The 55,624-nt window shown below is 32.1% G+C and overlaps 1 protein-coding gene and 1 long non-coding RNA gene across 5 annotated transcripts; both read right to left on the reverse strand.

Annotated features, from left to right (window-relative positions):
• Window positions 1-12,942: 12,942 nt before the first annotated feature.
• LOC131607609 (uncharacterized) lies at window positions 12,943-14,463 on the reverse strand. 4 transcript variants are annotated; one of them, XR_009285352.1, is made up of 3 exons: window positions 14,180-14,463; window positions 14,011-14,075; window positions 12,943-13,679 (listed from the first exon to the last, which is right to left on the reverse strand). It is a non-coding gene; the product is annotated as an uncharacterized LOC131607609 (long non-coding RNA). The 4 variants fall into 4 exon arrangements; XR_009285351.1 differs by having other exon boundaries at window positions 12,943-13,138; window positions 13,634-13,679; window positions 14,011-14,463; XR_009285350.1 differs by having other exon boundaries at window positions 12,943-13,138; window positions 14,011-14,463.
• A 26,466-nt stretch (window positions 14,464-40,929) lies between these two features.
• LOC131602847 (probable pectinesterase/pectinesterase inhibitor 51) lies at window positions 40,930-43,126 on the reverse strand. Its single transcript, XM_058875066.1, has 2 exons — window positions 42,068-43,126; window positions 40,930-41,748 (listed from the first exon to the last, which is right to left on the reverse strand). Exons 1-2 carry the CDS (start codon window positions 43,017-43,019, stop codon window positions 41,012-41,014), a joined length of 1,689 nt encoding a protein of 562 aa, XP_058731049.1. The 5' UTR covers window positions 43,020-43,126; the 3' UTR covers window positions 40,930-41,011.
• Between the last annotated feature and the right edge of the window lie 12,498 nt (window positions 43,127-55,624).

Here is a 55,624-nt window from a genome sequence, read left to right on the forward strand (position 1 = left end):
TTGATAACCTCGTCCGCCGATCTTTGAAGTTTCGCGTCCAACTCGATCGGGCCTTTCGAAGAAAATCGGTCGAACGTTGTCCACAAAACCGCTAAATCTTCGTCGTTCTTGATCTCAAAAGGTGTGAACTTAATGCCTCCCTCGTCGTTAAGCGATGGCGAGCGGTACTCGAGCTTGACAACCTTTCGATTCTCGGGATAGCGCAAAAGCGTGTTAAGCGACGGTATCAACTCCGCAAACGGCGTGTCGCGCGAGAAGCGAAATTGGAACGGCATCGGGTAGCCGGTTTCAAAGTAGACGAATGCTAGGTGGGGGTAGGTTTGTGTCATTTGTGTTTTGTGGTGTGAAGAGGATGAAGAAGAGTGTGTAGTATTTATAGACTTATTGGAGCATTGATGGCCCAACAAACCTTATCCTGCCTCAGGGGACATTTCGGAAATGAACTTCCGAAAATAGGAGGCAGACATGTATATTTCCGAAGTTCATTTCCAAATTATGCAGAAACAGACATAAATTTTACATTTTGTTGATTGCTTAGTGTGTTGTGTAAATTGAACAAATGGAATTGACATTAAACATAAATTAGACAAAGATGACATAAAACATACTTATACTATATATGTATTGAATCGGTCCGATTTTACATGATAAACAACAATACATACAAAAAATGATCGTTACAAACAAAAACGATCCGGAACGAACTAAAATTCACCGAACCAATCGGTGGATCCTAAGTCCAAAATAGGCACGTTCTTCGACCGCTCTCTATTTTGCTCGCGCTCTTTGCTCATCATTTCTTGAAACTCCGCCATTCTCGAAACGAACGGATCCGGCCAAGTCTCCGCCTCATTTGAACGATGTGTCGTCCATTGACAAGAAGTAGCCGGTATAGGACAACCCGGTTTCAAAAACACTTGAACGAAGTGCCGCGATAGTAGATACCCGATGCATATGATGCGGCCCGACGCGTCCAACGGCGGTCGACTATGAAGTGGAAAGAAAGTCTCACTTAGTCCAAACCTCGTCAAATCGACGCACACCATATCATATGCACTTGCTATTAGATGACCCATCTCGGGGAATGACATCCACTTCGAAATCGGAGCGATACCTGTAAGTGATGGAACAAGTGCATCATGAATTTTCGCAAACTTTTCTTGATTTTCATATAGTCGGCCGTAGATGTCCCGATACGAAGTCAACTCAAGCATTTGGTTCACGGTGTCCCATCCCCGACACAAATCTCCCTTGCTATCCCCCAACCACCTCTTGAAGACCGCATGTGCGGATTCAACTCGGTTAGTCGTGGTGCAACCAAGATGTCTAACCCGATTTGTCCAAGCGCACACGACTTTTTCTCTAACTTTGTCAAGAATGGTGGATTCGACGTAATGACAAAAGGTCTTAATGGAACCACACAAAGACCTAAAGTGTACCAATTTCTCGGTATACACCTCTTCGGAGTATGCATCCAAAATTTCCCTCCATGCCGCCATTATCCTATCAACCACAACACCGGCTTTGACAACTTTACCATTTTCATCCGGCCTATCTTTTGTCCCAACCGCGGGTTTCAACTTGCTTCTCACGTTGCAAGTTATGTGATACCGGCAAAGTAAAGCGGTAGATGTCGGGAAGACGGCATCGACCGCATTCATCAAAGCATTGTCCCGATCGGTGACAATGACGTTTGGCATAACCTCTTGATCAACTAACAAAGACTTACAAATTCCCAAGGCCCACGTAAAGTTGTCTTCTTTTTCACACTCCAAAAAAGCAAACCCCACCGAATAAGTCTTGTCCGTCGAGGTCACACCGATGATCTCTAGAAGCGGAAGCCTATATTTGTTTGTCTTGTACGTCGAATCCATGACTAGAACGGTTGGAAATGTGTTGAATAATTTGATACTTTTGGGATGAGTCCAAAAAATATCACGCACCGTAACTTTATCCTCGGAGGTTCGGAAGCTTGAAACATATTTGTTATCGTCTAGTAGTTTCAAAAGTTGTTGCATTTCCGACCGAGGGCCCATATTCAATACTGTGAGATTGTGCCGTTCATTGTAAACTTGCTTGATATTTGAAACGCTATCCGGATTCTTACGCTTCAAATCGGCAAGTATGTTGCGAGGCGCCACTTTGACTATCGTTAGGTCCGATATCACATTCCTCTCTTCGCGGGACAAACGGCACGCCATTGGATGTCCGTGTAACTTGACATCCAAGGCATGATTATGAATTCCATAAATTACGGTTAACCTCCACAAATCATCAACCCTCCGAGTAGCACGCAACTTAAACGGACACCCGCACTTTCTCGATCCCGTGTCCTCGTGTTTTAGCACCCGGTTTGATTGTACATAACTACCACCCCGTTCGCAATTCAAAACAACGAAAGCTTTCCGCCTACTATTTCCGTTGTCCGACCTTAAAATAACAATTCCAAATCCATATTTGTTAGCTTCCTTCCGAACCCAATCAATGTATTGTTCGCGACTACCGAAGCTCTGATCATTTGTAAAATGTTGCCGAACATCGACCGCATCGATCATAGGAGTAACGTCAATAATCGGATCGTTATTAACGTTGACAATTTCCGGAACTAATACTCCATCGTCTCGCACAATGTTGTCCGGATGCACCATACCTAACAAATGAATAAATTAGCAAAATTGGCCAAAACTGTTTTTTTTTAACTGCCAGGGCATATTTCGGAAGTTCATTTCCGAAATTTATTAGGTAATATATTTCAGAAATGCACTTCCGAACCATATCAGTTTCAGCATAAAATTTATCAATCAATATAGTGAAATAGGGGATGAAATGAGTGATGTTTACCTGAAATTGTAGCTTTCTATGCTCCCTTTAACGTGATCAACGGTTTGAAACTTGATTTTAGGGCGAAAAATGGATGGAGATTGATTGGGTTTTGGAGAGGGTTTTGAGATGTTTTGGAGAGAAATGATGAAATAGTGAAGGAGAGAAATTTGTATATGCAGGAATATTTTCGGAAATGAACTTCCGAAAATATTCACGTTTTTAAATTTTTTTAACTTCGGAGATGCATCTCCGAAAACACCACTTTTTTGGTGTTTTCGGAGATGCATTTCCGAAATGTATGAAAATTCAAAAAAAAAAAAACTTCGGAGATGCATCTCCGAAGCAGGGGCAGTTTTAGTTTTTCGCTGGGGGTGACCCCCATAGGGAGGTGGGTAAAGAAATCTTCAATTATATTTGTAATTTCTTGTAATAATTATTGTAAATATAATAAATCAGAGAGTTGTGTCTTTTATTTAAAGTAGACTAATGTTTGATCGAACTAGATAAATAAATTTTTTATGTTCTCGACTTTTATCTTCCTCTTTCTTGTTGTGAATTTTCTTACATTTATGGTAGGTTAATTTGTTGTTTGCGGTCGTTGTTCATAGTATAGTTCATTGAGAAAATTAAATCGAGCGGAGACTAATCCGTCGAGTCTTGTAAGATCATATAGGTGACGCAGGTCTCCCTCAAAATATTTAGCATTATTACATGTTCAAGATAGACATTGAATCCAAGACCTCTGGTTAAGCCGGAAGAAATCGCATCTCATCTAAATTCTCTTGAATAGTTCATGATTTCTTTTGAATGGCTTTTGAATGGCCCCAATCATTATTCTTTGTTCTACATTAACTTTTAATAATAACTTGATGTGATTGAATTTTTTAATTTCACAGCAACGAAATTAATATTATTGTTAACTTTTAAAAATAACTTGATTTGATTGAATTTTTTAATTTCACAACATAAACATTATAGCATAATTTGTTGAGTAAGTTACAGATCACACTGTCCATCTCCGTTGAGTATGGCTTTTATTTCCTAATTGTAATTTGAGCCATAAACTTTGAACAATCCAAAATCAAAACAACAGCTCTATTGTCGTAGACATGTGCATAGTTAAATGACCTTGCAATCAATGACATGTGCTTTGTTGTGCGTTTTTATGCCCTTTAATTGCTTAGAATAACATTTCATGTTATAACAATCTACAAACACAACGAATCCCCAATCCATACATGTGATATATTCATTGCCAAAATGATTCCTAGTAAAGCCACCACCAAAGCGTTGTGGTAGATCTAAAACTTATTCCTCTATTTTATTTTTTAAAAACAATGATTCTCTAAATATTTTTAATTAGATAAATTCGGTGGTTTTCAGTTTTCTGCTTTAAAGTTTTTTTTTTTTAATTTATTTAAAGTTTACAAAATTTCAAAAATCAAAATCAATTTTAAATTTAAGTTATTAAATTTTCAAAAATCAAGAATGGTTTCAAACATTAATATAAAAATAAATGATTATATATATATATATATATATATATATATATATATATATATATATATAAATAAATTCAAATAATTCCTATCATTAAATTTGTAACATAATTAAAACATATATAATATATTTGTTTAGTATTAACTTTAATAGTTATTAAAGATTATAGTTATTGGTTGTAAAAAATGTTGTTAATTAATGGTGGAAAGACTGAAGGTTGGTTTTAAAGATTAGTGGTGGTTTACGATAGTCGAAGTGATGGTTTGGTGATAGTCGGTGGTGGCAAATGATGGTCAGATTGATAGTCATATATAGAAGGGATGATGTCGGACAATGATCATAATGGTGGTTGAACATGCTCGATATAATGATTAATATTAATTAGAGTGGCAGAGTTATAGACGATAGTATTTATTAACGGTAATCATAGTGGTGATTGACGATGATTAGATAAGAGTTCATATAGTAATGATACTAGAAGGTTGGAGTGGTGGTCATTATATATATATATATATATATATATATATATATATATATATATATAACAACAAAGTTCATAATAAATCAAAAATATTTGAAAGTTAGTATAAGAATCACAACAAACATAATGAATAGATTTTTTTATTTAAAAAAGAGGAGTTTATAATGGTGTTTTTGAAGACATCTATCTTTCTTTCTTTTTTAATTCTCTGTTTTTCAAATTTAGAATTGGTTTTCAGTTGCTTTTGAGAGGCCCTTAGACATCATTGTGTAATCTTCTTTTCATAATTAATAGAAATAAGAGCTCACAATTTAAGATATAATACTATTAACAATTAGTATTATTATTTGTGGTTCTATGATGCGCAAAGCGATATGATAATTGTGTTGAACAAAAATCAATGATGATAATTTATTTATTATGTTGTCTAAAGAATATATAAGGGATATTTTTAAGTTATTAAAATTTACTTCACATCTTGACTATTAATTTTTTTTAATTTAATGGTTAAAATTAATAAGTATTATTTTCTCTCTTCATATTTAATTGTTTATTATTTTTAGCCATTAAATTAAGCAGAATTAATAGTTAAGATTAGGAGTAAGTCTTGATAACTTACTCTTAGAGTAAGAATATCCTTCTTCAAAGAATATATGTTTATGGATTTAAGAATTTAAATTACTAAAAAAAATTGGTGCTTTTGTAATTCTCAAACAGTTCCTAAAATTACACAAGTTAAACGAATTTTTCCTATCAAATATTAGTTTAAATACAATAAAGATTGCGCGTCTAAAAGATCCTCTAGTCTCTCCACTTGTGCGGGTATATTATAGAGATCCTTGTATGAGAGCAATTGCTAATAATCTTAGTGTATCTAACTCCCTTTATATTGAATTAATGGCTGCCATTTTATTCATTGAGTTCATGACAATGGTTGGTTCAACCTTTTGGTGGATTCCGACTCTATGCTTGTTTATAAAAAAAAAAAATCTAACCCTAAACAATGTCCCTAGAAACTTCAAACTAGTAACTTTCATTTTTAGGTCTCTCATTTATACATGGAAGAAGATACTTGTGCATATGAACTAGCTAATATTGCTTTTCGTTATAATGATTCTATTTAGTGGGAGAGTTTACCAAATTGTATTAAGTAATATTTCATTATGAACAGGGAGATTTTGGGAAATTTTAGATTGAACTCTACTCTTGATAATGGTAGTTTTTTGGTTCGATAGAGATTAAGCATGTTGTTGAAGTCTGATCACATGCTAATGTCGAAATCTTGCATGTTGTAGTCGAAGTATACTCAATCATGTAGTAGTTGAAATGTTAGGTTTGTTACCATATCGAACTGAGCCTTTTTGTTTAGTCCAATTGTTTAAGTTAGCTGTTGAGAGAGGTTGGTTGTTCTTATTCACTTGTAATCCTTGAACCCTTATTGAGTAAGTGAATAGTAAAACAGTTATAACCAATTCTAATTTTCTTCTTCTCTCTTTTGTGAAAACCTAATAGGGTTTCTTGTGTTTGTTCAAGAAGCTCAATCTTTCTCATAGTTTTGGTTTGTTCTTGACAATACTTTGTTACAACAAATTGGTATAGTGAGCAAGGAGAAGAAGATGTCGTCAATGAAGTATGAGATTGAGAAATTCACTAGTGTGAATGATTTCAGTTTGTGGAGCTTGAAGATGCAATCCCTACTAGTTCAGTAGGTTTTGTTGGAAGTATTGAAGAGAGTTGCAACCATGGATGTTGTGCTAACAGAGAAGGAGAAAATGTTAATTGTAGAGAAACCCCCAACATCATCATATTGAGTCTTGGTGATAAGGTTCCCCATCAGGTTTTGACGGAGAAGACATTGGCGGATGTATGGACGAAACTCGAAAGTTTGTACATGACCAAATCGCTGGTCAATCGTGTCTACGTGAAGCAAGTTTTATATTCACTCCAGATGAATGAACACAAATTCTTGGCTGAGCAATTGGATATGTTCAACAAGCTGATTCTTGATCTTGAAAAATATTGATGTCAATATTGATGATGAAGATCAAGCGTTGTTGTTGTTATTGTGTGCTTTAATTTACCATGTTCTCATTCTCACTTCAATGAAACTATCTTGTATGGAAGAGATTTCTTGACCTTTGAAGAAGTTCAATATGCCTTGTACTCAAAGGACTTAAACGAGAGGAAGGAGCATAAATCCTCGTCTATTGGCGAAGGTTTGTTTATTAAGGGGAAATTCTCAAAGCAAGATGGTAAGTTTGAAAAAAAAGGGTAAAAGTCAAAAGAAATCAAATGGTGGTGATACTTCTGCAATTAGGTGTTATCACTGTAAAAAAGAGGGTCACACTCGAAAGGTGTGCTCTGATCTACAGAATAATCATGGTGGTAATGGTGGTAAGGACAATGATAATGCAACCATTGTGCAAGATGATTTTGAAATATTTGATGTTCTTGTAGTTTTGAGTAGAAATTTTTGCAAGGAATGGATCTTGAATTCAAGTTGAACTTGGCACATGACTCCAAACAAAGATGTGTTTGAGGAATTTTATGATCAAGATGGTGGATCAGTGCTTTTAGGAAACAACAAAGCATGCAAAGTTGCAAAAATTGGATCTGTAAGAATCAAACTCTGTGATTAGTCTATAAATGTATTGATTGATGTCAGGTATATACCTGATATGAAGAGACATTTGATTTCTCTTTGTGAATTCGACAAGAAATGATATGTTTTCAAAGGAGAGCAAGATATCTTAAGGGTAATGAAGGGGTTGAAGGAAGTCTTGAGAGGTATTAAAAAGCAAGGCCTTGCACACGAGACTTAGCCATGTCAGTGAAAGAGGTTTGGTCAAATTGTCGAAATAAAATCTGTTATATGGTGACAAGGTCGAAAAGCTGGAGTTTTGCAAACCCTGTGTATTTGAAAAATCCTACTGAGTGAAGTTTAACAACGGTAAACAAAGAACATATGGATCCCTTAATTATATCCATGCTGGTCTTTGGGGCCTAAAAGATGTCCTTCACATTCAGATGCAAGGTATTTTCTATTCGTAGTTGATTACTATTTCAGAAAGTTATGAGTATTCATTTAGAAAGCTAAGGATGGAACTTTTGAAAATTTCAAAACTTGGAAGACTCTGGTCGAAAACTAAACTGGAAAGGAATTCAAGAGGTTAAGAAAAGTCAATAGTCTTGAATTTTGCAATGATGCATTTGACAATAATTGTGATGTGTTTGGTATGGCAAGACACATAACTACTACAGGTACTTTCCAGAAAAATGGTGTATCTGATAAATAGATGTCCCTTGACTGCCTTTAGGATGAAGACACCTGAAGAAGTATGGTCGGGACATCCACCTAATTTCGATAGATTTAGATTATTTTGTTGTGTCGCTTATGCTCACATTAGGCAAGACAAGGTAGAACCTAGAGCTTTGAGATGCATGTTCATAAGGTATATTGAGGGAGTAAAAGCCTATAGGTTGTGGTGCCTCGAACCAAGTCACGAAAGGTGTATCACAAGTCGTAATGTAGTTTTAAATGAAACAGATATGGTGTTCAAGAAAATTGATGATACTGATTAAAATGCAGAAATCTCTGAAGAAGAGCTGGAATATGAAAAGGTTCCTGTTGAGGTGTAGCATAATGATGCTTAATTGCATAACCCATATGAATTCGAAGTAGAAGCTCAAGTTGCTGATGAAGAAACTGAGGAAATTGTCTAGCGAGAGATAGGTCAAAAAGAGTCACTAAGTCACCTCAGAGACTTGGTTATGCATATCTTATATCGAACTGGGCCTGTTTGTCTAGCCTAACTGTTTAAGTTAGCTTGTAGCTTAAGTTAGCTTAGTAAACTATACATTAGTTCTCTCAATTTTTTTAGAAAGACTGGTTATTGTACTTATAATCTTTGAACCTTTATTGAATAAGTGAATAGTAAAACAGTTATAACAATCGTGATTTTATTCTTCTTCTCTCTTTTGTGAAAACCTAATAGGATTTCTTCTGTGAAGTATATATATATATATATATATATATATATATATATATATATATATATATATATATATATATATATATATATATATATATATATATATATATATATATATATATATATATATATATATATATATATATATATAACTCAAATCTCATAAAGTAAAAGTAAATTTAAATTTAAATTTGCAAAAGTGATAAAATTCATTTGACGATCATTTTTATCTTACAAATCAATTTTGACTTTTATAAATATGATCTACTAATAAAACATAATATTAAAATTTGATATTTTTAAGTTTATAATTTTTGTTGTTGTGTCAATGAGCTATCATCAATATAAAAACATACTGTAACACATAACACATATGCTACTTTTAATTTGTGGTGTGATGTCTAGGTAGCAATGGTTCTGTCATAGTTCTTGGTCCAGTTTCTTCCATGTTACATCTACATATTTTTCCCTGTATTTTTTGTCAGAGAAAGAGAAAGGAGGTGACAAATATGATGATTAGTTGATTAAGTTTTCTATAATTGAGGAACATACCACACCTATATACACAATCCCAATAAATACCAATACAAAATGATACTCCCTCCGTCCCAAAATAAGTGTCGCATTTGATAAAATTATTTGTCCTAAAATAAGTGTCGCTTTAAGTTTCTAATGCAATTTTAATTTTTATCTTCCAATTATGCCCTCTAATTAATACTCTTAATTTATTGTTCTCTCACTTTACATTTATGATCATTCAAATACACCAATAATAGACAGGGATAGTTTTGTAAAAATACCATTCTCTCTCTTTCATTTATTACATTTTCTTAATCTGTGTGAAATGATCAACTATGACATATATTATGGGACGGAGGGAGTATTAGAAATGACCAAGACATATACCAAGAAATTAATGGGAAGTGGGAACAATTAGTCCCCTACGTATCAAAAGAAAACCAGTGGCAATTGGGAAAACATGTGGCACCAAAACCATGGGAAATCAGGACAAATTAACAAGATATAGGTCACTTTCCTTTCACTTCATCCAATTATCTTATTACCTTTCTTAGAATGTTGCCATGCTGTCCCTTTCATTATTTTATCTCTAAACACGTGTTCAACACAAGTGGAAAAAGGATTCCCTCACAAATGGATATTGTTATTTATCATACTAGTAACAAACCCGTGCGTTCGCACGGGTTCTGGTATGCGATGCGCATTTGTTTCAGATATATATTTTTTAATAAAAAATGTTTGATATCCGTAAAAAAAAATTGAATGTATAGAAAAATGTCTGGTAGAAAAATGTCTGGTACCTGTGAAAAAATAATAATTGAATGTATAGAAAAATGTCTGGTACCCGTCAAAAAATAATAATTGAATGTATAGAAAAATGTCTGATACCCGTGAAAAATTAATAATAGAATGTATAGAAAAATATCTGGCACCCATGAAAAATTAATAATTGAATGTGTAGAAAAATGTCTGGTACCCGTAAAAATATTTAGATCTATAAGATAATTTTATAGATAAAAAACTTAGAAAATTAACTAAAATAACATATATTTTTATAAGCATGTTTAACTATATATGAAGTGTACATTTTTTATATATACATCAATTATACAAACATTAATAATTAATTTCTATACATAATAATCCAGAGTTCGTGTCGAGAGATCATGACTCTGGCCAAGTATTATTTCCACCAGGAGTCGAACTCGGTATGGGGATAAATTTAAATATAAATTTTTCTCTCCTTTATTGGTATAACATAAAAGTGAAGTTATTGTAGTAATTTGTGAAATTACTATGATAAATGTTTAACTTAACTAAAAAAAATTAAACAAACACCATTTTTTTTTATATTGTAACATATATAAATAGTTTCCAATCATAAAATTATTAACTTACCATAATTTCAAATTTTCATATCATTAATTATATTTTAATATGTATTCATACATGTTATTGTAATTAATATATTAGATTTTAAAAAAAAAATAGAGTACATGTGTTAGTCATATATTTGTTAATCTTTGTAGAAATAAAAGTATAGGTATTAAATTATATATTTAAATTAAGAACTATTAATTAATATAAAAAAATATTACTTCAGCGATTTAATTGCAATTTTTTAATTCAATTTGTAGAGATAATATTTTAAAAAGTTTAATGATGTAAAAATAATTTAAATTAAAATAAATAAATAGCTGTAGGTTCAACCTAGGCATCATTGGATTGATAAGGTGTGATCTTTTAAAATCAATCAACTATTAACAAAAACTGTCTCTTCAATGCTTTGAAAAGTGAAAATATTGTCTTCTCTTATCTCATGAAAAGTAACGTACAAAATACTCCACTACAAATACATGAAACATCATTCAATGAAATTAAATAAATGGAAATGAGTATAAATAAATGGAAATGAGTAGAGTAATTAAAAATTATTTAATGTTGTATTAAATAATCAATAATTTAGTCTTTTAATAATAAGATAATTATTTTATACTAATAGATAATACATTAAAGACAATACTTACACAAATCATTAAGATCATTAAGTGAAAAAAAAGGAAATTTTAGACAACAACAAAATAATAATAAAACTTGCTTTTTTTGATAACATGTTATCAAATTAAATAATACATGATACACTTTCCGACAGTAACATAGCTACTTCATGTGTTAGCAAGAACTAAGCATAAAGTTAAAGAAATCAAAGAAAATTACAATAAATAGAGTCTAATTTTCCATTTAAAAGTTTTGCTTTAAATTAAAAATAATTTCAATTAAAATATTAGATACATGAAAAGTTAAAAAAACAACACATTTTTCCCGTGGATTTACACAGATTTTGGCATGGATACTCGTGCGTTCACACGGTACTGGTGTATTACTTGTGCATTCCAACAATAATATTTTTTTTATGATGTGAAAGATCAAACAATGTTGTAACCACAGAACATACTAAGGACTTTCTTACCAAGTATTTTTCCCGTTATAATCAATAGAAAACTTATTCTCGTTTACATCAATAAAACTCGTGTGTACGCACGGGTTCTGGTGTGGTATGCACATATTTTCACAGATATAAATTGTCGTTTCTAAAAATATTTGTATCAGCGATACACTATTTTTTCATTAATATTATAAATCATTGTAAAATAAAATGGTTGATTTGAAGTGCACCATATATCAAAAAATAATATTAGAAAATTAGAAAGAATGATTATAAATTAAATACTCAATCAAAGTAATATTACATGCAACAATATTTAATAAATGATATTCAAATATATTCAAACAATTTTCAAAATGGGATAGTGATGAGTTGGTAGGGAAGAGAGAGAGTAGACAGGAGAGACTTGATTTGTATTTAAGGGTGGAGAGATAAAAAGTTGAATGGTGTTTGTGAAGAGAGAGTTATGATTAATTAATGTGTGCTGATAGGATGCATCATCTGCTTTTTTAAAATAGACTGAGACACATGGGACAGTATGTTAGCAATAGTACTTTTATCACAGTAAAAAAAATAATACTATTAATATGCAATAAAAGAGTCAAGATTGAAATAATATATCTATGCTATTATGAACAATGTCAATATCAATCACGAAAAAGCAAATAGTCTAAGTGGTGTTATGTTTTTACACAAAAGTTAAATGAAAAATTGTTTGATTCAAATATGCTATGTTGTCCTAGTACATTGGAACATACATGATATAAGACTATCATTGTTTTTATCCAATTTTTTTTAAAGTCAAAATAGTATATCATCATTCATCAGAATACAAAACTAAACAACATTTAAAATAAAACTAAATCCTCTCCAAGAACCTCATAAATTACGCATTAATCACAAATTCAAAAACAGATCCTCTACTACTATCATCAAATTCAAATTCTTGCTTTATATATGGATCCTGCCATTTTCCAAGACAATGGTGTTTCATTATATGCTATTAACTGCAACTAATAAAAATTATTAATAACAAATATAAAAATTCATAACTCAACAATGTACTATAAAATTAAAATTTAATATCAATTATTTTATTTTAATAACTTTCTTTAGTACAATGATTATTATGTTTTAATGATCATTTATTATAGTAATTTTAAATATTTTAACTAATAATATATCAAATATTTTAAAATAATTTAGATTAAAAATAAAATAAGTATGTATGATTATTTATTTAATTTTAGATACATCTATCATATAATATTTAAAATTAACTATCAATCTTAAAAGAGAATAATTTTTTGCCATATAATCTTTCCGGTCTTCCATATCAATCTTTTTATCTTCTTTTGAATCAACCTCCTTCATTGTCTAAAAAAAGATCAAGTCAAGAAAATAATGAGATAAGAAGTAGATTGAGAAAAATATAGAAATTGAAGGAACACAAAAAATTCTTATTAACCTTTCATATAATAGATTCAACAATATCATTTAAAACTGTAGCATACGAATCAATCATAATAGTCAACACTTCTCCTTCAACTTTAATATGTCATTATGTAAAAAAAAAGATAATAAGATGGTGAAAAAGGTAGAATAAAAATACATAATTAAAATACTTATATAAATTCATACTCAATCAAAATTAATATTTTGTAAACAAAACAGAAAAAATTAGGATAAATTATGACATTCAAGTAAATCAAATATCCACAAATATTTTGTATTAATATATTTTAGGAGTTCTGAAGACCTAGCCATCCAGTAAGAATGGGAGAAAAAAAATAAAATGCACTAAATTTATGTTGGTGAGTGGATGCACACGTTAGAAAAGAGTAGATTAATAGTAGTAGCATAAGAACATACCAGAACATGTCTGACCAAGAATAGAGAGGAATATTTGTTCAAATCCCTATCAAGCATCAGATATGCTTCATCATAAAAAGAGGAATGAAAGACATAATAAAAAATAAATAAAGGTTTCAAAAAAATAAACTATTTCTATCATTTAAATCAAAACCAGTGGAATGAAACACTAAAGAGTAGACACAACTCATTCTCAACAAAAAAAATAGTTTTCAAATTGCATATAGAAGTAGTTAAGTTCTCATTGTAGACTAAACACACAAATCATTCTCAGCAAAATTGCATATAGAAAAAATTAGAGAATATTCATGAAAAAAGAAAACAATAATAATGAAAATAAATGAGTATAGAAGGAGATTTCGTTTTACATGACTCACCTTTCAGATCTGTTACTTGAATGCATCTGTAACCCCAAATGAAGTTCAAATATATGTAAAAGAAACTGAAATGAAAACAAAATTGAATCAATAAAACCATATTTACCCAGATCCGAGAGAAAATATGCTCAGTAACAATAACAACAAAAATCTAGATTTGAGAGAAAACCTGCAAATCAAATAAAAAATAGATTTAGCACTCAATAACAACAACAAAATTCATATGTGAGAGAAAAACTATAAAAGATTTTGGTTACTTGAAAGAAGAAGTAGAATGAGAAGAAAGAATAGGGTTTAGGGTTAGTGATATGAGAGGAAAGATGAAATTTCTGAGAAGGAGAAAGAGAGACTATGAAATGAAAGAGAGAGAAAAAGAGAGAAAAAATAAAGTGGTTTATTATGTGGTTAGAAGATGTTTTGAGGTAAAAGAAGAGAGAGAATGAAGGAGAAGTGTTCCACGTGGCAACATAATGAAGCAGAAGGACATATTGGTACTTTCCAGAACAATGTATTTTCTTATATTGTAGATAGAGAAGCTGGACTTTTGTTAAGAAATAAAGGGGTGAGAGTAGTTTACACTTTACAATATAGAAAACAAAATGCATTGTATCAACAAAAACAAAATGCATTATTGTATTTGAAGTTGAAACTTACTCAATTGAAAAAAAAAAATTTAATACATATTCTCATATGTTATATGAACGCTTTTTAAAAAAATCTTGTAAATAAAGATTGAATAAAAAATTAAATGAATTCTCATAATATTTGAATATTCTCTATTTTTTATCTTTATTATATTCAGTCATTAAGAAAGTTAATAGCTATTTTTTAAATTTTTTATTTTTTTTATTGACTGGATGGACAACGGACTTTTTTTAATCTTTTTATTATTTTTAATATTATGATGGCATTTTATCTTTTGCTTCATATAACTCCATCGCCTTACAAATGGGCTGAAGTGAATGTTTTCAAGCTATTGTGCTTTTAATTGATGTTAATGCATGTTATCTAACTAATTAATAAATATATTAAATAAATTTTACTAACATCAGATTATAAATATTTTATTAATTAATATTAAATAAAATTAAATATTAAATAATAATAATACATTTTTAAATAATAAATTAATATCAAATGTAAATTTTTAATATACTTCAAATTGATATCGATTAATATTAAATATTTATTAAATAAATTGTAAACTATATAGAACCATAAAAAATATTAAAATGTATTAAATAATCAACAAAAGAAAATGTTTACAAATGAGAAACATTTAAATAATCAACTATATAAATATTTATTATATAGTTGATACATTTCTTTAGTTGATACATATTTCTATAGTAGATATATTTAAAGTATAGTTAAAATAATTCGTAAATTGCAAACTATATTTAAAATATAATTATATTTAATATATAGTTAAAATGCATTAACATCAATTAAAAGCACAAAAATTAAATCCAATTTTACAATATAATATATAATGAAAAGATATAGTTAAAATATAGTTAATAAATACTATAATTATTTAGTTATAACAAATATTAAAAAAAACATATCCAAAAATTTCAATTAAAAGCATTAAAGTAAGATAAACAAATTTCAAAACGTTAAAGTAAGATAAATAAATTTCAATTGAAAAGTCCAAAAATTAGATACAAATATATAAATGTTAGAGTAAAATAAACATGCATTAACATCAAAAAAAATGGTAATAATCTTATCAGCTAAGAACATTTGAATCATCTAAGACATCAATTGAAATATTTCTTATGCTTTATCCATTTTACCTCTTCAATTTGTTAAATAAATTTTAAGAATTAACTTGTCATTTGATAATATCACTGTTGATAAATTCATTTAGATATGATCTCTAAATGGTGATCTATTTTTTAAAGATTCCTACTAATGTATCTAGAGAGATCACAATTAGCCTTTTTGGACAAAACTCATTTGACATCCATACATACCACTTGCTAAATAATTAATGATTTAGAAGCTTATGGATAATGTTATTGCAATAGAAAACAACCTGATTAGTAGGGGAATACATATGGATTTGAGGTGCTCTCTCAGCAATCATGATGTGAAAACTGCATACTATTTATTTCTTAGATGTGGGTACACCTTACATTTCAAGCATTGGATACTGCATACTATTTATTTCTTAGATGTGGGTACACCTTACTTTTCAAGCATTGGATAGATCGATTGTTTGACATAAACATTGATAAAACTAATTACGAAAGCTTATTCAAACTAATTACTTTGTTTGATGTGTTTGCAAAATCGCAGTAAAGACAAATTGAAGTACATATGGCACCAGAGAGCTACCTTATGAAAGAGTAAAGACAAATTAATCAAAGAAACATCCAACGACTCCCTGCATCACACACTTAACAAATAGCAAGTTATTATAAGCACTCTATTATATAAGGGATATGAGTGAAAAATTTAGGTGCACAATTTCAAATTTAATTTTCATTCACCATTCTCCCTCACATATTGACTTGAGCAATGGAGTGCTAACTTTGCAAGTCAGCCCCTCCTCCACCGCATCAGAAGCTCATATCCACCGTTATCCTTCACAACGATTGAATCACCAACGAAATTTGGTTCAATAATGAAGCAGTGGCATAGTGTGTGGGAATCGACTTCTGATTCCTGTGTTTTCCGTAATCACGCAATCTCTTTTTGATCCATTAATTCAAAAAAAAATCAGTTTATCATATCAGAGTTCTCAAAATTGAACATTAGATCCACCACCGTTTAACCTAATCAAATAGCATATCAACCTTGATTTCCTGAATTTTTTATATTTTTTATTTCCAAACTATTCAATAATGACTGGGTATAGGGCTACTCGTTCCTCCGTATTATGCAAAGTTGTTACCGCTGCCAATATTGCTCAAGCGGTGATCATTCAACCACTTGTGCCTCATCTTCAAGGTATCATAGATCAAATAGCAAATACTCCATTGTATCCAGATCTACTCCAACCACCTGAGATTGCAGGATCTACTCCAATTCCTCTAATCATACCGCCGATACCACCACCAATTTCACAACCTGAAACATTGTCTAGTTTCTAACTGTTGCAAGTCAATCTCTGAATACAAGGCACCAATGAATTACTAAAAAATTTGTACAACATGGTTATGCAACATAATTCACAAACAATAGAGGAGAGGTTGCTTCTCTTAAAGAAAGCATACACAACACGCCCCCACAGCCACAGGGAAACACTGAGCAAGAGGTTATGTCAAAGAGAAGCTAAGCCTTCATCCCCGAGGCGACCACATTGAGAAGAGATTAAGCTTCAAAATAGTAGAAACACCAGACAAGCAAGAAGAACCAAATCCCTCATTAGAGCCCTGAGGGAGACCGAGGTAGAAATACTCCTCCACAGTACCAGGTAGAGAAACAACCAACAAAGAATCCGCAAAAACATCCTCTATGCCTATACATTTTTGATAGTAGAATACCAAAATTATTGGAGAAACCTCTTAAGCTAGGAGAATACAACGGGAAGGGAGATGTCGATAAGCACATGCAACTTGTCAATAGTTAATTGAACTACTTCCACGCTGATGAAGCTTCCAAATGAAAATTTTTTCGTTAACCTTGATTAGCTCACATAAACTATGGTCCAATGCTCTGTTGGACGGGAGCATCGAGTACTGGACCTACCTATGCGAGAGCTTCACCGTTCACTTCACGGTCCAAAAAAAGTAGCCACTTACAGTAGTTGCCTTAAGCGGCAAAATGTAAAGAATGAGAGTTTACAGTCTTACATAGACCATTTCATGGAAGTGGTCGTTGAAGTAGAAGGAGCCAAAGAATGTCTCAAATGTTAGATATTTAAGAATGGTCTACTATGGTATTGCCCCTTCATATAGAAGCTATTAAGAAGAGAGAGACGTGTATAAAAAAGAACTACTGAACATGGCTCAATATTTCATCAACCTCGAGGAAAAGTTGAACACCCCGTTCAATAACCAGATTATTACTGAGGCCAATCCTAGTTATCCGATAGGGGAAGGAGTCTCACTGGAGGTAGGATGAATCTGAACGGGGAACGCAAGATCGATACAATAAGTAAACTCCTTTGAATGTGTCACGAGAAAATAATTTATCAAGAGTGTGCTAACACATAATTTGGAAAGGGAGGATAAAAAGAAACTGATTATACGAATATGTGAAGGAAGGAAAAAGAGAGAGAACAATTGTCCAAGAGTAAGTCCCTTCAAAATTTGAAGATGTTGAGACTAGTGGTGAAGATAAGAAGGCTAGCAAGGGGAAATGTCAATACATTGTCGCTATCACTAGAGGGGCGCCCCAGGAAAACATCCCATCCAATGGTTATGTTTAAATAGAATGCCGAGGTAAAAGAACAACGATGTTAGGTCATCAATTTGGGGGTAAACACTATGTAGCATTTTTCGTTGGGATCATTCTTTATGAGCAACATACATTGTGAGAGAGACACCACATATTCACTCAAAACTTTAAGGTGATATGTGTGTCTCTCACTTATAAAATGTTCAATCTCCATTTTTATAATCAATGTGAGACTACCCCACACTTGTTTCTCGACACTTCCAGCTCTCACTTGTCTTTCTCAACAAATGAAACTACAAGCTTGTTTGGATTGAGTTATTTGATCTTACCTAGTGACATAAGTTCCATGATACTATATGTTTTAAAAAATTTATGTAAACAACTTGCGTTATTGTTCAGATTTTACCAAATGATTAAGCTTTATTTAATATTTAACTTGACATTTTATAATTGTCAAAAAAAAAAACTTGACATTTTATATAATATGACTTTATAAAATATCATAATTCAATGTTACTTTAGAATAATACATTTAAATACAAAAAAAAAAAAAAACTAATGTAGGTTAATAAATTTTAAAATTTAATTCAAAATACAACATTTAGTTATTAAAAACATTTAATCATATTTATTTAAATATGTCAGCCTTATATCTTTAAAAAGTTTTTTAATGACTTATAACTTAAAAAAAAAAATTAAGTTAAGTAGACTTATAAAAAAAATTCATACTTTCTCTCTTTTTAAAAAAGTTTTGTATGGTCTAGACTTAATGAAGGTTATCTCGTAAGTTCTTATTAATTTGTCTAACCTACTCCCAGGATTCAGAGGTATAATTTTGGAAAATTTCTTTATCAACCCCCATGTCTTCTTGGTCACCTCTGGTGAAAAACCCAAACTACCCTTAACTTCGGAAATGCATTTCCGAAATGCAAGAAAAAGGTGTTTTCGGAGATGCATCTCCGAAAGCGCCTTTTTTTTTGAAAAAATTGTCTTATTTCGGAAGTTCATTTTCGAAAACAGCATTTCGGAAGTTCATTTCCGAAATACTGCGCGTTTTGCAGATTAAGCAAAACAGCCCCCTCCCCCTAATCATTTACCCTAATCTTCTTCCAAACTCAACCCCAAGAGATTTTTCTGCAAACCAGTTCCAAGCTACCTCAAAGGCTCCATCTACTTGCTCTATTACATTCAAAAGTCCTCCAATCTATTCAATCGGTAAGCATTTTGATTTTAAGATCTATGATTAAAATGTATATTAGGGTGTTTACAAATAGCAAAAAATGTATTAGGTTAGGTTTATACTGATATTTAGGATGTTTAGAATGTGTAGACATAGGTTTGATGTTTGGTTTAGGGGTCTGCCATGGAAGTTGCAGAAAACTTCCTAGCAGGGGTGTTTCGGAAGTTCATTTCCGAAAACACCTCCATCCCAGTTTCGGAAATGAACTTCCGAATTGTATCAGAAGTTCAATTTTTTAGTTTTTTTCTTTTGTCTCGCATATTAATCGATTTCAATTGTTTACAGGAACATGCCAGACAACCAACCAGCACGCATCAGACAGGGTAGGGAGACCCAGACTGCGTCGGATAAAAGCGAGCAGGCGGCGGCGCAACTGGCGTCGACACAGGGACGGGGGCAGGGCTGGGGGCGACGTGTGCGAGTTCCCGTGGGCGAGGGAGAGGGTACATCTGCTTCAGGATCTAGGAGTCGACTGGCTCGGGTATCTTCTTCCCGCCAGCGAGAGGAGGAGGAGGAGGAGGAGGATGAGGAGGAGGTGGCGGCAGTGCCCTACCACGAGCCGGAGGGGGTACCGGATGTTGACCCTCCAGCCGGGGAGGAGGATGAGCAGGAGGACAGCTATCCGGGAGGGCCCTTTGACACTTCCGTGCTGATTCACTACCACGATCACGTCGCTCAGCGTATTTGGGAGGGAGAGGTATTTTTTATAAATTAACCGTTTATTTGTCACCATTTTTTATAATTTAACCGTTTATTTGTCGCTTATTTAATATATGTCGCTTATTTGTTTTTTTTGTAACAGGAGAGAGAGCCGTTGAAAATGGTGAACCACGCCCGGAAGATTTTCAGTCTGTTTAAACCAGCAGCTGAGTGGTTTAACGACCATGTGCGAGGTTCAGGGCTTAGCGGGCTCTGCATGACGGGGTACACCACCATCAGCACCGGCATGCAGGGGGCATTTGTGGAGCACTGGCACAAGGAGACGTCCTCTTTCCACTTGCCGGATGGGGAGATGACGATCACCTTGCATGACGTGTAATGTCTTCTCCACCTGCCGATTAGGGGGCCGCTGTTGCACCACTCCCGGATCCAGAGGGTCGAGGCCATTGAGTGGATGACGCTCTATTTGGGCATGGAGCACGAGGTTGCTCACTTTGAGTGCGTCACGACATCTGGGCCTCATATCCGGTTCACCACACTGAGCGCTTATTTTGAGCACCACCTGGACGCGGCGGCCGATGCCGAGCAGGAGGGTGACGAGCTATTCACACAGTATCACCGCGGCTGCGCTCTCCGGTGCTGGTACATGCATGTGGTAGGCGCTGCATGCTTTGTGGACAAGAGTGCAAGGTACGTCGACGTGACCTACCTCCGCTACTTCATGGACCTGGATACCGTTCACCAGTGGAACTGGGGGGCAGCTACTCTGGCATACCTCTACCAGAAGCTGAATGAGGCCTCTAACTGGAGGACGAGGCAGTTGGTCGGATCCTGCACACTACTTACGGTACGTTTTATTTTAATACATTATCGTATTTATTTATTTATTTATGTTTCGTGTTTATTTTTAATACATTATCGTGTTTCTGTTTCAGAGCTGGATCATCTCCTACTTCTCCCGCATCCACGGCTTTCACATCGATCCTACGTACGTGGACGCCATGCCCAGGGCCGCCAGATACGTTTTCCAGAGGGGGAACGATGCGATGGGACCATACCGTGGATACTTGGACCGCACGATGCACGACGACGTCACCTGGAGGTCGTTCAGCGACTACGCTTAGATTGTCCCCTTTGACGGCATTGCTCTATATTCAGGTTGGCTGGCATGCGGGACTACCATCATGGTCCGGTATCTCCCTGAGCGGTGCATGCGTCAGTTCGGATTCGTGCAGCGGATACCCAGGTCACCCTTTGAGGCTGCTCCCGACACAGTGACCCGGGTGCAGCTCACTGCCATATGGGAGGACTGGCAGCATCATGTGGTACCGCAGGAGTACCGTCTCACTCGGGTCACACAGGACTGGCACAGTGAGGAGGGATACGTCACATGGTTCTATCGGGTGTCACATCCCCTGCTGAGACCCGACGTTCCCGGCGCTCCTAGGCCAGCACACGAGGAGATCCTGGAGAACAAGCAGGCCGAGGATGACCACGCCATTGATCTCATGCCGATCTGCCAGCGGATAGAGATGCTTGGGCGGGACGCGTTGGATCGAGGTGTCGTTCAGCAGGGCGGCCCAGAGGCTGTGGCCGTGATGGAGATGATCGTCACTGATGCGGGCCGTGCGGCGGCATACAGGCGGCAGAGGAGGTCCCAGGGAGAGAGGGTTAGGCACACTCAGTAGTGGTCGGGTTTATTTATTTTTTGTTTTCGGATTGTATCTTTAGCACATTATTATTATTATTTGGATTCAGATCGGTTGTATATATTACTTTTTTTTATCATATTAGTATTTTCACCTTTATATGTCGTTTATTTTATTTCCCGGTTTCTTTTAATTAAAAATACGAAACTGTTAAGAAAAACATTAAAAAAAAATCTCTGTTTCTGCATAATTCGGAAGTGCATTTCCGAAACCCCTCAAAATCTGAACAAAGGTGTTTTCGGAAGTTCATCTCCGAACACACCCCCCATGAGGTGTTTTCGGAAGTTCATCTCCGAACACACCCCCTATGAGGTGTTTTCGGAAGTTCATCTCCGAAGACACCCCCCATGAGGTGTTTTCGGAGATGCACTTCCGAATTGTGAAATTTTTTTTAAAAAAATCAAAGCTTCGGAAGTTCATTTCCGAAGCAGGGGTAATTTGGGTTTTTCGCTGGGGGTGACCCCATAGGGAGGTGGCTAAAGAAATTTTCTAATTTTGAATCTCAATCAACTATTTTGAAAATCTGGTTTAATATATTAGTCTACTTTAAAGTTTATTTTTATATGAGTGTATTTAAATAAGTAGTTTGATATATGTTTAAATTGACTAAAGAGCTAATAAACCAATTTTATTAGACTCCATTTTAATATTAATTAACATGAAATTTTAGAGAATCAGCCTATGTATAGTATCACTTTTCAATTTTATTTTTATAATGCTAAATTTGAATATGCCAAAAACTCATGTAGGTTGATAAACATAAATAAGGAAAAAAATAGTATAAAAAAATAATTTGTTTTTTAACTTTAATGAATAAAAGATGCAAGTATTTTCTCGAAAATATTTTTACAGTACAACACAGATAAATTTTCTTATATGTTTTACTCATTAGTTAAAAGGGTTGAATGATATTCTCTCATAGATTGGAGGTAGAGGGTATAAATTGGGGTAGAAGGTAAATTGCTTAGATGAACAATGAGGTTTCTCAAACAACTCTGGTTGGGCCTTATATCAGTTCAATATGTTGGTCCTTCTTAACAGAGGATTTAACCTTCTATCCTCCAAATTATACCTCGCACCCATTTTTAATTATTTCAAAAATGTTCATAAATAAAGTTGAAAGTGTCTAAGAACGAAATTTTCGATAGTTTTATAAAATTTCCGGGAACATATCAAATTTTTGGTATAATATTATGAGAAAAAAAATTATTCTACCAAAAATTTTAACATATACTAAAATTTTCAATAGTGTAAAAAGAATTCTTTTCGAAAATGCACTACAAATTTTTTTGAAATATCCGATAATTTTGAAAAAAAAATCCAATATTTTCATAAAATTCCCGAGAAACACAAAAAGAAAATTAGGGGCATAAGACTAATTTACTCTTCTCAATAAGATGCTTGCTTTACATTCTCTATTTTATCATAAAATATACAATATTTATAATTACTAAATTAACCATACAATATGCTAATGTTTTTTAACTTGTAACTTATTTTAAAAAATGTCTTTTATAAATTATATAGCTAAAAGAAATATTTATTTTATTTGTGAAGAGAGTTTTAAATATCTAATTGTGGGAATTGGATCGAACTCTAGTTTCGATAAAGATTAATATTATCCTTTTATTCTCTTGTGAGATCCAAATGATTGGGTTAACTTCATTCTAAAATTTTCAGCTACAAATGACTATTGTAAATAGGCAAGTTTCATTCTAGAGTCTTTCACTGTTTGTTTACTAGGTTATACAAGAGTTTTAGTTACAAGAAAGAAGATGTTGCCATTCTATAGAAATCTTCTACTTGTCTATTAGGACAACAACATCAACCAATTTTAAACTTCGATACTCGGAACCACACAAGATTTCCCCACATTTAGGATTAGAAATTTTGTTTCTTTCTTTTGCTTCAGAAACTCAAACTCTATTGAAATCCTTCAAATTTAAAGGCCGTCTCAAATAATTCATAAATTCTATTTTAATTTTAAAAAAATGACTCTAAAAAAAAGAAATACAAAGAATTCAGCATGAACGCGACTGGATCCTAAAAAGCGTACATAATGAATCTTCATAATGTTGATTTTGAATCTTGATTGAAACAAATCTTGAATAAATATGAATCTCTTATGAATACGAAATTCAATCTTTCTAATACAGATTCAAGATAAATCTTTTCTAAACTAAAACAAGCTTTGACAATCATATTTTTATTCGATACAAAAGGAATCAAATCTCCAAAGCGCGAGATATACTTCAACCAACCTTGCACGCCAAGAAAACAACTCAAGACATGATGTCTCATAGAATGCATGACATTTTGCTTAACATGTTTCTTTCCCCTAAAGCGCAATAACCACTTCGAGACAAGATGTCTCTCAACTTGACAGAATATCTTATTTCACATGTTGCCTACAAAATTTTGACAATCACATGTAATAACTAACTCCCCCTTGGCCAATTTTTAGAAAAATCAGAATATGCAAGATGTTATGCACATTCTTACAGACATTCTTTCATATAAGTCTTATATTTTAAAGTTGAATAGCAAAGATACATAATTTCTTACAGACATAACATGTTGACCAACATCATATCACATTAGAGCTTATAAAGAACATGTTAAAAAAGCACCACATCATATAAGGAAGCCACTTGCAAAAAATGAAATGAGCTTAATGTGCTTTTACTCACCCTATTTTCCATAAATGGACAAAAGATAAAGACATATTATTCGGTTCTTAAGGGTGTACACATCAGAAGAATAAGAATATGGGACATATTTCCTATACTCAAAACTCTCTGCATCATTGAAACCTTTTGGAAGGTTTACAATTCATTCCTTCACGAGTCATGGGTGGAACGAACCATCATCGACCATAGTCTTTCTGAATTATGCGTCATTCCATAGTTCCATAATTTCTAAACATTTTTGGGATTATTTGGACAACTCTCTCTCTCCATCTCTCTCTCTCTCTCTCTCTCTCTCTCTCTCTCTCTCTCTCTCTCTCTCTCTCTCTCTTTGTCTATGGTTCTATACACCTAGGGGTGGACAAGAAGTAACCATCCGACCATACCCGACCGGTCCGAATCCGGTTTTGGGCCACGGTTCGATTTACTTTGGTTTATGGGTTTTCTCGGTCCACCAGCTTGGATATTAACGGATAAGATTGGTCGGATTCGGTTGGTAAAATGAGGCCCGTCGGAATCCGATCTGAACCGAACATATATACTGTATTGGATTTTTAGCCCATATATTACTATGTTACTAGGCTGGATCTCAGAAATTTGGCCCAAATTAATATCCTATATATCTTTCAGGATTACGGTTTCTTATTCTTTCACTTTCATCTTTTCATCTGCCTCACTCGTAAGGGTTTCCTCCGCCGCTGGGATATGAAGAAGTTATCTCTTTCAATTTTCTCCGCTATTGTGCTATGAAGAAGCTGCCTCTGTAAGTCTCTTTTCATCTTTTACTTTTTTTTTCTTGAAGCAACAATACTGGAGTGATATGGATGTTTTAGGATTAGGGTTAGTGGTTACCATTCTCACTCTCTTTCTTTCTTTCAGGATTGAGATTCCTTGATTGTGTTTTTCAATATTGAAGTGATTTGGAAGAGTGAGCAAATAGACAACGATGTAGTTTGACATGGTAACACCCCCTGTAAGTTCTCTTTGTTGTTTATACGATGAACTGGAACTTAATGCTCTCGATTGTTTATCAGGATATTTTCCACAAATCAATTGTAAAACAAGGAGGTTATGTGATTCTATAAAGGTATTGAATTTACTTATTTATTAAAATATGAATTATCTTATGATCTGTGTTGTTTTCTTACGAACTCATGCCTTGTGTTTGGATCAGTTGAATGATGTTCATGAAGGGGTAGACATTAAAGAAAAAGAAAACTCAGTAATTTTCTACCTTCTGAATATTTTATTTCTGATGAATCTAATGTCTATTTGTTTGGTTAGTTCTTGAAAAATTGTTCCTAACATATTTGATTGAGCATTTTGCTGCAATGTGTTTTAGACTTTTGAATAGCACAGTGAAAAGAGCAAATGATTTTGTATACACGAAGTTGCTTTTTGGTATGAACCTGAAAGATACAACTTATGTATTTATGTGTTGAATTTGTCTGATTCAAGTTTCAACAATAAATCTACTGTGAAATTATAGTTTTCTGTATTAGTGGCTAATTCTTTCTTAACATTCTTATGCATATCTGATAGTGGCTACTGCGAGTTTAGTTTTTGGTTAGTTTTTGTTGTTTTGAGTTAAGAAAATGAGATCTGAAAACGAGATCTGTCATCTAATATTTTTGTGTTGAATTTGTCTGATTTTTACAGGTTATAAATCTTGCATTCAATATTTTTGTGAATATGAGGAGATGAAAGAGAGTATGCTAATAGGCAAAGAAATTTGACATGGTAGCAACCCTGTAAGTTTTCTATGTTAAATTTGTTTGGTTCTTATATGGTTATATAACTGTTTTCTTAAATTGAGATATGACTTCATTTGTTGTTTGGTTGATTGGTTGATTGGTTGAACTTCTTTGTTGATTGGTTGATTGGTTGAAGTTTGACATGGTAGCAAATGTAACTTCTATAGAAGCTTTGTTTTTGTTGTATTGTTAACTTGTTTGAATGATATAATCTTTGTTGGCTGCAACTGGAACAAGTTTGAGATTCATACACAATATTTTCACTTTGGTTGGCAATTTTGATTTCAAGTTTCAACAATAATATCTACTGTGAATTCCTATTTTCTATATTAGTGTATTAGTGACTAATGCTTTCTTAACATTCTTAATGTGGCTAATGCTTTCTTAACATTCTTGTATAGTTTTCTATTTCCTTAATTTTTCTAATTTTAAGTTTTATTTTTTTATGTAAGATCTTATTGTGATTTAATTAATACTAGAGGAAAAGATAAAGAAGGTTTTTTTTGAAGGAGAGAAGGCATCTTCATGTGTTTATTGCTTTATAAAACTAATTGTCATGGACTGAACTACTATTGTAATATTTACTATATATTTTTAATGTTTTCATATTAATAATTAGGAAAAAATTAGACTTAATAAACATTTTTAACTCCAAGTTTTGGATAGAAAAAATGTTAAAATAATTTTTTAATGCAAAAAATGAAATATAATAATTTGATCAGAATGAAAAAAAATAGCCTGATTTTTTAAATTAACAATACAGTCCAAAAAGTCAATTACTTCAGTTGGGCTATAATATAAGCTGGCCCAGAGATTTACTCAATCCATAAAATTATTGAAACAAAATAAAAAATTAGATTAATTTTCAATTTGGGCTTAAAATATTAATTGGCCCAGTAAACCGAAAAAAACCGATCTTGTTAACCGAACCGATTTGAACCGAACCCGAATAAACCGAAAAGTGAACCGGTCGGAAGTAGGACCCATGTTTCTCACCCGTGGGTTGGTTCGGTTCTTGGTTTTGGGCCCGAATCCGAACCGAACTGAATCGTTGTCCACCCCTATATACACCTATGGAAGACATACTTCAATTTTAAGACACTCTCCTCTGAGAGGATGAAGACATTGTTTAAAGACACTACAGGTACATTAGCTTATAGCTTCTTACTGTTTAAAAATCTCTTTCTCTTTTTAGTAGTAAGGATCATCATGTCATCAGGAATTTTATTGAAATCCGCTTCAAAAACTTCCCTTTCAGGGACCTTCTTCCTTTTTAAAACAACACTCTTCTTTGTAGCAGCCTTAAAACATTTTTTCCCTTTTAAATATATTTCCTTTTCTTTAACATGTGTGAATATTTATTCAAAATTCTTTTCTTTTTACATAGAGTTACAAACTTCTTGGTGATAGATTTATTGGGCTTAAACACGTACTTTTTCTCTTCAGTTGTCCTTTTGGACCTTTTTGGAGTCCTTTTGGAGGTTTCAGCTTTAGTTACAATTGGAATAACATCTTCAATATTGTCAGTGACATCTAGTATCTTGTTATTTTGATCTTCATTGGTCACGTAATCTTCAGTTTCAACAAAATTGTCATGGATGTTAGGGACATTTTTCTCTACATCCTTATAATTTCTCTCAACATCGGGTACCTCAACCTCTAACTCGTTTTCCAAATTGTTTTTAAACTTTTTCATAAAATCCTTGTTATTAGTTACATCCCCTTCCATAACAACACCTACAATGTCACCATCAATATCCTCACACCTTTACTAGTGTCTTCCTTGTTTTCTTCGGTTTCAAGAACCACTTAGTTGTCTTCTTCATCACCTTCATCTTTTTCCTCACCATCTTCGTTACTTTCTTAATATACATTTTATTCATCCTCATCCTTGTCTTCCTTAAACACATTTTCTTTAGTCTGCGAAAGGACATTTGAATTATTGGTGAGAAACTTAATAACATCATTGCCATCATATGAATTAACTTCAATTTCTTCCTCACTAGACTCCTCTTCTTAAATTATAGTTCTACACATGATGTTTTCAAAATCACGAACAACATTATTACAGATGAAATTTGGGTCAATATCAATCATGGAATCATTCATGGGTTTTGCAGGAGTTGTTCCCCTCACATAGGAGCTTGTAAAGGTTGTTTTTACAGGGTGGATTATCACATGCATTAAGGGTTTTAATAGTTTGAGTAGTATTGTCTGATTCATTTATCATAACATCTTTAGTTTCTATACTAGGTTTGGCGACTACATGATCTTCCTTAGGGATAGAAACATTTGAGAGTACAATAAATTTAGGGGTTCAATGGATTTAGAAGACTTTCCTTTCTTTTTGTCAGGGAAAGCCACTTTAAGAGGAATGACCTTTAAAACATCACGTGATAGTTCGGTTGTTTCTTTTGCTAGAAGGAGACATGGATCTTTAGTTCTTATAGGTTCTTTCATTATAGTAGCGGTTTCCGAACCTTTATCCATTAGGTAAGCCATTGTGAAAGGGACACAATCACTTAACTTTTTGAGTTTCTACTTCTTGAACTCCTTCAGATGTTAGATGGGGGAAGGACCTTCGGCTTGAACATCATTCGTTCCTACGATCATAATGCATTTTATCTTGACACCATGAACATTGATGACAACACCATCACCTTTGGAACCCTCTTCGCCTTTTTCACAATTTTCTTTTCCTTGTCGGGTGTATTTGTACATGTGATGGCCATATTTTCATAAAACTGGGAGGGAAGATGAATTTATTGTATGTATAAAATCAAACTTGAGGAAGAATTCAAACAAATGGTTCAAACTCAATGAAGACTTAATCCTACAATAAAAGAGGTTGTGAAAAAGATAGTCATTAAGTTACTGGAAGTAGGTATGATTTATCTCATCTTTGATAGTCCTTAGGTTAGTCATGTTCATGTAGTCCCAAAGAAGGGAGGTATGACAATCATAAGAGACTATAAGAATGAGTTGATTTCGACTCATACAATTATCGGGTGGTGAATGTGCATTGACTATCGGAGGTTAAACCAAGTAACAAGGAAGGATCACTTTCCTCTACCCTTCATCAATAAAATATTGGAGAGACTAGAAGGACAAGCATACTATTTTTTCTGGATGGCTATTATGGGTACAATTAAATTGCTAGAGACCCCACTGATCAAGAAAAGACAAAGTTCACATGTCCATTCAAGTTTTTCTGTATCGAAGGATGCCTTTCGGTTTATGCAATGCTCCTGCTACTTTCCAAAGGAATGTGCTTTCTATTTTTGTTGATAGGATTGAAACCTCAATTGAGAAGTTTCTTAGGACATGCAGGTTTTTGTCGTCGTTTCATAAAAGACTTCTCAAAAATTGTAAAACCTTTATGTTATCTCCTTGTGAAAGATAATGGTTTTGTTTTTTATAATGAGTGATTAAATTCTTTTTAAGTTATTAAAGAAAACTTGTCACCCACCTGTAATTGTTGGCCTTAATTGGGAACTTCCCTTTGAGCTAATATGCAATGCAAGTGATTACGTGATTGGAGCATTTTTAGGCCAAGCATATGAGAAGTTTTTCCATGCTATTTAGACAGGAAACAACCAAGAATATACGAGTGTGAATATTATGACATAAAAGACATGATAAACATTATCTCTGCCGACATTGTTGATTCTTGGGAGCAGTAGTTAATATATATTTATGATAACTTATTAATGACTTTTACCGCATAAAAATTTATTATTATTTCGAATCAAGTGATCTTACATTTTCTTCAAATTTATATAGATGTTTAACGATACTATATCATTCACACCATAAGCCTTTAAAGACGTTCGTACACGTTGGACATCTTGCTTCAATTATAGTTATAGGTTAAAATGACGTTGATTTGTAGTATATATTTGCACTATATTAGTTTTGATGTAAATAATGTTTAATTTTATTTAACATTTTTGTAGTAGATGGGAGCCATTGATGCTTATATATAATGTATAATTTTATTTAAAAAAATTGTGCATATGTTACTGCATATATGTTTTCAGTTATGGTAAAAAATATGTATAAAATATAGGGATTAAAAATAATTTGGTATATATGGATAATGAAATATATATATTTTTTAAAAAATAATAAAGGAATTCACCACGATTATATTAGCCAACTGTGGTGAAATGTGACGCGCCAACTATTTTATACCCATGGTGACCACAAGTTTGGCTGGGAATCAAACTTGTGGCCTAGCAACATTTCACCACGGTTGAATGGCATGACCGTGGTGAAATGTGGCGTGCTACCTAGTTTCTTACCATGGACACTAGTCTGTGGTGGAAAGTATCACACTTACTATCTCATCCTTCGTTACCACAAACTATCATCTATGGTGAAATCATTACTCCAACCTTAGTGAAATATACTTTTTGTAGTAGTGAAGTGTGAAAAGATGTTATGTTTGAAGAACTAATATTCATAAGAGGAAAAAAAAAATTTGGAGTTGACTTCCGCTGACAAAAAATGTTATTGATGTAAAGTGGGACTGCAGGAAAAAACAGAATTCTAAAGGAAAAATTGTGAAACATAAGAAAAGATTGATGGCCAAAGGTGGATAAAAAGAGCATATATGGCTATCTATTCAAGTTTCAAAGATTGTTAATCTCTCGGTGTTCTAAAAAACAATATGAAATTACATTGTCAAAGTTGTGAAGTTGAGTATGTAACATGATCACTAGCAGCTTTTAAAGCATTGGTTGCAATCCTTCGTGAATGATTTGAAAATCAATGGCAACATTATAGTCAAACTGAGAATAGACAACAAATCAACAATCAATCTAGCAATAAATCTTATTTGTCATAGAAAAAGTAAACACGTTGAAACAAAGTTTCACTTTTTTTTAGAAATCAAGAAAATAAAGGCAGGTTGATAATTGAGTATTTTCCTATACAAGAGCAGATGACAGAGTTGTTTACTAAAGTTGTCAAGAAAGATCAGTTTCTCAAGTTAAGAAGTGAATCGAAATTTACAATTTTGATAATTTGAATTAAGAATGAACAATAGTTGTAATTCGAACTTGTCAAATAATTTCATGTTAGTAGCTATGGTTGTTACAAATTAGTTAACAAGTTAGAGGTTACTAAGATTAACTAACTTTATCTAATGATTTACTTGCATTTGCAAGTAAACCAGTTAGAGTGTCACTAAACCTCTATAAATACATAATCTATGCTTCTAATTATGTATTCATTTTTCTAATACTAATTTCATAACTTCTTCCCAATCAATTCTTCTTCTATCTTCAATTTCTTCAGTTGCAAGCATCTGATTCAAGTTCAATCCAACAGTTAGCAATGCATATGATGAACACCACAATAACACACCAAGTTGTTAGGTTATAGATGAAGTTTAATATATACCAATCACACCAATATTTGAACTTGGAATACATTGAACCTTTTCATAATATGGATTCTATTTCAAACTTAAACACAAAAGCATTTGGCAAAAAGTCAAGAAAGACTGTCTAATAACTGGTTGAACTAACACACACATTATTCAACTAAATATATATTCAATCTCTACAACATGTCAATGAAATTTAATAGTATGAAAGTTGAGCACTAAGGGATGCTTGTGTGAAAATTACCACCCCACAATAATCTGAATTCACACATGGAGCCCAACAAACGTTGGCCATTATAAGTGGAGACCCTATCACTTTCTACTCTTGAAGCGTGTAGTGGAGAAACAGCTTATTCACTATATGGGTGGATTATTTTTCTATTCTATGATAGGTATACATGGAAGCCACCAATGTCAACAAGTTGTTTAGATAGAACTCATCCACACTACAACAAATGAGTAAACTGAAAACTTGTTGATGCACATTTAGTTGAAACTATCCTTTCTTTTCTTGTAAGGTAAGGTACCTTCTCAAAATGATGTGACAAAAATGAGTCAATAATTATTATAATTCAAATTTGTTAAGCTTCAAATTTATTTATTTTAATTATTTAATATTATTTTTATTTTTTATTAATTATTTTAGATCTCGGACTGTATATTTATTCATAAATTTTACTATTAATTAATTGAATCATTAAAAATTATTTAATCTAATGAATGTAGTTACTATTTTTTATGTCTTAATATTATAAAATTAGTTACACTAAAATTTTTATATTATTTTTAAATTATCCTATTAAAATTTTGTTTGAGGTTTCTACTTTCTAGATTAGTTGGATTGAACTCTGGTGCAAACTTAAGTAAAACTTCTATTACAATTGATTCTCAACTTTTTGTTTTTCTTGGTACAAATTATTACCTGCAAGTTATAGAAAACATCATATTTAGGTTGGAAGTGAATCTTAAGAAAATAATTAGTTATACTTAATTTAATAATTAAATTAAAATTATTTTTTAAAAAATAGGGGAAGAAAAAGTTTCTATAGAGTTTCTTTTTGCTCTTAAACTGTGATTTTATATTTTTTGCAACTGCAAGTGAATCACTACTTTACAACAATAGGGTAACTCCTTATTTATAGGTTGAGTTTTCTTGCTCCTTAAGCAAAACTCGAATAACCTAATTCTTCTGAAACATACAAAATAAGAAGTCAAAATTTCTGTCGAGGCTAACTCCTTCGACATTTCGACAGCACTAAGTGTTTCGACAGCAACATGCTTAGACACCATGAAATACATTATCAACACACCACCTAATTCATTGTGTCTAAGTTGTCTACTTTTATCATTGATCTTAATTTCTTGTACACTTCAACTTGCACTTCTTTCGTCATGATGTCTGCAGTCTGATTCTCAGTTGTGCAGTATTCCAAGTTCAGCTTCCCTTTTGCTACTTGCTCTCGAAGATAATGGAACCTCATTTCGATGTGCTTGCTTCTTCCATGTGCTATCATATTCATCGCCAGATTGATAGTTGACATGCTGTCGATCTTCGTGGTAATTGCTCCATAATCCTTTGTTGTATTCTTTCGACTAGATTTATCATCCATGTTGCTTGACATGCACAAAGAGGAGCAATTATGTACTCTGGTTCACACGATAATAGTGCTACTACTGGTTCTTTTCTCAAACTCCAAGCAACTAATGCACCACCTAGCATAAACAGACACTCATCTGTGCATTTGTTTTATCCTAAATATCACTACATCAACTTGAGTCGGTGTAACCCACTAGTTTGCATTCTTTTCCTTCATCAGCTACAAGAAACAAAATGTCATAGTCGAGAGTTCCTTTGAGATACCTTAGTATCCTCTTCGTCACTATTAGATGTAATATCTTTAGCTTTTGCATGAACCTACTCACCATACTTACACTATATGTTAGATCAAGTCTTGTGTGACAAAGGTACCTTAATGATCCAATAAATATTTTGTACCGTATTAGGTCGACGTCATCTTCATATGAGTCTTTAGATAATTGCAGTCTTGGTTCAGCAGGTGTCAAAGTCGAATTGCAATCTTCCATCTCAAATCTCTTGATATTTCACTTGGATATCTTCTTTGATGCATCATCAAGCCTCTACCATTCTTGTAGAATTCAATACCAAGGAAGTATGAAATGTTGCCTAGATCATATATTTCAAACTCCTTGCTAAAATTACCTTTGAAGTATTCGATCTCTTTCTTGTAACTACCTGTTATTAACAAGTCATCGACATAGATACATAGTATAAGCAATTCACTCTTGCTTCTTCTTACAATTACTCCATGTTCTGTTGTGCACTTCACAAATTCCTTCTACCTTAAGAAACTATATATCTTCTTATTCCAAGCTCTTGAGGCTTGTTTAAGTCCAAACATAGCTTTATGCACCATGTATACATCTGCATAGAAAGCATAGTATACCAGCTCACCTTCATCATCGACCGCATCATCTGATGTGATCACACATTCTTGCAACCCTGAATGTCCTATTTCTTCCTAGTTCATACTGCATAATCATCTTCTGATTGCAGTCATACAACTTCAAGAGATTGACCTTCATGGTTATTGAAAAAATCAATTAGCTGACCAACACTCTGTCATACCCCAAAATTTGCCCTCCCATATTCCATTCACAATAATGCAAAGCTCAAGGTTTAGTCCCAAAGATCACTCACTCCAAAGTCCAAGATGATCCATAGTCAACTGGTTTGACCTAAAAAGTCAACCATCACCAGAGCATAGTCAAAGCTTCCCAATTTTGGTCAACATCTAGTATGTGAAGTACAACCATCATTTGATCAAAGATTGATCATGATTACATTAATAGAAACTCAGAGATGAACAAATGCAAAAGGGTTCAAATTAGGGTTTCTTAGGAGAAAGTCAACCCAACTTTGACTGGGCATAACTTTCACATGGAACATCAAAAATGCCCCACTAAAAGCCTATTTTGAAGGAAATTGGATTCCCTACAACTTTGTCTCTCACAAGCCAGGGCTAGAAATGATTCATTTGGGAGATACAGTGCAAAAGATTATAGGTCATTTTCAGGCATCCTTCAAAAGCAATTTTTTGTCAGAGAAGATATGATCAAGATAAAAGCTCCAAATGAAAAATATGTTCCAAAGTGGCTTGTAGAGGACACTTTGAGGTTTCCAAAAAGTATTAGAACTCCCTCATAGCTTAAAAATTGAGTGAGATATGCTTGATCAAAGTTGGGTGATTTTGGAGGACCAACTGTGAAAAAAGAAGGTTCAAATTGAGAAATTTTGCAAATGGGCCTATGGTTTCATGATACAAACTTGGTCCACAAGCCATTAGCATGCCCAAAATCATTTGCCACGAAAATTAGCATTATATTTGATTTTATATGATTTTTTATTTCATTTTAATGATTTAATTAAGATTAAAAATCAAATATTTTGTTAGGAAATATATTTTGTTGATTTCTAATCAATATTTATGACAAAATATAATATATTTTCGTGCACACTTGATTTGGAAAGGATTGGTACAATATTTGACAAAATTAGAAAGCTTTCATTCAAGAAGCAAATCAATTTTTTTTCAAATGGCAAGATTGGATTCAAGAAGTTTTTTGGGCTATTCTTTTAACCTAATTTACTCCCCTATAAGTAGTAAACATAAGGCATGGGATTGGGGGTCGAGAATTCGGATCAGAGGCAAGAGTGCAAGAACCAAAAAAAGGCTTCAAGAACATCAATTCGGTTTTGAAGAATTTGAAGCTTTCAACAAGAATCAAGGGTTTCAAAAGCTTCTACAAGGGATTTGGAACGTGTTTGGATCACTTCTCTGCTTCAACACTCCCAGAACTGTCTCCTATTTGTCAAGGTAAGTTACTTTAAAACTTGGATCGATTAGCATGATACAAACATCTCCATGATGATTTAATTGCGTGATTTGCTTTGATTATTTGTTGTGGTGATTTCTGGAATGTTAATTGGGTTTCTGTGCTTGTATGCGTGATCGGCCATTGAAGGCCGAGTCAAGTTCTAGGGTTTAAATTGGGGATTTCTTATATAGTTAAAATTAGGGCAAACCAAGGGTGGGGATGAGTCCGCGTGAGGGAGACGAAAAGAATTGACAGGTCGCGCTTCATTTATATGCAGATGCGTGGTGTTCGCTATTCTTGCAGGTTTTAATTTGCTACGAAAATACCATAGCTATTTCGTAGCTATTTTGTCTGAACATTGCAGGTTAATTGGGGAAGATGATGGCGTGGCACCATCATACTGGTTGCTTTGAATTTTCGCGCGCGTTTTCATTTAACTGTTTCATGTTTTTTTATATTACAGCGAGCGCGTGGTTAGACAAGTGAGGCATTTGGTTGGGGTGGTAAACGAGAGCGTCTAGGAGGGGGAGGTCATGGGTTCGAGCCTCCCCTCCCTCTTTATTTTTCTGAAATTATCACTTCTTGATCCAGTACATGCGCCTGCGCATAGACTACCATACACCCTCTCAGATCTGGCCATCAGTCTCCACTAGCTTCAGATCTAACGCCCCAGATTTAATACTGTATACCATGCACCATACTGACAACCACATTGAATCTAAATCCTTATAACTTTAATGATTTTAATTATTTATTTGTTTTAATTAAAATACCTTTTAATATATATTAATTGTATAATAATTATTTTTTTAAAATAAATTATTATATGATATTTATATTAAAAATGTCAATTTGTTGTTCGTGCCGATTAAATCGATTAATCGCTATGGTCAACAATGATTTTAATTAAAGTTCTATTTTAAAATACAAATCAAATTATATTCGATTAAATGGTTGCAATTATCTTATTGATTGTGATGATTAATCTTTCCTTGCTCTAAATTTAATTTGTTATTATTTGTAATCGTATTAATCGGTTATGAGGGGTAACGATACAAAAATAAAATTCACAAAAATAATAAAACACATTAATTCATTATTAGTGATAATCGAATCAATCGATTTGAATTGGTAATGGTGCAAAACCTCAGATCTGTTAACTATGGCGATTGAATCTATTGATCGTTGCGGTTAATAGTGCTAAATCAAATCAGGGTTGTACGCCCAGAACATCTAAAACAACTTCAAAACCCTTTTCAAACATCTTTCAAACTTCAAGTTCAAAATACAGATTTTTATCTACGACAGGCTATTCAAAGCCTTCAAACCTTCAAATCAAATTTCAAACCTTAAGGGCGTACAACCCGTCCCCCGAACTATGTTGACTCTGATTCTCCATAAGGAGATACGTAGGCACTTGGCAACAAGGCGAGTCCCCTTCCTCCAAATCTTAATCATGTCTTTAATCCTATTAATTGTTTGTTACCTTTCTTTATGTTTTGCCATAACCCTTATCTTTGCAATGTTAACCTTTAGGAAAGGGTTGAGGGTGCCTAACACCTTCCCTCGACCTGAATATAGTATCTTACCCCGATCTCTAAACTGCGTAGGGTTTCCTATTCGCCCTTCAGAATAGGTGGCGACTCTAGAATCTTTATTTTTAGGGCAGGTTGCTACACACTCATCAGATTGATCTTCATGCCATAAACATACCATAAATCCTTTATCAGAACAGTTTTTCCATTCTACAACTTCACTTTGACATTTCTCATTCCTTCAGCATTCAGATACTTATCATCAACAATTGTGATCTTGATCTTTCAACTAGTCAAAATCAACAAGTCGTTGCTTGTTTTCCAGTTAGATGATTTGAACATTCATTGTCCACATACCACCAATCTACCATGTTTTCACCTTCATTCTCATATGCTATCAATAGCACAGGTTCATCCTCTGAATCTCCTTTGGCTATATTACCTTCTTCATACTTTTTTTCCTGATTTGACCAGCAATCAGAGGCAAAATGGCCAAATTTGTTACAGTTGTAGCACTGAACCTTTCTCTTATCGAACTTCTCATTTACCTTCTAAACATTCTTCTGTTTCTTCTCTTTTGAAGAAGAAGATTCTGACTTCTGAACATTATTTTTCTTGTTCTATAGTCATGCTTGCTTCTTGTTATTCTTAACGAAAGAAGCCTTCAGATCCTGTTCATACACCCTTTCAGAGTTTCTTCCAGCCAGACGCAACTTTTTTGCCTCTAAACTACTCTGAAGTTTTTCAATTTTCATGGTGCTAGTGTCTTTAGAATGTTATATGGCTACAACTATGTAATCAAACTGAGGAGTAAGGGGTATGAGTATGTTTTCAATTATTACACGTTCAGAGAGAGTTTCTCTACAAGCTTTCATCTCATTCGTGATCAGAATCACTCTAGAGATGTAATCTGGTACCTTCTCATTGTTCTTCATGTTGAGATTCTCGTATTGCTTGCATAGAGACTACAACTTCACCTTCTTCATTGACGCAACATCGCCATAACACCGCACCAGTACATCCTACACAGCTTTCGCCATCGTCGTGTCGGTGATCTTCTCAAACACTTTCATATCCACACACACTGATGGATATATATTATATAACAACACCTTCTGATTCTTCTTTCTTATATTACATTGCACGTTTCTTTGCGCTTTTATCGAATCTTCTGCAAACTGCGTGTAACTGTCATTGACGAGATCAAGAATTATTTTATATTCTTTGTAAAATATATCATTATCTTTCTTTTATTTGTAGAAATTTTTATTACTGTAAATTAGTAAATCAAATTATATAATTTAAAACATGAAGTATATATTGAATTATAAATATTTATTTAATATCTTTTAAATTATTACTATATTACAAATAATAGAAAAAAAAAGATATGTAATAACTATGTAAAATTTTACACTGTTAGCCAATTATCATCACGTATTCTGCAAAATCACATTAATATTTTTAAACTAATTATGTAATATTTTATATGGTGCATTATCTTTAATCTCTATAAATAATTAGCTTTTTTTTAACAAAATACTTATAAAAGATTGTTTTTAAAAAAGGAAGAAAAAAATACCAATGAAAAAGAGATGTTTCCGTAGTTGATAGATTAGTCAAATCAATTAATTTTATTTTTAAAAAATTATAATTTATAAATATTAATAATTTATTTAAATTAATATATAAATATAAAATCATTAATTTGAATATATTGATCCATAAATATAAATAAATATTATTGTTAAAAATTGACCCAACTAACATATGAGTTGAATTACTTCACTCACAATAATTATTTTTAAATTGAGAAAAAAGAAAATAACTTTTTTGGTGGGATAAATGAGTTATAGTTTAGTGTTACTGAAATTTAATTTCTTGATTTATATTTATTAATTTTATTAAAACATTCTATTTATTCATTTAAAAAACATTATTTAAATAAAAAAATCATTTTTAGAGCTTTTTTATATATAATTTGAAACATTTTTTAAGGGTTGTTATCATTTTAGCCCTTGTCATTAAGGTCATTTTTTATTTACCTCTGTAAAAAAAATTTGAAAAACATCATTTTCATTTCAAAATACTAACAATTTAGCCCCTAAAAAACCGCAGGAAAATATGTAGGTTCCTCTAAATTTTCCTGCGAATTTTGACTTTAAGGACTAAATTGTTAGTATTTTAAAATGAAAATGATGTTTTTCAAAAAAAAAAAATTACAGGAATAAACCAAAAATAACCTATATGATAAGAGGTAAAATGGTAATTTTTGTTTAAAAAAATCATATTAAATTGATCTCACTTTTTACTACTACCAAATTATATATTTATTTATTTTGTTACTAATATAAGAGTACTAGGACTCTAGGAGAGTAGGAGTGTCCACTCCGTTCAATCTCTATCTTTTGGAATAGAATCTATCTATTGTAAATTATACTACTTGCTACTCCTGCTGTTGATGAATAGCAAGCACTGCATGTGAGGTTTGAAGTTTGAACCAATCAATTTTGTTTGGTACAAACTGTTTTAAGACCATTCCGCAGCATGTGACTAACTGCTCTCCTAAGGCTACCTCGTGAGCAATCATAGCATTATGTTACACTCGGCAAATGTATGTTTATGCGATAAAGTTTGTTTGGTTGTAGGCACAACCGTGATTGTTCAGTATTCACACTTTAAGGAAGAAACGGTCTATGGTTGAAACTTTGACAATGATAATATGACCTTTCATTGGCGTTGTTGTACATAGACGCGGTACAAGCACTTAATTTCAACTTCATCATTAAGGCAATGTCTCAACTGGACTAGGACGTATTAGCAACTCAATGACTCTTTTTGCATTAGCTCAAGTTGCCAAGCATATGCCAAAGAAAAGTCATAAATAATAAATTAAGGTGGAACGTGTCCAACTTTTGTGTGAACCGCAATATATATGTGCTTTTTATATACATATAGAAGATAACCTTTCTGTTTCTTTTCTATCATGGCTCTTTTAACTTGGAAGAGAGGTTACATGTGTTCTCCAAGCAACTCTGGTAATGCTTATGCAAACAATCATTTTCATTTATGACCAATCCGACTTACTAATCAAAGAGAACTAATTTCACTCATTCCATCGTCCACTTACGGAGATCCATTTAATGACAGGGCAAAATTTTGTTCTGCATGGATTGATCCAACACAAAACAAGAGGAACACACTCGCATGTCTTAAACCTTCACCAACATATCAATCTTTAGATTTAATTTTCATTTCTTAATTTAAAATAAAAATACATAAATTTTCCAATTTTAAAGAGTCATCCCCATAAGGTGAATGTGATTCATGGCTTTAAATTGTGATCTACAGATGCATTGTAATTGCAAAATTACTAATGCACTCGCCACCGCAACCGGATCAAGCTGTAATGTATGTGTTCATAATAAGGACAGCGGCTGCCATTTTGGCCCATAATTGTTCACATATTTTTATCAAAGATTGAAATATCAAAATTTTAAAACTCAATCTTCTTCTCAAACATCTTAATATTAATCATCTCTCAACTTTGTATTTCAATTACCCACTTAAAATTCACGCCGCAACAACGGCAAAATGTGTCGTAGCAAATGCATTGACCTCAATCGCAACTCCGACAACCGCGGCCGCAATTTAGAACCATGGTGAAACCATTCCTTAACTGTGTAACTAATAACTATTGAAATTCAGATATTATTAATCATTGTATAAGAAGGTACAAAGGGAGTAAAGTTAATAAATGAAACAAAACTCCCCGAATTACTTATGCGTCCTATTAATCGTGTGATGACTTCTACGAAGATGTGCTGATAAATGAGATGACGAAACCCATTCACTTCCTTGAATGAAATTCTCAACTGAATAACTGGACACATGTTCAGCAGGGATTTTACTACTCCAAGACACCCTTTGAGACAAATCAGAACCACCTCCTTTATTCTCAAATTCTCCATAATAAAGTGTCTTAAGTGCAAAGTCACCATTCCATGGCAACCAACCCCCAGGTGTAACAAGTTCTTCCAAAACAGAGTTAATAAAAACTGTTCTAGAATACTCCTTCCAAGGCCTACCCAAATAGTTCTTATGCACTTTAGGGTTACTATGATACAATGCCATGTAATCCTCAGTTCCATTAATCAAACAGTTCTGAAAAACAAACCCTGTAGTTTGTGAAGGGTCTGTTCTACCATGAGCCGTGACTGCATTGTTCTCACCTTTCTCCGGCTTGACTTGTCTAGGACGAACCAGAATTTGACAGTCTTGAAAGATTGAAGCTGAATTTCCAAAGATGAAATCCACGTTTCCTATAATGCGGCATGATTTGTAGAATTGGCGCAGCGAATGAGCATAAAGAGTGTCTTGATTTCCTACGAACTCACAATTCTCAATTACAGAAAGATCACTGTCTAATCTTAATGCCACTGCTTGATGTGCATCAGGACCTGCTGTGTTTTGGATTGTTATATCCTTTGCCATGAATCCATCGCCAAGAACCGCTGCAATCATCAATCAAATAACCCAAATGTTAAGTATGTGAAAGCAAATGTTCACTAAACATGTAATTAACAGTTAAACTTAAAATCAGACTAATCAAAATTAAAGTGAGGATTCTTATAATCAAAGTTTTAAAAAACGGTCGGCTATGCTGGGAAGAAACAGTATCGGCACCTAATACTATCATTCACCACACCGCAATCATGGTCGCAACATCTATATCGAACGAAATCGCAAAAGCTTTTAAGCGACTGCGACTGTTACCTTGATTATAATATTACTATTGAAAATGTTTGATTAATGAAAATGAAAAATATTTACCGACTGTGGCTGAATTGTAAGTAGTCATTCCGGGCTGGCCAACGTTAGCAGACCCTGTGATGACAGTCTTCCCAATGCCATCACCCAAGAACACCAAATTCGTCTTCTCTAACGGAACCCTAACGGTTTCTTCATAAACCCCTTCTTTTATAAATATCACAAACCTCTTCCCGCCAACGGCGTTATCCGGCGCTGCGTTAACCGCTTCTTGCACCGTCTTGTAACATCCATTCTCCCCTCCCTTACACACCGTAACATCCGGTTTCAACGTCGGTGGAATCCCTGGGTTGGAGCTGGATCCTCCGCCTGATTGAGGCGCTTGCCAGAAACCGTCGCGCTCGGTGGTCGGAAGCTTCCACAGCGAAGTGTCGTTACCGTAAACGTCGTATGAAAACGCCATGGCAAGAGCGTTACTGGAGAGAATTTGTAAGGATTCGAGAAACGACATCGTTTCACCGACGGCGCGGGTGTCGTTGGCGTATTTGAGTCCGTTCTCGCAGTCGTATTGATAGGCGAGGGCAGCGCTGAGCCAGGCTCGTGCGTCTTTGGTTTTTCCACGTGGGAGTGCGTCGGTGGAGAGAGAAATGCGGTGTTGAGAGTTGGTTAGAGTTTCGAGGCAGGTGGTTGCCGCGACGGTGCGGTTACGGCTGTCTTTGGAAGAGTCGAGAATGGATTTAACCATGGATTTGGCGGTTACGAGATTTTCGGAGGATTGTGCGATGGAGAATAGGAGGAGTTGGAGAGTGGAGGAATTGGGAGGGAGTTTTGAGAGGGAGGTTTGGCATTGTTGAGGGAAACGGGTGGCTTTGCAGGCTTGTTGGATGTCTGGTACGGCGGAGGGAGAGAGAGACGGGGTGGTGGTGGGAGTGGGTGAGGGGTGGTGATGGTGGTGGCGAGCGGCGGAGGCGAGTGTGATGAAAAGAAAAAGAGAGAAAGAGAATAGAGAAGACATGATGGGGTTTAATGATTTGAAGATGAGTCATGGTTGTGATTTTATATAATTATAGTGCTCTGTTTTCGGTAAATTATTAATGGCAATTTTTTATTATGTTTTTTTATTCGAACTATAGTGTCAATGTTATTGTTGGTTTGTAGTCATGTTCATGGATGTGAGTTCAGAAGTGGTTCACGTGTTGGTGATGTTTGGGTTTTAATGGAGGAGGGAGTGGATGATGAAGACGTGGCCACTATTACTATTGCACTTTCTTCTGTCTTTTCTATTTGACAATTTTTTTTTATTTGGAATATATCACGAGTTAGTTAGTCACGAGTTGGTGGTACTTTTTGGGTGTTGAATTGATAATTTGGCGGTTTCTTTGTGAAATGGGGTTACCTTGCTATGTGGAAATTCAGACATTTCAGGCTTTGAGCAGTGGGGTAAGGAAAAGGAAAGAAACAAAAAAAAAGGTACTATTGTTAGTCAAGGAAGGAGTGGATACCTAAATGGTAGAAATAGATTGACTAGTTTAATTATCTATTTATTCTAATTTAGTGCAATAGAAAAATATAAAATAATATAATTCTAGAAATAATATATATTAAATGTAATTTAAAATAATGGTATAGTTTGACCGGTTTGTTTAGCTACCAATTTAGTATGGTAAGAAAAAGTATAAATAAATAAATACTAATAAATAATTTAAGTAACTTATGATTAATATAGGATTTGTTTTATACCTTAAATTTTTTTTTCTTTGTATTTGTAAAAAATAATTTTTATTGAAAAAATCTAAAAGTAGTAAAAAATATTTAACTCATTATTTATAAATTAAAAATTAATTTTGATACCCAAAAACATATAACTATACATGATTGAAAATTAAAACATAGTCAAAATTAAATAATTTTTCAAAACTATATATCACAAATATGATTTCTATGAAAAACTATTCAAAATAGTTTCAAACTAAAGTAATTTTTTCAATTTTGAGACCTAAATTTCTTTTATAAAATAATAAAATATTTAAAATAATATTTTATGAAAAATTATTTAAATTAATTTTTAATTTGAAGTATTTTAAAAAAATTAACTTTGTAAATCCTTGCAATGCATGATAAATTCTACCAAATTGTTATATATAATCATTACTATAATCTTATTAATTAAAGTGTTAAGTCACTTAATAATTTTGGCGCCAAATTTTATTGATTAAAGTCGTTAAGTTACTTAATAATTTTGACGCCAAAATTGATGATAGCATTGTCATTTCCTATTTTTATATTTATTTATTATTTATTCTATTAATTTAAATAATAAAGTATTCATTTTCCATTTTTTCTTTTAAATAATAAAGTATTATTTATTTGATAATCATCCATTAACTTGTTTAATTTAACCACTAACTATTTTTATTAATCTTGGCTATTCTAATAGCATTAATAATTAATTAAATAAATTTAAAAAACTAAATTTTACAAACTTAACAACCTCAATTTTTAATTATTTTCATTATTTAATGAAATAAATACAACCTCCATTTTTAATTATTAAGTAACTTAACAACTTTAATTAATAAAAAACTAAATTTTACAAACTACAAACTTAACAACATTAATTTTTAATTATTTTTATTATTTAATGAAATAAATACAACCTCCATTTTTAATTATTAAGTGACTTAATAACTTTAATTAATAAAATTATTTTCATTATTTAATGAAATAAATACAACCTTCATTTTCAATTATTTAAGTGAAAACAATACTTACTTAATTAAATCAATTTAAAAAACTAAATTTTACAAAATAATACAAATTATTAGCACTACAAACTTAACAATCTCCATTTTTAATTATTTAAAAATAGATGGAGGAATAACACATTAAATATATCCGTGCATATCACACGGATTCACTTCTTTATTCTATTATTCTTTCTCTTTTTTTTTTATTTTTTTTCTTAAATCCATTCTTATAGATGGAGAAATAACACATAAATTTAAGATATATCATTTTCATTTTATTTTTACAAATATCAACCGGATAGAATAGAGAAAATTAAAATATATCATTTTCATTTTATTTTTACTAATATTATACCTACTTTATTTTTTGTTGTTTCAGTTGAATAAAAAAATTTGTTGTCAAATAATTTAATTAGTACATACTTGGTAATCTTCAAATAATGATGTCTAAAAAAAATAGTACAAATCTATTAATAATAAAATAAAAATTATTCATTCTAATCTATTTTCATAAAAATTGGAAAATAAATTCCACCTTAAAAAACAGTTTTGCAACTTAAAAAAAATTAATAATTAATAAAATAAAAGAATCTTTCAAATCTATTTTCATAAAAATTAGACACAGTAATAACTAATTTATTAACTTACTAAATAAATTAGACACGTATTTTGAAAAACTAATTAATTTAATAATATAATAATAATAATAATAATAAATTAAATAATGATGATTAAATTTACAAAATACAATCCCATAATTCCGATAACCCGTGATTTTTTAAAAATATTTATAGTTAATTAAATAAAAAATTATTAATTTTGTAAAATGCTAACCCCATGATTCCAATAACTCTGTAGTGATTTTCCTTTATAAAATAATAATTCGTAATTAAAATGAAAAACTTTAAGTATGAGTTTTATATTTTTATTAAAATAAATTTTTGGGTTAATTTTAATGATTAATTATTTAATTATTCTTCTAATTGTTAAAATGAATATAAAAAAATGATTACCAATTAAGTTTTTTACCAATTGAAATACAGTGTTTTGAGTAAAATGTACATATAAATCAACTTAAATTTCAAAGTACAAAATATAATGTACTCTACTTTTGCATATTCAACATGTCATGAATAATGTTTTTTATTTTAGGGAAAATAGGTGATGCACTGAGAGTGTAAAAAAGTTTTACACTGTCAACCAATCACGACCATGATTCAGAACAAATTAAACTGTAATTTTAAAAAAAATTATATGACATAGCAAAACAATTTGTATCTATTAGATGACAGTGTAATTCTTTTTTACACTTGTCAGTGCACTATCTTTAATCTCTTTATTTTATTGTTGGATTCTATTTTATACTTTTTTTTTTTCTTCAGGTATAACGATGTCATGAATATGGATGAAATTACTAACACCACTTTCATATTTTAAAATAAGTATTACTAATTTATTATGATTATTTATTAATTTTAAAAAAAAATATTTTTATTAATAAATCTATGACATTAACTCTCATACCGCATCTACATGATTTATTATTGTTATTTTCTTTTTCTTTTTTACTTCATTTATTTTTAAATTATAATAATGATAAATATTATCTAATTTTGTCCATTAAATTTATAATTTTTGTTTATAATTTTTTTTCATTATAATAATTTATATAAAACGTTCCCGTGTATCGGACGGGTAAATGACTGGTTTAAATTATATATATTATGAATGTATTTTTTAATATTTATAGTTTAGAATATATCATGATCATATTTGATGTTTTATAGTATTATTTTAATTTTTTAACTATAAATTATATAAAGTTAATAATAATTAAACTATACCATTAATAAGTTATGGGTCTATTTGGTAAAAATAGCGGTTGACTGATTAGCTAGCTGATAGCTTATAGCTTATGACTGACGGCTGATGACTGATGACTTATAGCTTATAGCGGATGGTTGAGACTGATAACTTATAAGTTCACTGAAATGTTTGGTAAAATTAGCGGTTTAATTAACTTATAAATGTAAAATGACATAAAAGATATTTAATATATAATTATTTTATTTTAAATTAAAATAAATTATAAGGGTTAAAAATAGATTTTAATTAAAATAATTAGGATAAAAAAGGAAGAAAAAGTAATAAGCTATAAGACATAAGCTAAAACGCTATTTGAAATAGCGTCTGAAAAATAAGCTATAAGTTAGTAAAATAAGCTATAAGCTCGTGATGAAAAGACCGTTACCAAACGGGTCTAAATTATCATATGAGCTTATAAGACATAAGACATAAGCTATAAACTCGAAAACAGGCCTTACCAAACAGAGCCTATATCTTATAAGGAAAATGAAAGGAACAAGAATTAAAAGGTAGTGTATTGACGGTGTAAAATAATTTTATACTGTTATCTAATAAAAATTTATTATTTTATTGTGTTATATAATTTATTTAAAAATAACTATATAATTCGGCACTTAACATGATTGTGATTGATTGACAATTGAAAATAATTTTATATTTTGAGTGTATATCCTTTATTTTCAAGAAACAAAAGTATTGTTAGGTCAAGGATGGAGCGGGTAAATATATATTGTTTCCAACCTAAATGATATAAGTAATTTGAGTGGTTTAATTATAAATTTATTGTAATAGAAAAATATAAATAAATAATATTACTCCAAAACTAATATGATTATTAAATATAATATAAATTATGGCATGAGAGAACTAATCTTATTAAATTTAGTATAATAAAAATTTGTAAATAAATAATAAATAACTTCAATAATTACGATTAATGTGAACCAGAAGTAGACCATTGCAATGCCCAATCCACTCTATCAAATTGTTATATAATCATTATAATTTAAAAAATATTTATATTAGTATGAATGTTTTTTTTATAAAAGTTACTATAATTTAGAATATAAAATAATAATATTTGATAATTTATAATATTATTTACTCCTTCCATTCCTTTTTAAGTGTCGTTTTAGCAAAAAGCTATTCAACCAAGATAGTTGATTATTAGAGTTACTTTTCCTATTATACCCTTATTTATTTTTCTCTTTCCAAATAAATTCAATCATGCACTCTCTTTTTCCAATAACTAATTGAAAATTTTGAGGTGGAGTTATTGAGAAAATAAAGGTATAAATGATAAATTATAACATTAAATTATAAAACGACACTTAAATAGAAAAAAAATTCTTCTAAAACAACACTTAAATAGGAACAAAAAATTCTTCTAAAACGACAATTAAAAAGGAACGGAGGGAATACCTATTTAAAATATAAATATATAAAATAAATAAATACATTGTACTATTGATATATATATATATATATATATATATATATATATATATATATATATATATATATATATATATATATATATATATATATATATATATATATATATATATATATATATATATATATATATATATATATATATATGTCTTGCTAACGAGTGCCCTTAGGGCACTCTTTAAGTATACTAAATAAAGAAAATATTTTGTATAAAAGTCATGATTTCAATTTCATATGCATTTTCGTTACATTGAATGCACGCATTTCTAAAAAAACTTACCATTTTAATCACTTAACCAGTGTCCCAAGGGCACTAGTTATCATTTCCCTATATATGTATGAAGAACAATATCTTCACCGGAATTGACCAGGAGAAGTCACAGTGATATAAGAGTTTTGTGTCTAAAGATTGCTTGCCTTTTGTTCTTTTGGAGCCGCTTATTTATAGTGTATGATATTAATGGAGTGATTGAATCGCTTATTTATGTTTCTACTTTTGACGGTCGACTTTTTGTGGACGTCTTAGATGGGCTTGGCCTTATGCATATGGGCGTCTTGGGGGTTATCTGAAATGTACATCTCAGATGCATTGGCAACTTGGTGATTTACCCGGGATATACATCCTGAATGCATATTGGCAACTTGGCGACTTATCCGGTGTAACAACCCGATATTTTGATTTAATTTTTTGATTCATTATTTGATGTTTTGATGTGATTATATGAGTCGCAGAGATTTATCTATGAGATTATGTGACATGTGATGCGTATGTTGATATATGTGTGTGGGGTAGTTGAATTATGGTGTAAATCAGAATAATAATATAAAATAGTCTAATTAGCATTGTTATTATTTAGGGTTAATAGTCATTTATCCCCTGTAATATAGGCGTGTTTTCATTTACCCCCTATAAAAAAAATTTAAAAAACTTTATTGAAATATTAAAATTCTAAATCTTTTGCCCCCAGAAGGCAAAATTAACCCCCTGTAAAAAAAAATTTATTTACCACACTGGTTTTTACACGCTTAAGGGGTACCCTAAAATTATAAGGGGATATTTAACAAAATATTTTTTTAAGGAGGGTAAATCAAAACACGCATATATTGTAGGGGGTAAATCACTATTAACCCTATTATTTAATTAAGTAAAAAAAGAGATATTGTGAGATAAGTTAGTAAGGGTAAATGAGGAAGTTCATAATAAGTGTCATAAGGTTAACTAGGTAAAAAGGAGAAAAACAGGAGAATTATTCATTCGACATATAATTTGGAGAAAAGTGTGAAAGAAGAAAGAGTTAGGGCAAGAAGAGGGGAAGGAGAAGATCAACCGTAGGAATTCGAAAAAGGAATCAATTCGGCTAATAATCTAAGGTAAGAGGAATTATCATGATTATTATGTTTGGTTTAATGGGTCGATAGTTTTATGTTGGGGTTGTGTGTTGTTCTTGATGAAATTGATGATCTATGTTGATAATTTGTTTGATTTTATGATTAACATGTTGTATGATGATGATGATTGTTGTATTGATGATTAATAACATGTTTTAGATTCAAATCCACCATTGTTGAGGATTTGAAGGTTTAGAGTTGATAATGAATCTTGGAATATAAATGAATACTTGTGTTTTTGGGTTGGTAATGATTAATGCATGTTAGAACTAGGATTATAGATCTTAAATTGCAGGAAATTATCGATTAAAACAGGTTTTTGGCCAAAAGTTCGGGTCTGGTCTGATGTAGGTCACGCGGGAATTTTATGCAGAATCGCAGAGCCCGTTTAGCGCGCTTTAGATAATAAAATGGGTCTAATTACAGTAGGTACCACGCTTAGCGCGGTACATGGTGCGTTTAACGCGGGTGACTGAATCGAAAATTAATATTTTTGAAAAATGATTTCAGAACATGGAAGCTTATATTTTATTATAATTTCTGAAAATTTTCCAGAACTTACTGTGCACGTTTGGGTAGGTTTATAAGGCATTTTGTATGTAACTTGGTTTGGAGAATCTTTGTGTTTCTATACTTGACTTTGGTGAATGTTGTTGTGATGATTGATGGTGTGGTGAATTGATGATTGTGTGTTGAGTTGACAAAGATGTTGTGAAGTTGTATGTTTGAATAATGGCATGACTTTGTTGAATACATGAATGATGATGTCATTTTTACTAGCCGTGGTCGTTGATTTTGTGACGTTGAGCATCATGCATTCATAGCATAATTGTAGGACGAAAGTCCAGTGATTTTGTAGGACCTTGGTCCAGTGACAACCCTTAATCCCATTGTGCGGATTGAGTGCAACTTGTTGATGTGCTCTGGTTCCAAGCAGAAATGGATCATATGGTGGGGATCTTTGGATAACGATGATGGAGTCATCAGTGATGAATTGGCACCACATGCATGAGTCCATTGTTGTTGCATTGCATTGTTATGAAGATGTATTATTTGATGATATTGATTATTTGTGATGTGAAATACCTAAGTGACAATTGTGATTGAATCATAAGGTGATGTTGCAAATAGGCGACGATGTGCAGGTATGGGTAAGTATGCATACATGATGGATATGTTGTATCAGTGTATGTATGGTTGATTATTTGTTTACAACTACTATATCTATTCCTCATGTCTTACATAATGATTATGAAATACTCACCTTTTCTGTTTGAATGTTGCCTCCACGAGGGTAACGCCAGGTGATCAGGAGAAATTCGTTGAATGTTTAGGATAGCTTCATGGCGTCCTTTTACCGTTGTTTAGTTGAAGGTAGTCTTACTCTGATACGTAACATCGGGGATGAGGTCGTTATGTTTTTCAACTATTATGTTCTCTTTGATTATTTGAGTTGAATTACATTTGATGTTGATGCTTTGAGTTGTAACTCATGAACCATGATGTTCAGCCGGTGTTTATGAAGTTTATTTTAAAGATGTTTTAGATTACGGATTCCGCTGCGAGATAACGTGCTTTAATTTATGATGATGAATGAGATGTAATTTTGAAATGAATTTTAGAAAACCCGTGTTACGAAGCAGAACTATTGTTTGTGAAGCTTTTATGACGATGTGACACTCTCGTTGGTGGTTTTATTTGATGTTAATTCGTATTATATTGCGAACATTTTTTGTGGATTAGGAGGGTGTTACATTATACACTTAATTTTAAATATCTATTTTTTGATGCTTTAATAAAAACAAATTTCAAATTACTTAGATTTAGAGAGATGTTTTTCAAACTCTGGTTTTAATCCCGAAAAATTTTCAAAACCATGTTTTTTTTCCAAACCGCACAATTCACCCCCATCTTGTGTGTGAAGTCTCAAGTCCAACACTCATTCGCAAAACTAACTAAATAGGTCACGTTGAGTACAATGGATGTGAGAGATATTAATACCCCTGTTATACCCCAAAATTTGCCCACATATTTTTCAAGAAAACTCCAATCTGAAAATTAAGAGTCTCATATAATCATGGATTTTTATTTCAACAAATATCCTGACATATGAAATACTTAGTTTTTAGAATTTTTCTTATACAGTAATTTGGCTTGCAGTTGAATTTATTCTTACGCAAACGCCAAATACTGTTTATTACTTCACACATGCTATTTATTTATTTACAGATAAATAGTACTGACACAATTGGTACAGAGTTAAATTTTTTTGCAGGCGCAGAATCAGGAAACTCAGACTGTACTGGTAACAGTAAATAATAGTTATTTATTATGTCTGTGTTTTTTCTAACAAGTCATGTAAATAAACTTTCATTTTTTACATAAAACAAAAACAAAAAACAACAAAAAAGAAAATTAACTTGGACTGTTGATTTTTCACTCTAACTGCTACGTCAATACCTGAACAGTCAGTTGACAGCCAAACTGCTGGCAGTACAATTCTCAGTGTTTTGTACCATCAATCAAATCAATCTTTCACAATTCAAAATTCCAAGATTTTTGTTCTAGAAGTCTTCTGAATATCACGCGATTAGCAGAGACTCAACACTGCACAAAAATCAGGTACGCTTAACTGTCTCCTACACAAACAGTCCCTAATCAGGGTTTTTTCTTGTTTTTACAGGAGCAACAAGTTTTTGAGAGCTCAAATGGATTTCATACACATCCATATATCTCAAAGTACCATCATACAAATTTTCAAACTCCAATTCACTCAGACGCACCGTCAGCAGCTCAAACAGTCAACAGACGACCCGTTTGACCAAAAAGTCAACAGACAGTCAAAAATGAAATTTTTTGTCAAAGTCCATATTTTGTCAAAGGATTCATCATTTGATCATTGGATGATCATAATTCATCAAGGAAAGATCAAAAATCAACAAAACCCTAAGATTCAAAATTAGGGTTTTTGCCTGAAAAGTCAACTCAACTTTGACTGATCATAACTCTCTCATCCTTCATCCAAAAAATTCAAACCAAAGCTTGTTTTGAAGGAAATTCAATTATCTTTCAAATGCCATTGATCCCATGGTCATTGGATTCACCATTTGAAAAATATGATCAAAGACATTACAGGTCATTTTCAAAGTCAACAAAAAGACACTTTTTTCAAAAGGACACACAAGGAGCTTCAAAAATCATTTTGACATGAGACCAAAGGCATTGGTTAGAGGACTCTTTGAGGTTTCCAAAAAGTGCAAGAACTCCTTCATATGACAAAAATTGAGGGATTTACACCTTGTTGAAGTTGGCTAAATTTTGGAAAAATACATGAAATCAACATTGCTCAAAAATGTATTTTTTCAAAATGGGGCCAAGTTTTCAGCATTCAAACATCATTTCCATGATGTTATGGGCCTCCCACGACCAAGACTAAGCCCATGCCTTTTTTTATCCATTTTTGCATGATTTTATCTTATTTTAAGATTAAAATTAAAAGGAAAATGCATGGATAATGGTTAGCTTACAAATCAAGCATGACTCACCTCAAAGAATCTTCATCTTTCTGCAGAGAATTGAAGGGCAAGGCAGGTGCATTGAAGGCAAGATGACTTGGTCAAGAATTCAAGCTTTTTTATATTAAAAAATGCAAAGTTTCAACAAAGGCAACTAAGGCACATATTAGCTTCAATTGTAAGCACACATAGCTTATAAATAAGCTATCATAGTTCAGCAAACAAAGGGAGACGAGTTCAGAAGAAAAGCTAAGCATAACACCTTTGTAATCACTTAAAAAAATTCAAAGAAAATTCAAATTCGAATTTGTAATTTCTGCTCATTTCAATACAAACTAAGCATTCATACACCTTCCTTGAACATCACTGAAACTATCTCAATCAATTACAAGCCTTGAAGCTCACTGAATCGAGCTACACAGGTCAAAAATTGTTCAAACTAAAATCAATTCGTATCTGGCTATTCACACATGTTTAACAAGATGTAGACATACTATTGAGTTTGGTTTGAGGTGTAGATCATTTCTGGAGCTTTAATTAAGTTTTAGATGCGTATACACGAAACCACCATTTTAGGATTCTTCATCCCAAAATTAGGGTTTTCTAAATTAGGCAAAATTACAGGTTCTGAATAGTACCATTGAGTTCGCATGAACAATACGAACTCAACCATACCATCGCGCCAAATTTGTACTCACGTTTGCTTGTATTCGCTATTATTACCAGGTGTAAAAGATTGGGTTTTTTACACCACCTGCAAATGAACGGTGTAAAAACCCATCTGAAGGTTGAAGATGATGCGTGGCGCCCTCTGATTCGCTGGGAGGCGCGCGCGTGTTTTTTTTTTAAACTGACTTGGAATTCAGTGTTTTGCAGGTGTTCCACGTGCTATGGTCCCTCACCATCTGGGCCTTCTGATCCATCCATCAACTCATCCAACGCCTCAGGACACGCACGCATATCATACTCCCTCATTTAATTTCCATACAGGATCAGTACCCTTTTATTTTCTATTTTATTTTCTATTTTATTTTAATTTCTTTGTTAAATTAATTAAAAATAGTTTTAAAAATCCAAAAAATACACAAAAAATATTTTTAGACTTCTAAAATAATATATTATTTTCTGAAATAAAAATATTTTATTTTCTTCAAAATTTTAATATTTTTGCATAATTAATTAGTATATATTTATATATTTGCTTTTTAATTATTCTAACCAATCAAAAAATCATAAAAAAAATTGTTCTTTGTGTTAAATATTGTTTATATATTATAAACTAATTTTGTACATATTTTGAATAATTTTCTTTTTAAGTTTTAATTATTTGTATAATTATTTGCATAATTATGTTTTAATTAACTTAAATCAATTTCAAATCAATTTCCAAAAATTCCAAAAAAATTAGTTTTGTTTTAAAATTAATTAACAAATATTTTGTACATATTTTAAACTTAATTTCTAGGTTTAAATCTATTTTCATCTTTTTTCTTCATTTTAATTTAATTAATCATGCATTAATTATAATTAAAACCAATCATAAAAATTCCAAAAACATGCCTTTTATGTTTCTTGCAATTTAAAATTCCTAGATAAATGTATAGGATGTCAAATTCATGTAAATAGGCTAGTTTACATTTCCCGCACAATCGATGTAATAGCGTAGATTTACTTTCCGCACTTTACATTTCCGCATTTTAAATTCCAGCACATATAAACTGCGTGTATGTCAAAGATAAAATTGAACCGTTAGATCACTAACTTCAAAGATAAATATCTGAATCCAATCACAATCACACTTGCACCTCTTAAGGTAATCCCTTCTCATTCCTTTCAAAATCAAAGTCAAAATTCCATTGTTTTGAGTACAAAATCGAACCTTGCTTTTATATCCGGTGAAAGGATAGATTTTTAAAGGAAATAGGATAAAGACCTTACAACTCAGGGTAGACCTCCTAGTTTGCTTGCTCAAATCAAAACAAACAAAATTCTCATACACTGTTGATTTTTCAAAACTTTCAAAAAAGACAATACTTTGTATACATCCAAACACGGGTTATTACAAAGTTAACGTTCTTTTCAAAACATCTTTCAAAAGATAAACAAGCATTTTGTATACATCCATACACTGATCATTACAAAATTCAAATTACAAAGGTATTTGAAACCACATATGAGCAATTTCAGAGCAATTGAAAAGTGATCGAAAAACAAGTGAGCTAAGCAAACTTAAGAGCCCATGGATAACCATGGATACAAAGGGTGCTAACACCTTCCCTTTGTATAACCTACCCCCTTACCCAGAATTTCTTAAAGGTCTTTTTTCTGTGTCTTTTATAAACCTTTCCTTAATTGGATAAAATAAAAGGTCGGTGGCGACTCTGTGAATTTTCAAAAATGCGAAAGCATTAAGCGACAAAAAAGAGTCAGTTCACGTATCTCTACAGAACAGAGGTATGGCCCGGTATTAAAAAAAATCGGAGGTCCACAGAACTGGCGACTCTGCTGGGGAATATACTTTCAAAAAAAAAAACAAAATGTTTTCAAAAGGGGTTACCTTAAGAGAATAGGTCGATGTTTTCAATTGTTTGACTTGATTGCTTTATTTTTCAAAGGCTTGCTTGGGTATTTTGCATGTGTGAAAGATT

Source organism: Vicia villosa, linkage group LG5 (assembly GCF_029867415.1).
Source record: "Vicia villosa cultivar HV-30 ecotype Madison, WI linkage group LG5, Vvil1.0, whole genome shotgun sequence".
Taxonomy (NCBI): Eukaryota; Viridiplantae; Streptophyta; class Magnoliopsida; order Fabales; family Fabaceae; genus Vicia; species Vicia villosa.

Excerpts from the sequence above, each read along its gene's own strand:
- LOC131602847 (XM_058875066.1), bottom strand. The coding sequence starts at position 43,019 with ATGTCTTCTCTATTCTCTTTCTCTCTTTTTCTTTTCATCACACTCGCC. Across the intron at positions 41,749-42,067 it reads TTACAATTCAGCCACAGTCG|CGGTTCTTGGCGATGGATTC; the intron begins GTAAATATTTTT and ends TGATGATTGCAG.